Raw genomic sequence first — 60,948 nt, 5'->3', positions numbered from 1 at the left:
TAATTAATGTGGGAACCAGTCAGAAACTCTGCTTTCATTTGGCTTAAATGATTCATTGAAGGAATGCTATTCATTCAAGTGAGAATCTCCAAGAAGTCAGTCAACTCAGAGAACTCCAGGCTGAAGAAGAAGTATGGGAGAGAGACGGGATGAGTGGGGCTGTTCTGAGCTGATGAATGATGACAATTCCATGAGCTGAAACTGTGATCCTGCTGCGCAGCACAAAGGATGTTCTGGAAGAGAGAAACCACAAGTGTCCTATAGAAGCTGCTCTCAGACATTCATCAGAGAGGAGCGGGAAGACACCTTCAGAAGACAACTCTCTGAGGACGTCTAAAGAGTTAACACAGGCCTCAAAGAAAGGAGAGCGCAGCCTGCAAAAAGAAAAAAAACCCAACAGCTCTTCAACAAACAGCTTTTTGGATTGGGAGAAGACGGGCTAGGAGGAGAGCGAGAGGAGCAAGCAGGAGCTGCTCCGCAGAGAGGAGAGCGTGAGGTGGACGCTTCATAATGCAGCCGTCCATGTTGTCTGAGGCGCTGGAGACCAGAGCTCAGCAGCGGAGTGTGCAGGAGAAAGAGGTGCAGGACAAACTCCAGGAGCAGCAGAGCCTGCACAAACAGCAAGAGGAGGAGAGACAACGCCAGCTCCAGCACATCCGCCAAGAACTCCAACAGCTCCAGAGGAGCATGAACGTCTCTTCCTCACCGTTGAGCTCCTTCATCCACCTGCATCCACCTGTCTGACCTCCATCACTCTGATCTCCCAACACCTCATGTTTAAATAGTGATTTCAAAATGGTACATTTAGAGCTCCTTATGAGTCAGTCGTCAGTGAAATAACTGACATATTCGGTTAGTCACTATTCAAGTCTTTATTACTGAAAACATGTTTTTAAATCACCATCTGATGTTTAATGTTTATGATCATTCGTGTTCAAAACCTGCTATCAAATAAAATTTGAATCTAAAAAGTTTAATTTGAGATAATTAGCGCAACCCTCTGACAGAAAAAAGGAAAAATAGCGCGTAAAAAACCCCAGCAAGAACCAATTTGTGATTAAATTCTGACTTCTTTTCCAACCAGCTGAATGTAAAATAACAGTAAAGTTGTTTAAAAATGCAAAAGCTGCAGATGGAAAAAGAGAGAAAACTTGGGAAATGACAAACTGCAAAGAGAAAACAAATTTAAACAAGAGTCTCTGCTTTAATATCTAATAATAAACCATCACACACACACACACACACACACACACACACACACACACACACACACACACACACACACACACACCAGAAAGTCAACTCAACAGCAGATTTGGAAGGAAACACAGCACCACTGGCATTAATTAAAGAGAATCATATTTTATGAAGCAATTCTCAGGAAGTAAGTGCAGCACTGACCCTCCAGCCCCACCCCAGACAGACAATGTCAAATAAACTAACACAGTTAAATCAGGGCGTAGACCAGCCCGGTCTGGGCTAGGAGCAACATCACGCCACCAGCAACCTGCCTTAGCAACCTGTGAGCAGGCCTAGAGTTTTGGACAAGGTTGCCGGAGCAGAACTGGGCACTGTACGATGCAGAAAACACACACAAGCGGACACACACGCACACACACTGGTTTCTGTGGGTATATATATATGTATGCCCCTCTTCAGGGTGGCAGGACCTTTTATGGAGACCCGTGACCTGGTGAGTAGGACATGTGGCACTCCTGTGTTTCCATGATATAATTCATGGCCGGTTCAGCCAATGAAGACCCTGTTTGAGTTCTGGAGCGCCACACATATTGCTTTCCAGATAATGGGCCATTAGAGACGTATTACAAGCTCAAGTATCGTCTGGAGGACGGCGGACTGGGTTGGACTTGACTGCTCAGTGCACAAAATTTACCAGACAGTAAAGGTGATGGATCGAAGCAGATTAAGACAACAAGGTAAATCAGAAGAGGCGCAAGTCTGCAGAGTAAAATAAATTGAAGCTGACGACTGGAAACACAACTCGATGGATCAGAGCAGACAGGACAGTGTAAAAGCAGAGTGCAGGATTTCAGAGCAAACTCAACACACAGATGAGTCGAAACAGGCAGAACAGCAGTCCAGACTCCACTCAAATTCAAGCTCTTGGAACAAAAGGCTCCACAAAAAGATTTGAAAGAAGTTGCCCAGTGTGTGTGCATGTGTGCACAGCGAGTGAGGACTTAGGACACCATGTGTGCCTGTGTGGGTTGATCAGAACTACTTGAGGCGACGCTTTAGACTGCAGCTTAGTGGGGGCTTGTGTGTGTGTGTGTGTGTGTGTGTGTGTGTGTGTGTGTGTGTGTGTGTGTGAGAGAGAGAGAGAGAGAGAGAGAGAGAGAGAGAGACAGAGAGAGAGAGAAGCATGATCTACAAAACACTGTTAAAACCAACTATGAGATTTAATGTGCAGAAGTGGAACTCTGGGGTCTGGGCGGCCTTAAAAATCGGGTTCTATGAAGTTGAAAAGAGAAGTTGACATAACTTTTGACTTTGTGTGACCTTTAAGGCGGCCTGGACGCTAACGACTACGCTTTTCCTCTGTTTTCTCCCTTTTTTCATTGCATGAGTACTTCACATGCAGAGCAGACACATGTAGCACGTAAACTGTGAACATAAAACACACACGTTTATCAATAAGGACAGAAGAACAACATCCATCCTCATTGGTTTGAAGATTCTTTATATCTCTGATATAAAGATGCAGGGCGATGCAGACGAGGTGATCACCATATATTCAATTAAACATCAACATTCGAGCCAAACAGTCCAGTCTAGATCACAAACGTGTCGCCACCGGCTCTTCGCCTTTTAGAGCAGAGTGTGAGAGTGAGAGCACAGCTGAAAACAGATCTGAGCTCCAGGGAGAGAGAGAAGGACATTACACTACATTACCCAGCAGACACCGAGTGGTGGCAGTGTGGAGAGCGCCATGGCAACGCCATGAGTGTGCCATGGCAACAGCCTAGCAACTGTGGCCTCATTTGCTCGCTGGTGGTGTAGTACAGCCCAGACTTGCTACAGTGGCATGGTCGTCAGATACACAATTCAGTCACATCAGCAGTATTAACATTGTTCATTAATTATTTCATCAATTAATTCATCATCATCATCATCAACAATCAGTCAAAAGGAGCAAGAACACAGTATCTACTGGTCTCTGTTTTTTTTGCTAAGTGAATGAAGGACAAATGGATGAGCTGATCTTAAAAGGGAGTAATCAAGAGTTACATAGGTCAATAAATGGGTTAAGTAATATTGATTTTTATCATCTGAGTTCAACAGGCGGAGAATGGTCGTCGCTTGTGAATGAAAACCAAGAGCGGCGCGAAAGGGAGAAACCAGGAGAGGGACTGAATGAGTGGAACACACAGAGGTGTAAAAATCCATTAGTGTCAAGATGCCATGTTAGGTAGTACGACAGGAGTGACAGACTGATCGCTGTAGTCGATACAGATGAAAAGAGTTGAGACTTTTACTTGTCTTTTTTGTCACAGGCACTAATGTCTTCACAGTCATATAGGAGGAATTGAAATTCGAAAATGATTTCAGTGTCTAGAATTGCTACAAAGCTAAAACATTTAAAACTATTTAATCTAACACTTCCTCCAAATATACCAAAATTAATATTATATATATATATATATATTATATATATATATATATATTATATATATATACCTCTATGTACAGTATATATATGTTTAAATTTATTTGTACATATATATTTCTTTAGAGTTAAATAATATAATTCAAATAATAATTGAATACAATAAAATATCTCAGGTAAATCACAGTATAACATGGTACATTTTCAAAAACATAGTATATTTTAATATATTCTTTTTTTTTCTCAGCATAAAAGAAAATTAAATAAGCCAGAGGGTTTTGAGTCACTTCTGTTCATGCAGTCACAGACTTAAGTATTAGTGCCTCAATAAAAATCAAGGATGCTCAATGACAAACCAGGTTTAAGCCCTGTTGATTGGTTGAAAATGACCAGAAAGCTTTCAAACTGTTGCGGAGTGTTCAACTGTTCCGTGAAATTAGAGTAGTGGCCAACTGAAAGGTGGCTGCCCTGGGTCCTGAGCATTTGCTACAATTTACCTACACAAGCCTCCTAACCGCAAGCCTTTGAGATTTTCTTCAGCTAAACATGCAAATGATTCTGGGCCTTCCCCAAACATGGAAATTGCTTAATCGATTCTCAATAAATAAAGACAGATTTTTTATTTTTTTTTTTAAACTTTTTTTTTTTTGTTAAATCCTCTCTCACGCACCGATAAGAAAAGCAATTCGTGTGGAGATAAACAGGCCCTCACTGAAAGCCAAAAGAGCGAAAAGGTTCAATTGAGAGGGTCGACTAACTCTTCGATCTGTGACGACATGCACAAACACAACGCACGGTCGCCCAACATGTCAATCCCCTCCCCTTCCATCTATCCATAATCAACAGCGTCTGGAAAGCTATAAAATCTAAAAGTGTGTGTTCTGTTGCTACATCGTATCAAAGCTACATTCAGCTACCATAGCAGAAGAGCTGGGCTGTGGCTGGTCTTGTCTGTGAGAAATGAGGCTAATATGCCCACCTGGTGGAAATGGAGGGAATGAATCGTAATGATGGCAACATTGGCACAGTTTAACCAGTAGATGGCTTTTTGCATGGCTCGCAGATGCCACAATGCCAGAGGTCTCAACTCTCTCTTGAACACATGCAGCTTTTAGCAGTCATAGCGGTCATCCGGCAACAGGTGCGGCGGACCGCAGCGCCTTTATTACAGTCGGAAATCTAACCAAATCATACCTGTAAGGTCGGGAGGGGATCACTTAGAACAAAAGAATTCCATGAAACAATCACACTTTCTCGGATGTTGACAGGTACGCCCTTTGCATCTCTTTCACATTCAAAGTGGGAATATTGCTCAAAGTCGAACAGTCACCTGATGATGTTGATAACAGTAGATATCACTGACTGCATTCAAACTCAACGGTTGTGCGCCTCCAAGCGGAGCACAAAGCATTCACAGTATAGTCTTACTTGTCAGAAGGAAACAGTCAAAGTGCAAGTACAAGCTGTGGTACTGTGTGATTTCTACCTTCTTTTTTACAGATTGGTTTTTATTGTTCATAGTAGCGTTAACAGCTGAATCATTTCCCGCATACCACCAAACTCGTCCGAAGATTGTGCAGTTTCAACATAGAAGGCATGCCTGAAAAAGTCAATGGAGAATTGTGCTTCATACAGTCTGTCACCTACAAACCCTGGCGATGTAGAGGAAAGTCATGAGATAGAACAATATTTGTACAACCTTTGCAGTCGCCTTTCCAATCCCTTTAGGTTTCATCTCAATAAAGCCCAACTTGCCCCTTAAACAAACCAAAACATAAAATAAGCTCCACAGCTACATCTCTTGCACAACCACAACCAAGTACAAAACTCACCATAGGGACGACTGTCTCAAAAACCTGTCTGAGTATTATGCAGCCATCTAGTGCCAATTAAAGATAATGCACCAATCAGCCCCTAGATCCATAAACATGACGGTGAATTATGCATTATTTACAAGTCCGATGAAAATATGCGGCAGGATTGATGAATACAATTATTGTAAACCAATCTGGCTTAAAAGCTCTTGAGTGGAAAATTTGGCACAACTATTGAATAATTCCCACTTCCAACACTAGCCACATCCAGTCTCTTCTTTATTCAAACACTAACACAATGGGCGATACACATCAATAACAAAAGAAGATGTGGGGAGGGAAACTCTCCAACCAAAGGCAGATCAAAGAAAATCCACTACAAGTCGCTTTTGTTCTTGGTAACATTTTTCATTTTAAGTTCAGTTTGTTGTTTAAATACTCGGTTGTGTTTGAACTCCCTGGTTGGACCAGAGGAGCCGCGTCATATCCAACAGCGAGGGGGAATTGGTGCCTGTTAAATCTGACTGGATAAGAGGGTTTGGTATTAAAACATGACATTGTAGACGTGAAGAACATGATCCTGGGGTAGAGCTAGATGGGTCTGATGGTGACACGGTGTTGCTGTGGGCAAACTGACAGTACTGTCCTTGCTGTCCAGTGATAGGTAACAGACACCAGAGCTGACTGCATTGCTTTTCATCAGCTGATTTACAAAAGGAAGGAAAAAGGGGGGAGTCTTCAACACCAACGAGTAGTCCACAGGTCAATTCAAAAGTCAACAGCCAACGAGGACCTGGACAACAAGTCTATTGTCTGAATACTGGTCTGTTTTGGGAAAAGGTAGATTTCTCCACATCCTACCGAGGAGCGCTTCGGAGCCAGAGGGAGGGAGACGTTTTGAGCATTCATCTTTGTGTTTTGTCGTCATCGTGTGTGTGTGTGTACAAATATGACATCATTACTCACAGATTGGAGACTACTCTTAGCCTTAGTTGTGGCTCAGGGAGGGAACGATGACTGAAGATGACATCACAAAGCTCAATTCTGAGCGGAGTAGAAGTTCAGGAGTTGCAGTTCCCAAGGATGCAGACTCGCCTTCACTCGCATTGTCGTGGCAACCATCCAAATAGATGTAGCTCACTCTGGTGTGCCGCCTCACTGTTGCCTTCATGAGAACACGAACAGTTGAGTGGTTGGCAACGGTATTTCTCTCACACAGAGTTGTGTTGGTAGCAAAATTCCTGTCCACATCATTTCCCAGAGTGATGGTTGCTAGTTGATTACCGATTGTCACCAAGGCAGCCATATTTCTGGTGTCATCCAGGGCTCCTGCTGCCATGGCCCTACAGTTATCAGTAGCAGCAGTGTTGACTCCAATGTCTCCCTCTCTCCTCTCCCCCTGTCATACTTCACTCTCTAAACTGGAGAAGTGAGCTGACCCTCGGCGTGAGCAAAGGCTCTTTGCTTTGAGTGGCAAGTGGGGGGAATAAAACCTCCGTGGCTGCGGGACAGAACGCAGTCTCTGATATTGGAGTTTGGCACTGGCTGAAGGCTGTGCCTGGCCCTTGCCTGCCATCCCTACCCCTGCTGGTGGTGAGACGGAGGAGGAGGACGGCGGAGGGGGGATGGCCATTGGAAGGGAAGTGGGAGACATCGACGACTGCTGGGGTGGTGATGGTGAGGGCTGTGGTGGGTGGTCTGTAGGTTGTGCACTGAGGCTGAGGTTAGATTGGCTGCCTGATTTGGCCTGACCTGTATCTGGTTTGGGGGGCAAAGGCTTGGGGTGGGAACCACTACTAAAGCTGTGACAATGAGGGAGAAGTTCTTCCTGGCTACGGGAAAGGGCCATTGATCCCCTCTTTGAGTGGGAGGTATGTGAGCGGCTGTGGGGATGTGGGTAAGGATGGGGTTGAGGGTAAAGGCTACAGGAACATGTGGTGGTTCGTTCTGATGGGTCTGTCCTGTCCCTAACTCGCCTTTTGCTCTTTCCTCCTCTACTTTTCCATTTTTTCTCTCCCTTCACAGGGATTTTATCCATAGACCAGTATCTCCTAGGAGGTAGGAAAGGTGCAGGGGGTGGTGGCCACTGTGTGCCACTACCCCCCCCTGATTCCCAACCTCCTCCAGGCCCTGAACTCCATAGATCACCACCTACCCATCCCTCTGCCCTCTGAGTTCCTATAAAAGAGTCATCCCGACTGTTAACACTACCGCCCTTCTCTCTGGATGGATAGGTGCCAAAGAACCACCCTCCTCCGCCTATCCCACCTATTCCAGTACTACTTCCTCCTGCACCCCCCTCCCAGTATCTTTCAAAATGACCAAATTCCCCTGATGAACCATCATCTGAATAGCTGTCCTCTACTCTTGTCCTGTCCCTCTCAGACTCAGACACAGTCCCCCTGGCTATTCTCCTTCCCCTCTCTACTACCTGCTCCCTTACTCTGTCTCTCTCCTCATCATCATCTTCATCACCATCTTGGTCATCCTCAGAATCCCATTCATGGAAAGCTAGCCCTTCTCTTGTCTGTGCTTTGTCTTTCTCGTAATGCATTAACAAAGGACGCCGCTCTCCAAGTCGGCCACTGTCCTCTCTGTCCGTCCCTCCACTTCTTCTGCGTTTGGACGATGAAAGGAGAGGGTGTAATGTCACTGGAGGAGTATTTGAACGATCTCCTCTGCCATTTACCCAAAACTTGACAGATGCGGGGAGTTTGTTGAGGTTTGGATAGCGTTTACTGGGGGTGTGGTGTCTAGAATGAGAGTGTGAGGATTTGTGATGCCTCTCCCTGCTTCTGCTGCTGTCTTCCTCTTCTCTATTGTTGCCCTCATCTACCAACTCTTTTCTAACTCTGTCCCTCTCTCCTTCCCACAAATTCCGTACCTTTTCTCCAAATGTGCTGTGATACTGACCAGAGAAGGAGGAATAGTCTTGCATCCCTCCTTCCCTCACTCCCTCTGCTTCTCCCTCTCTTTCCGGCTCAATGTCTCCCTCCTCTGGCTCAGAACGTCTTCCCCCAGTTGACTTCTTCCTTTTCTTCATTTTTACTGCCTTTTTCTTCTTCTTTTTTACCTTCCGATGCTTCCTCTCTCGTTCTCGCTCTCTTTCCCTTTCTTCCCTCTTTTTCCTCTTTTTGTTCTTTCTCTTTTTCTTCTTCTCTCTCTCCTTCTCTTTCCTTCTCTTCTTCTCTCTTCTTTGCCTCTCTGTGTCTCCAACGGATCCACCCCTCTCCCTCTCACTCCAGCTTGCCCACCATTCTTGCAGCTGAGAAAGTTGGCTTCCACCTCTCTCCCGCTCTCGTTCCCTTTCTCTCTCACCCCAGAATGTGCGTGGTTTCCGTGGGGGTATCGGTGGTGGCACACGCCCATGGCTGAAAGAACGAGGCCGGATGATTGAGCGTTCCCTGTCTCTCCCCCTTCCGAGGAGGAGGCTTGACTCTTCCGTCAGCTCCTCGTCGTCATCATCGTCGTTCTCTGCATCAATTCCCCCAGTTCTGTCTCGTGTGCTCCTGGATGAGCTGTAAGAGTACGTTGGAGAGGTAGAGCGAGACGACGAGGCAGATGAGGATGTGGATGTTGATGAGGTGGTTGTTGAGGAGGATGAGGACATATAGTGCAAGGATGCAGAGGGAGAAGGAGGGGTATAGGAAGGACTTAGAGGTACTGGCATAGGGAGCGAGATTGGGGGAGAAAGGGGACGTGTCCTTCTTCCTGCTCCTTCTCTAACGTCATCTCGTGCTCCACCCCTCCGTCCCAAGGGCAAAATGTTCTCATATAGCGGCCCTCCTGGTTCTTTGGGTTTCTTCGGCCTTCGCTTTTTCCAGAAGGATGAGGGGAGAGGGGGAGAGGGATGTGGCAGTGGAGGTGTAGGGGGCAGAGGAGCTTGACTCTTGGGTGGCAGTCTGGGAGTGCCCAGAGATTTAACGACCCCTTTCCCCTGACCTCCATTGCTACTTCCCACCACCCTCTTCCCGACCCCATGGTCCATTCCTTTTTCTGAATAGTAAGCGACACTGGCTGGAGGGGGCTGGGGGTGGCCCCTGGGTATAGTCTTGGGGGTCTGGGACCCTGCCTGCTGCTCCATGCAGGATCCCAGTCCCTCAGGGTCAATGGGACCATAATATCTCTTATAACCATCAAGTCCCCCGCCTCCTGCAGCAGTTGAAACCCAGTTTGGCGGCACTTTCTGAGCAAAGGGTCCCATGTCTGTAATGCCACCCCTAACAGCCAATGGGTTGGTGGCTGTAGCAGACTTGGGCAGCCTCCATCGATCCACCACAGCCAGTCTGCGGTCTGGTCGAGGCAGAAAGGTGGAGCAAGGGAGGGGTGCCCCTGCTATTGGAGTGTTGGTGGGACCTAATGCTGTTCCAGAATGCACCGCATTAGGAGGAGAGCCCGGTAGAGGTGTTTTGTAGACAGGCTGAGGTTGCTGCTGCTGTGGTGGTTGTTGCTGCTGTGTCATGGCTATGGCTGGGTTGGTCATAGACGTGGACACAACATGGGCCTGGGACGGGACTGTAACCAGTGCAGTATGATGAGAAGGAGGCAGAGATTTAGATCCGCCTGGCATCGTTTCATCCTCAAAGCTACAGCAGCTATACATGCCCTGAATAAAAAGAAGAGATTAGGGGAAAAAAAGATTACTTGTTGGACTTTATACCTGACTGTTGTACTTGACATTTTTATTTTTACATTTGCCATTTAAAGGAGAAACAATTGCACACAAACTAACTTTTTATACCAACTAAACTCCTTCCAGTGTTATATGTGCATAAATGGGAAAGTAATCTACATTTTATCTTTCAAAAGAAATGCAAGATTGCATATTTTCAGATAAACATCCATTCCTATTTATAGTGCAGTTTGAATTGTTTGGCTAATGACATTGCACACATAAATGCATAAATTACAACCACAGTAGCAAAACAGAATAAATTATTATCAGCAAAGGTGCTGTTCTAATGTATGTATCGTGTTGGCTATTTCTGTCAAGGTCGCTGTCAAAGGAAGAGGATATCCAGGGTGTGAGGGGAATTGAATTTCAATTAATCTCCAGAATTGACTGAGTGGAATTGAATTGACCCTAGCCCTCACAGTTTCCAACACTAACACTCAGTTATAGATAAGGGTCCACACAGGCCTGAGTGCACATGCTTACACATCAGAAGCTAAACTGCAGCGTCGGTGAAGTTAAAACATGAACCGATGAGATGAGGGTCAAATTGCTGCAGATAATTTGTAAAGCAACATGTAGTAAAATACACAGGTGCAAACTTACCCTGCTGATTGCGAGGAGAAAGTCCAGTTTGCCGGAACTGGTGGCCATGCAGTGACGAAGCTTCCAGTAAACCAAGTGCTCCCAGGCAAACACCAGCAAACTGAGGCCCATAGCTACCAGCAGCATGTAGAACACTCCAGCCATGTTGTCAATATCCAGCTTACTGCTCATCACCTCTATTTTGTCATTATGGCAGATACCAGAGAGCCAAAGACGCTCCAGCATCTCAATTTCATCTGGGGAAAAAGGAGAGAGGAAGAAAAACAGAGACATCTGATCAAGCCAAAGACCTAGCGTGATGCTAACTAGCTAGATTATGCTTTTCTATTTGCAGGGTTAACCCTAGTCAAAAGGGGGGCTAACCCTAACCTTCAAGGTGCTTCATTAAGGGCAAAGGTCAGTAATACAAAAAACAGCACTGTGTCCAAAGCAACAACAAGGAAGAACATGAATAGAAAGACATTCCAAAACAATAAAATAGCCCCAACAAGTAAAATAGCACCGACAACCCAATCTCAAGATTGTAACCCAGAGTAAATGAGGCGAGGTATAAGAGAGCAGCTATGGTGAGAAATGACTGATTAGTTTCAACAACCATGGCAAACAAAAATAATATTGACAAGGAAAGAGGAGGCTTATCCTCTTCTCGTCCATGATTACAGAGAGAGGTAGAGGAACATGGGATGTATAGATGGAGAAGGAGAGAAGAGGTTGGGATTGTGTCGTTAAGACAAACGGTAAGAAGTTCAGTTCCGAGAGGATAAGAGGAGAGAAAAATAGGAAACTGTGACGAGAAAGAGAAGAGACAGAGGCAGAAGGACAAGATCATAATCATTTAATTGTGCTGGAGGTATGGTCAGAATACCCATCAAGGTGGTAAGCACGAGGGCTTTCCAGATTCCCATCTACCTGATTCCCGGGAAGACAATTTCCCTGTGTATGCTGTCATTTCATTTGTAATCTCAGTGGCCTAATGAATCCAGACTGCCCTGCTTGGCTGACATGGGTTGCTGGTGTAACCATAGCGATGAAGAGCCAGAAGATGCAGACTATGATCCACAGTGGATTAAAGAGATGTATTTTCTGACAAAGGATCCTAATGAGAGCGTTTTCTCTTGGATTGACGGCAGTAGCAAGATGGGCAGCACTGCGGTGGCAACGTTTGAAAAGGGCATTTTATTGCATGTTAGATCTGGCCAAAGCAGACGCTATGTCACGAACGCACATTTTTCTGTCAAACCGCAAGCTGGTGATCTTCATTTATGTCATCATTAGCTGCACTCAAGTAGCTTGGATAAAGCAGATGCTGCATTTGTGTGGTTTGGCTAATGTGTTGCCTGCGGAACGTCGTTACCCAAACCAGCGTTGGCCTCCAGCAACAGCACCAAACTGATACAGTTCTACTGCAGCCAACTGGCTGATGCAAGTAACAACTCCGTGGCTGAATTTAAAAAAAATCCTAGAAGATCGACAGGTTTGCTATAAGTGCTGCTTCATATCGAAAACTGCGGCGCGTGTTTAGAAACTGTAGATTGTAGAGCAGCACGAACAACCCTGGACTCTCAGTAGCAGCTTTGAGCCCAGGGAGGAGCTCAGCGTGAAAACAGCAGACGTCTCGGTGAAGGGCGCAGATGATGATGCATCGTCCCATGTCTGTCACAAGCCTGCTGAAATCTCTCTCTGAGTCTCATCTCCTGGCTCTCCTGCCATTTCACTTTCAGTGATTCATCATGGGCTCCTTCATTTCCCTCCTTCACAGGCTGACTCTTTCTCTGTGCACCTGGGTCGTTCTTCCCTCGCACCCCACTGATGACGGTTGTCTCTCCCCCTCATTCACGGCCGCCTCATGCAGGCCTGCCAAATGTGACAGGTGTACGCCATCCATTCTGCACCTCTGGAGGTCAAGTCAGGTAGAGCTGGCTACAAATGTTTCATTTAATAAAGGGAGCTGTGGCGTGTGTGTGTGTGTGTGTGTGTGTGTGTGTGTGTGTGTGTGTGTGTGTGTGTGTGTGTGCGTGCGTGTGTGTGTGTGTGTGTGTGTGTGACATGGCATGGTGCCATATGGGCCCAGAGAAGCTGAGCTCTCCGGTTGTTGAACAGGAACTCGTGACCATTAACATTCTGTGCCTTTATTACAATATTGCAAAGCCCCACAGCTCCCATTCTTATTTATTTATTTAAAAATGATAGTCCTGTCTGTGAAGAGCTATGAACCTGCAGCCTCTCTTATTATTTTTTAAACATATCTACCCACTGAATAATATATTCTTAGATCAAAAATCTGATAGTGGGCAAAAATAGAAGGGGATCTGATAAGAGGGAAAAGGAAATCTGCTACTCAGCAGTTTTGCATTTATCATCAAACAAGTTGTGTTGGGTTCAATGGACCATCCTTTAAAGCTGCGGTATGAATCCCCAGAGGCAGCAACCCAGAGGAGAACACACTCAAAGGTTTGCTGAAGGCACGGCGAAGTGCCCCAGCGCCCCTCCACTCTGTGCTGCAGTTGTAAAATGATACGAGTCAACACAGCAGGGTGCAATAATGATTTAACAGTGTGACATGATTTAGCCCAGCCGACGGTGTGCTGCAGAGCTGCTGAGCCGCTGCAGCCTTTGAGGGCAAAATGTGAGCGCACACACCCCTCGCCGCATCCTCTTCTTCGCTAATCCACTTTAACAATACTTATCCATTACTAGAACCTGCAGCATTTAACACCACCCAGTAACCGGATCAATTTTGCATACTCAGCTGCTGCTGAGGGCTCCAAGGACAACAAGCAACAAGGACAAGGTGCATTCACGGAACAAAGAAACAAAAAAAAAAAAGAAAGAAGCTGTCTGGGGTTTGTTGTTCTGTTTCTACACAGGCTTAATTATTCAGTTCAAAACACCAGAGTTCTTCAATAAATCATGGCACTAAATTGGCATTATCAGTATGTAAGCAGCTAAAGCTGCCACAATATAAAGAAATCCAAACAGGTTCTACTGCTAAAACAGGCGGTTTTACAGCAAAGGAATGCTTCAGCGGATCACTCGAATGCACCACTCAACCATAGTTTATGCCAATGGTGGTGCAGCGGTTGATTAGCTGCTTCTAATGTCCAGCATACGTTGATCAGTGGAAAACAATTGAATGGTTGGAGGACCAGTCTGATAGCAACGGGGGAAAAAACTTGATTAAAACCGTCCCACAGCTATCACTTATTCAATTATGCGATCTGTTTTCTGTGTCTTGTTTTGCTTGGGTGCATCCAGATGTTCAGATTATTTCCACTCGCGTCTCTTTGGGGGTTTTCTTTTCGCACATTTCTGCAGTCCCCTGCGAAACAGCGAGCAGCTAATCTATAATGAGTGTAAATCTGTCGCCGTACAAGTTGTGATCATCCTTTTGAACAAAATTCACGCTCATACACGTAAATCCAATCCACCCCCCCCCCCCTCAGGGCAAGAAAGTGTGAAAGTCGGGTGGAGAGGGACGAAAAGGCATCATCAGCGTATTCTTTTACAATCCTTAACATCAGCAAATGATGCCTGCGCTGATCCTGCCCCCCCCCTTTTGACAAGCATCTCTGGTATCACGACACCCTCCTTGAGCACGCCATTCTCCCTTCTCATCCCACCCATTTGTTTTCCCCCCTTGGCCTCCACTCACGCCCCACCCTGACGCTTGTCTGTCGCGCTATCCTTTAATTTTACCGCCAACCTCTCCTTTTGTCCTTCTTTCAAACGGATCATTTTCCTCCCCGCTCGCCCCCCTCCACAGATCCTTACCGTCTCCCACCAGCTGCAGGAGGGCCAGGTCAAGAGGACGTTTCCAACGTGAGTTTTTGTGCAGGGCGATACCGTAGCCTGTGGTGGCAAAAACCTTCCCCGAGCCTATGGTCATCACCTTGGAGAAGCGGAAGCAGTGAATAATGGAGAAATGGGACATTTTATATGCTTATGCGAAAGGGGCTCGGTCAGTTCGTTCTCACCTTACAACCTTCGTCCTTCCTGGCCATATAGTTCAAGACTGCAGCGTCGTAAATAAAGGCATCCAGTTTGCTGTTAAAAGATCAAGGAAGAAAACATTCATCACCGAACTGAAGAGAGGGAGCGAAGGGATGACTGAGGACAGCAAGGAGGCACGAAGGTGCATCTCCAGTCCTCTGCTCAGAGCCGGGGTGCAGGATGATGTCACAGAAAGCTGGAGGGGCATGAGAGATGAAATAATAACAAGGAAGAAGGGAAGAGCAGAATCCTAATGTGGGGATGATGGAAATAAAGAGAGGCAGAGATCAGGGAAAGATGAGTACGAGGGAACATGAAGGTGGTGAAGGAGGAAGAAGAGGAGGATGGGGATTTATGTGACGGGTGTGAGGGGGGGATTTATGCACTTCAGGGGGGGAATACATGGAACACGCCAGAGAGGGATCAGGATTATAAAGTTTCAATGCAGACACACAAAGAACACACACTGGCAAAATAGGAAGAATTGACCAAAACGGGAAAAAAGTGGGAGATAATAGGATAAGATGGCAGATGGGAATGGGAATGGGGGGAAAAGATAAGTAGCAGGGGGATGGAGAGGAAAAGTTCTTCTTCTTCTCTTTTTGCATGTTAATGCTGAGTTATAATTACAGTGTCAAGGCAACAGGGAGGGAGAGATGATGACAGAAGCTTAGAATAAAGTAAACTGGGATGAGCCGACACATGACAGGTGATGGAGATCCTGGGTGGGGGCAGAGAGAATGGTGAGGGTGGGGACGTGTTGGGTGGGGGCAGAGAGAATGGGTGAAGGTGAGGGTTGGGTGAGGGTGAGGACGTGTTGGGTGGGGGAGAGAGAATGGGTGAAGGTGAGGACGTGTTGGGTGGGGGAGAGAGAATGGGTGAGGGTGGGGACGTGTTGGGTGGGGGAGAGAGAATGGGTGAGGTGGGGACGTGTTGGGTGGGGGCAGAGAGAATGGGTGAGGGTGAGGACGTGTTGGGTGGGGGCAGAGAGAATGGGTGAGGGTGGGGACGTGTTGGGGGGGCAGAGAGAATGGGTGAGGGTGAGGGTTGGGTGAGGGTGAGGACGTGTTGGGTGGGGGCAGAGAGAATGGGTGAGGGTGAGGGTTGGGTGAGGGTGAGGGTGGGTGGGGGCAGAGAGAGAATGGGTGAAGGTGAGGGTTGGGTGAGGGTGAGGGTGGGGACGTGTTGGGTGGGGGCAGAGAGAGAATGGGTGAAGGTGAGGACGTGTGGGTGGGGGCAGAGAGAAGGGTGAGGGTGAGGGTGGGGACGTGTTGGGGGGGCAGAGAGAATGGGTGAAGACGTGTTGGGTGGGGGCAGAGAGAATGGGTGAAGGTGAGGGTTGGGTGAGGGTGAGGGTTGGGTGAGGGTGAGGGTGGGTGGGGGCAGAGAGAGAATGGGTGAAGGTGAGGACATGTTGGGTGGGGCAGAGAGAATGGGTGAGGGTGGGGATGTGTTGGGTGGGGGCAGAGAGAATGGGTGAGGGTGGGGACGTGTTGGGTGGGGGCAGAGAGAATGGGTGAGGGTGAGGGTTTGGTGGGGCAGAGAGAATGGGTGAGGGTGAGGGTTGGGTGGGGTCGCCATTGTTTAGGACAGACTGCAGAAGAACACAGCACATTCTAACTCAATAGAAAGTAAAGGAACAAACATCAGCACCTGAGGTTCGCGCCACTTTTCATTCCTGTTTTTACGCATCAGTAATCACATTTAATTTAGAGGAGGAAAAACATGGGCTGGGTTTCATTAGAGGCTTGAAATATATAAACATTTTGGAAATAAAATGTGAGAGACTAGTTTTAAACAGGGAAAAAACCCCTCTGCAGATAAAGAGAGCCTCACACAAAGCTAATTTCCCTTATTTAAAAAAACAAATTTACAATTTGGAGTTTTAATTAGAACCCAAGTTCATCTTATTTCATTTAGCCTGATTTGACTTAACACTGGATGATACAAGGTTCATTTTCTGCAATTCTTTAATTAAAACAAAAGTTAAATACCCATGTTTTACTGTGACCATATGCTTTATTCTGCTTATTTATTCGTTAGTTATAGTGCAGTGGATAAGATTTTATATATACACACACATATATGTACGTATAAAAGAAAAATCACTTTTAATTAGGTTTGTTTTCTCCTAATTCATCACTTGCATTATATTCATATATTTTAATCTAAGTTTAATTACAGCTTTGAGCTACAGAATTGACTTTAGCTACCTAATAAAAATCTAGAGAGCAGGTAAACAGGAAGTCAGTGATGTGGCGACATGACATCAGGACACGTGCGAATGTGAACAAGCTGCAGCTGCAGCCAACAGACCCGGTCTTCAGGTTGGTGATGGCGTCCTCCACTGTCTTCTGGTTATACTTCCCCATGTACTGGTGCATGTCCGGGTAGTTGGAGCGTATGTTTTTCTCCGTGCTGCCGTTGGGCACGGTGCCGAACTTCAGTGGCGGGTACTGCTCCTCGGGATGCTGGAACTGGTCAAGCAAAGGGAGGTGAGGGAGAGAGGGGCAGGAGACGGACGGGGCATGAGACGCACCAGCCTGACCTGATTCTGTCTACATCCCAGACTCACCTACAACCCAACGCACAAATCAAATCTGCGGGAAGGAGCGTTTAAAGCAGTAGTGCTGCTAAATGAGATTTCATTCACGTGTAATTTCCTGCCCTCTAATCATTTAGAGATTTAAATGAGGGATTTGGTTTCCTCCCAGAATTTAATTTTCCTGCCTTCCTCCCTTAATCAGCATTCGAGCAACGGGGTACCTTTTTGTCCGAGAGGCCTGACACCGTGTCGATATATTCCTCCTGAATCATGAAGGCAGCCAAGTTAGCAGTGTAGGAGGCCAGGAAGATGACAGCAAAGAAGGCCCAGATCAGCACCATGATCTTGCTGGTCGTCCCTCTTGGGTTCTCCACCGGCACAGAGTTGTTGAAGACGATGGCCCACAAAAGCCACACGGACTTCCCTATGGTGAACGTCGATCCCCCGGCCTCTGACGGAGACGGCAAGGAAGGAAAGACAGAGGAGGAGTGATTGCGATGGGTTTTTTTCCCCCCTACAATCGTGTCCCGGCGCAGACTCTGACACTAAGCGATGGAGCGATTAAACACGGCGGACACACTTGTGCCTTGGTGCAAAGTGGGGAGAAGGGAGAGAGATAAGAGCAAATGGAAGGTGAAATAATGTTGAGCGCAGTAATCAGTATTTCTGGGGGCGCCTCGGCCACACTGAGCAAACAGAGATGCAAAACTCGATTGCTCTGTATTTTCCTCTCCGTCATGCTCGGCTGATGATGAAGTGCGGAGTTGTTTTTTTTTTAAAAATGCACTCTATTTTCCACAAAAGGCGAAAGTTATTATTATTATTTTTTTAGTCTTAACATAATCTTGGAGTCGGCTCAGTTCCTGCTTGTTTGATGGAGGAAAAGGAGCCGGGAAGAGACAGGCAGCGTAAAGCCGTCACTCACTCTTGCCAGTCTGGAGGCTGCGGTTGTAGCCCACAGGGCTGAAGAACTCAAAAATAAAGACGGTCACAGCCACAACAGTCAGGCACATGACGAACATCATCACCCACACCGCCGGGCTGTACGGCTCTGCGGAAGAAAGACGAGAGAAATCCAATAAATACCACAGCGGCCTGACATCACAACCACGAGCTGGTCTTAATTGTTATTAATGTAAAAGCAGGCGACACGTTCAGCAGAGCTTTTATGCAGTGAAACGAGAAATCACAGCAGTATTTTCCTGAAGTCCATTAATACTGTTTCTCTTTTTAAGAGCATCGTTGTAAAGACCAGCAAGACCGTTCTCCCGTTGGAGCCTGAGGTCTGCTGACAGAGTCAAATTAGACAAGAGAGGAGCAGCTCCGAGAACGTAACTGCTACCCTGGACATGAGAACCAGCAGCTGAAGACTGGCAAAGTCAACACTTTACACCGAGATTAGCTTCTGTTCATCAGATTAATGTCTCACGTGAATCCCTCTTACCCAGGAAAGCGGACGGCGATACGGTCCCATTGCTACGGGAGACCATCACGCTGATTCCAGTCTCCACGAAGGGGACGGAGAAATCCACGACCTCTGACCTCTCTTCGTTGATAGTCAGCGAGCCGATCGCCATGTCCGCTCGTTTCTGCACCACCTGGAAGAGCCGTGGGACGCCGGGAAGACGTCGTTAAACACCGGCGGCGGAGTTATGCAGACGAGCGTGTTTTACAGTCCGCAAAGGTCCCTTTCCAGATCACAATCCTGCACCTTTACCCCCAGGCGGTTGCCTACAGGAGGGATCCAGTCTGGTACAAATACTGAACATGTGTTTCCTGTGCATGTCTTTAGCATACAAAATGAGCTAAACCGCCCCCCCCCCTCTTCCGCCAGCGCAGAGGAAGCCTGAAAACTGCTGCTTCTGCCGATTCCACAAGTGAAATGTTAATCTACATTAGACATGGCATATCCACACTCGGGTGCAAATCAGCAGAAAAATTAAACAAAGCAGAAAGCGCCGCACCCTCCCCTCAACCCTGCCAAGTCTCCGGATTACCTGATCAAAGAACAGCAGCCTTTGGAAAATCTGATCAAAAGACAGACATTTGTTTGGAAGGAACAATAAAAAACTGTTTGCTTGGCCTTTCGCCTTGTGGAAACAGGAGCAGCTCTGGCCCCCGCTGGAGGTGGAAATGATAAAAGCGCGGAGCGAGCCGGAACGGTTCTGGAACCCGCGACGACTGTCACGTTCCCTCAGGGACAAAGATGGAAACAGCAGCTCACATCAGTGAAACGGCCTCCGCATCGATCCCAGTGTGTGTTTTATTGCCAGCGTTTCATGATGAGGGATCGTGAACCTCGGCGCGTACAGCCAAGAAAACATCAAGGACTAATTGCGACTAGCCGGGGGGGTTGGGGGGGGGTTGACTGACAGGGTTGTTTGTGCTTGGTGTCTGCAAAGATGTGTCTGCAGATAAACAAAATATTGTCAAACGTGCATATTACCAGTTGTAGTGTGTGTCTGACTCGTTTATTTGAAAGTGCTTCTTGTCCTTTGCTATTTATGGGCAGAACTTTCTGTGTGTGTGTGTGTGTGTGTGTGTGTGTGTGTGTGTGTGTGTGTGTGCGTGATAAATGACAGCCTCTTGATTGCCTTCTCTTGTTAAGTGGCCGTAACTTTCCCTGAGATCGACGTATTGTTTAACGGGACGCAGCATCGAAGGCAGAAGAGTTCAGCTACGCAGGTCCGACCAAAAGTGAGCAGCGGCCTCAAAGTTGGTGCGGAACCAGGACTTGCCTCTCCGATCATGCCGTTCCAAACGCCGTCGATTTTCTTGCCGTGCTTCCCGTTGGTCACGAGGTAAAGGTCATAGGTGAAGCCGACGATCTTGGCCAGCCTCTTCAGGATGTCGATGCAGAAGCCCTTACAGCATTGTTTCATGGGAGCCACGCCTTCATTATAGGCACTGCGGAAGGACACAGTGGATAAATTCTGGGCGACAGGTTCGATCAAGCATCGGAGGAGAGGTGCTGTCATTCCTTCGGAGGCTGATGAACCATAAAGCTCCACTGCACTCATATCTAATTCCAAACCCCTGAGTCACTCCCTGATCCCTCCGGAGAGCTGTCTGTTATTGATTATAGGGCAGTCGGAGAAGCCCACAATTTTTTAATAGGTGATTGATGCCTCAGCAACAGGATGATCTCATGGGAGCTTGGAAACTCCAACCATGCTCCAAGGTTCTGTCTGAGCTGGTTAGGATTTTCTTGTAAAATAAAAAAAAAGAAAGAAGGAATGACAGAATGTGTATCAGCTGCAAATCAAGTCACCAATGTCAGACCTGATATTTAGGGGTCGTCTGCAGGGGACCGAATCCCGGATGCAGGTTCCAGAGGCGGGGTCGGCCAGCTCCACAATGACAAATGGCCTTTCCTCCAGTGTGACGACGTGCAAGTGCTGCGCATCATCGGGAGGTTGGAGGAACGGCCCGTAGCGGGACCAAGCTGGGTATCGGAGCCTCAGCACTCCATTCTCCCACCAGCCTACCTGGAGGAACAGAGTAAAGGACTTTTAAACTAGCTGATCGCTCCTTTAGAAGAATTCACTGCAATATTTCATTATCCAACAAATATATGCATTAGTTCTCGTTATAGGAACTTTCTGAGGTGAACTCCCTTTCTGCAGATGGAGGTTTTGATTAGCAGGTGGCGATAAGGCATCAAAAGTCATTGGCAGGAGCATTAAATTCAACTCCAGTGTGACTTTGTTCAGTTCCTGGTGGCGCAGCTCAACCTCAGCTTTCGACTGATTCCGGCAGCCACATGGTGACACATTGATCAGGTGGTGACAAAGCTTCGAATAATGGCCGCGAATAATCGACAACGTCAACGTTTTGACACATGTGTCGTTATTTAAAGGGTGAGAATGGGCTCGATAATCAGATGCATCAGGATGAAGCCTGAAGCTCCAGTGGAGAGTCAATTAGCCGAGATAAGACAACCCTTTTTTTATTTTTAAACCACTGAGCATTTTACTGCCTGCGTTGTCCGAAAAAATGTCCTTTTGTTCGCTTACTAAGGAAAGAGGAAGTATAACATGAATAAGTATATAAATCCACAACAGGTGTCATTTCAGTGTGTTTTTTTGGTTAAATGATGTGTAAACCAACATTATTTCCCGTTCCATGTCGCTAGCTTTCCTTTCTGTTTGCATTGTTTCCGTGCGTTCGGAAAGTTGGGTCGCTAACGTTTGAGCGTAGCACAAGGAAGAACAGCATCCGAGAACATTCCGTGCAGCGAGGCTTTATTCCCTCCTCTTGCTGCATCACCTAATACATCCCAGCATATTCACCACATTAAAGACCAGCCTGACAAGTGCAGCTGAGGCGGTTCGCATATACGACGCTCGTGCACTCTATACACACACACACACACACACACACACACACACACACACAGCCCATACATTATAGAGAAATACACCTGTGAAGTGTTTATGTGGGCCAGTAGAGCAAAGCAAAAGTTTGGCTGCTTTGTGCAGCTTGCCTGCGTGTGAAACACAAACATTGGCGGAGCGGAGAAGGTGGCAACATGTCGAGTGCAGCTGCACTCCCGTCTGTCAAACTAAGGAAACTGAGCTTACAGGAGCAGGCAAACATTCAGACGACCCCACGAAGCAATGACAAACATAATATTACGTTTCTGGCATTTTGGGGTTGGGGAAAATATGCTGGGTGAGGAAAACGTTTGAGAACTGGGCATTCTGGTAAACAGCGGTTCCTTTAGCAGCTTTGGGCTGCTTTTATTCCCATGTCATCCTGAAAAATCGGCTACAACGCGACGCGGTAACACCGGACAACCGTCAATCCCAGACCACAGTGTTTCAGTAAGCTAAGCCGGGTGCTCCCAGGCTCTAGGTAATGGTGCAGTCATTGTAAAGAGAACATTAAATATTCAGGGAGAGCCAACAGCGTGGATGTGCATAATAGGCAGATACAGCAGTCTTATCCTCATTGTGGGTTTGGGCGTGAATGCAGCAGGGCTGATCGGTGCAAGCGAACTGTGTGTGTGTTGGAATAAAGCCTGTGTTCTCATTTATGTGCACACCAATGTGAAGGTCTGGATATAAGTTCTAAGAGCGTATATGTGGGCGTGTTTTGTACCCTGGGTTTGCGCGGAGTCGAAGAACCAGCGCAGGAGCGTCTAATTGAAAGGGATTTGAGGGATACGGCAGAAGTCAGTATGTTACGACATGCAGAGACTGGACTCTGGTGGGCTGTTAAAACCAGCGGGAGGTCGAGAACCACCGTATATTTTGTGCCTGCGTGTACGTGGGTTTGTATCCCTGCTCCCTGTGTAATTACATTCGCTTATACGTCCTATCTTTATGTATGTCCTGTTGCGTTGAGATGCTAGCATGCGGTCAAGGAAATCGCCCTCTCTTCAGACAGCGGTCATGATGAAATCCTGACATGTGGAAGGACGCGGCAGCTTTGTAGAACATGCCTGACGTGAGCGCTGCTCGCCACAGCAAGCGTGGACGCAGCTTTTAAGATGAAACCACTCAAAGCCACTGAAAATGGAAGAAATATGCAGTGCAGGTCGGCTCCAATCGGCATGTCATTTACAGCAACCCAGCAGGAAGCCAATAAGAACAGATCAGCCGTTATTGATCACAGGTTTCAGCAAAAGGGCTCATGAGATGTTTGAGCAAATGAGTTTGACGACGATGCTGTCGACTGATCCAGATTTGACACTTCATTGAATAAAAATACAACTAAAAACATCTATTGGGCACTTATAAGGAAAGGAAAGCCAGGCGTTTCTGACCGTCCTGACAAGTGTTTTCATCGAGGAAAAAAACGGTGTGTGAGCATCTGCCGTATTGTGGGAGGGTGCTTTGACAGATAAAACCTCCAGAGATTGCAGAAGCTAAACAGCCGTATCAAACGAGGCACGGTCAGATGGTCAGCTCCTCTCTCCTGCCTCGGGCACTGACAGACACAGTGAACTTTATACGACGATGAACCCAAACAAGCTGACTATCCTTTCTGACATCTACTCCTCTGACAGGCTAGATTTGTGCTGTATTGTTCCAATCAAAATGCCGCATTGGCCGGTACAGACGTGTGTTGTAAAGAATTAATGTCCTTACATCTTCCCATCCGCGTCCAGGGGTCCAGGAAATTACATCCAGGAAGGGGTTGGCCAGGTACCCGTCGTTATTGAAAGAGTAGTCTCGGCCTCCGAGGGTGATGTTGCTGAAATACCTGCAAGTCGGGGTCGTTGGGGAGAGAAGAGAGTCAAGAACACACAGTGCAAGTATTGGTTTTGTGGCTCTGTGGAGGAAGGACAAATGAAGGGAGCAGATTTGAATTCGCTCCGATGCCCTTAGAGCTTCTTTGATCGGAGCAACTGTCTGCAGCTGTTGGGGCGCTGCACTAAATGGGACTCAGCCTTCATTTCACACTCCTTGTGTTTCTTCGTGTGATTTGCTAAAAACAAAACCAACAATTGGAGCAGTCTTCAGTAGCAGACAGTAGCCAGCATCATCTTCACCCTCAGCTGCTGCTCATGCAAATAAGAAATGAGAGTTCATGCATCATTTGCCCGTTAGAGCCTATGCTGGGGTGTGACTGCAAATACACTACGCCACTGCACGGCTCGATGCCAACAAGTGTCCCTCATCAGTCTCATGTGTGGTTGTTTAAAACGTCGGAATGATAACCAGAACCACTTGGGCTACCTGTTAGAGCGAGCCGCCGCCTGTTGGCACTGCCTACGAGGAATACATTAAAAGCCGGCTCATTAATATACATGAGACATGATGCGCCTGCTACAGATGTTGGGATAATTTTGCCAACTCACTACTACAGGCACCAAACAAAATCTCGTTTGCATGGATCTTGGCCAGGGCTAAATTCAGATATCGCCTTTATGCCAGCTCCCTGTCTGCCCTCTTACCTTCCAGCTCATCGTGGCACAGCGTCAAGATATTTTTCCAGAATGCAACTGAGCCCATTTATTTCTAATATATGTGTGTGTGTGTGTGTGTGTGTGTGTGTGTGTGTGTGTGTGTGTGTGTGTGTGTTTGTGTGGAGAACAAAAGAAAGGTTGCACCAAACATACTTTTTCGGAATTTCCTCGGATGGTTGGATGATTGGCTGACAGTCAGCTCCTGATTGAATGATATCCAGTGTTTCTATCTTCCAAGCACTGATGCTTACACTGCATATTCCAAATGCATCCCAGGAAAAACCAATAAAAAAAATATATAGGGTAAAGGCTTAAAGGCACCCCGCCATCGCCCGGACGTCAGCACGCCAAGTCAGCGATAACCCACCTGGACTAATGTGACCCCAAACATCTGCACAACGTTAATGGTTTCCAATGGAAATGGCAACACATCCAGATAAAACAGAAACAGAATGAACAGCTTTCATTTGTGGAGGTTGATACTTGTGGCCTTCAGTAATTCTAAAAGATGGAGGAAGACTCTTGGATGTTCGCATTTCTGTGCTTTGGCTCAAAATCAGACTGATGAGCAAACTCGTTTGGTTTGGCTGAAAAGTGCAGATGACTAATTTAAGCCTCTGATGGACAGACATTATTTCTGTCTAGTGTTTCTGTTCACCATTCTGCAGAGAGATGATGATTCAGTATCCAAGGATTAGCAGCTCTGATGTCTCCCGCTCAGGCTAACTACCCCGTTCAAACATTTACAACATTTACAAAGAAACGGTATTTTCAGCGAACCCTCAAGGTCTCACCTCATCCTACCCCGCAGTCGTTGGGTCTGATTGGCGTCTGTCATGCAATTGGTGACAAAATTTGGCCCACCCGTGGTCCCGTAGTCCTTGCGCATGGCCACGGCCCCGTGAGTCAGCACAGACACGCCCCGAGCGATCCTCCTCCGAGGTTCGTCCCTCCACCCCTGCGGTCGGACCGCAAACAGGGCCTGAGGCAGGTTCTCCATGCCCAAGCCCGATAGAGCCGGCCCCACCGCGAACCACATGTGGGAGGCCCCGGCCTGACCGGCGGACCAGGCGGCCTTAAAGACCAGCTCGGCCTCCTCCTGGGAGCAGTAGAGCAAGCGAACCTGGAGGAAAGCAAGGAAGGCAGGAAGGGGACAGGGACGAGGAAGGACACACACACATATACATACAAGTGAGATAAGGAGGGGACCGGGGGAGAGATGGAGAAGGACAGATGGTAGCTGAAGGAATGGGATAAGGTAGAGCTGGAAAGGGTGAGCGACTGTGATGAGGTTCAGCCAGGAGTCGGAATCAGATGAAGACAAACCAGCCGGCAGGAGGACTGGATGTCTGCTGAGCAGGATGTGCAGGACCAAATCAGGGTTAGTGAATAATGAGCTTGCATCCAATGGAAATAAAAAACAGAAAACTGAAGCATGAATAATGAAAAAAAAAGTAATAAAATAAGTGGTGGAGGAAAAAATTAAGAAGTGGAGGCGGAGAAGTAAGAAAAGAGTAGGGCGGTTCGAGACCAAACACACCTGAGGGAAAACAAGAGGGAAGAGGTTAAACTCTATCATGTTATTAACAGCAGGGAGGAGAAAAAGAAAAAAAAGAGCCTGAGAAAACAGGAGATAAAGGGAGGGAAATGAGCGGATGAGGGAAGTAATCAGTGGTGGGAAAACTCCTTGGAGAACGCAAAAGAAGAGGGGAGGAAATCAGAGCCTGAAGAGATATCAGTGAAAGAAAGGGTGGACGATGGAGCGAGGGGAGAGGAAAACATTAAAGAAAGATACATTTAACAGAGGCAGCGTTGAGAGCGCAAGCGCTCTTTGGTGCAAACGCTGGCATAAAGGGGGAGGGGCTTAGACATCGACCTGCATGGATTTTACAGGGTTAGAGGCTAAAGAGAGGAGGAATCAAGGGATTGGGAAGGGAAAATGACCTGAAATGGAGGTTAAAAAAACAGAATTCATCTGAGAAATGAGGGCAATGGGAATGTCGGCATTAAAAAAAGAACATAACATGACAAAGCAAAGAAATGGACAAATGGAATTTAGAGGAATGAAATGAGGGAGAAGACTTTGATAGGAGGGAGGAGGGAAGGAAGGAATTTTAGTATTGCATCTTCATTGAGGTTTGAACTGTAACGGCTTGGCAAAACAATCCAGTGTGCACGCCAATAAAGCTCCAGTGAATTAGTCAGGGAATGAGAGTGAGTGATGGGGAGGAGGAAGACGGAGGGGGAGACAGAATTAACGGGGAGAGGGAAGATCCGGAGTTATAGCAGACACACACGATTCCCAACGACGGGAGACGGAGACAGAGGAGGATACGGAGAGAGGGAGAGCAGAGGAAATACGAACAAGGCAAAAGCTGCAAGAGGAATGGAACAAAACAGATTGAGAGGAGAAAATTGACCCAGAGACCTGCATCAGGGCTAGAGACACAACGTAGCAGAGACAGAGACAGGAAACAGGAAATGCAGATTTACACCATCACTGAGCATTTACAGCATGGAAATAAAGAGGCCAGAAGCAAAATAAGCCGGACATATTGGCAACTGGGTGCAGCTCGTACGTAACATTAACACTGACGTCGCCGGAGAGAAAGCCGAGCGATCCCAGTCACGTGCACGATCAACGCCAACACAGTCGCGGTCACACACGCAGCGCCGCGGTGACCATGCCGGGATGTGGACAGTGACGCCGAGACCGGAGCGTACAGAGAGCGTCCGATCGATCACATGCCGCAGGAAGGATGGACAGGTGGACCACAGGAGTGAGAGAGGTATTCATAAAGGGATGGAGGTGAACAGGAGGGGGTGTGTGTGGGGGGGGTGAGCTTGTCTCCAGGCAAAAGGATGTGGACGGGGGGGGGGGCAGAGGGGAGAATGAGGGAGTGGGGCAGGCATGAAGAAAGAAGGATGGACATGATCACGTCCTGGAAGCTGAGGTTTGAGGGTAAATCCTGGGAGGCGGGAGGCAGGCAGGGAGCGAGAGATGAACCGGAGGTACAAACCAAAACCACAAGTCACGTGACTGAACTCAGAGTTTGGACGGGAAAAATCGACGCGCCAACAATGGAGTGGCTTTTGGAGCCCGAATTGTCCCAACAAAGGAAATTTAGTCAGACAGCGTTTCAGATCGACTCGTGGTTTTTCACTTTTATCGGTGTTGTACCGTCGAACTCTGCACGTCTTGGCACATGGAAAGGAAATAGAAGAACAGAGGGATAGAGGAGAGAGGGGAGAGAGAGAGAGATGCGGAGGGACAGAGGGAGATAAAGAAGGAAGGAGAAAGCTGGGAAGCCACCTGCCAGAGAGGAGGCCCCCCCGGACGTTACTCGCAGCCCTTCCTCCCCTTTCCTCCCCCTCTCCGCCCCCCTCCCTCCCCCCTGTCTCACCTGCGCCTCGTTCTCCTTCAGCAGCCTGCGCGTGCGCGCCCCCCCGGGGTCATCAGTCACGTTCAGGATCACCACACTCCTCTTCTCCCATCCGATGAACGAGCCGTCCGTCAGGCCCTCGACCACGGAGAGGAAATCCTGGTAGCCGTGGTGACGCGTGGACACCACGGAAAAGGAGGTCCAGTCGTACTCCTCCAGCACCTCGAATATGACCTCCAGCTGGAGGGCGGTGGAGGAGCTGAACTGGAGAAAGATGGAACCGGATTCCTGATTTGGGGATAGAAAGCGGTAGATTTCGTTTAAAATTTCAGCACAAGAGACAAATTTCCCGTGGTTGCACTGGCTCAGAAGCGAAGCTACTGCGTGGTGAGCGAGGCGCCGCTGTCACCGCGGTGCCACAACTCTGCGGACTCCATCTGCACCACATTGAGGCTTCGCGAGGCCGGGAAGCGCCCGTGGAGCGGCAGCGCTCCAGCAGCCCCAAGGCTGAAACAGCTCGGATTGTTGAAGGAATTCTCTTATGAGGTCCAGGAGGGAGTGTTTCTGAAAAGTCTGTTCCAGGGACGGGAGGACAGGAGGGGAAAAGGACTATACCAGGGTAAAACTTCAAAGGAAGTTCATCAAAGTGCCACAATTTCATTCCTCGAATGTGAATGGTTTAGAAAAACAGCAGTTAGTATGCACAAAAACAATGGTGCGGGGTTCTTAGCCTGTTTGGTGGTGAAAACATGAGACACTTCAGTTTCTGTTGTGCGAACACACACACCCACACACACACACACACACACACACACTCATGCCTGCTTATTGCCTCCCTTCCAGGAACATCAGAGGCAAAGCAAAAACCCCAGTTGGTGCCATTTACAGATCAAACACCGCAGAGTTGCAGCACATCAGCGACCCTGACCTTCAACTTCCCCTCTGTCCCAAAGGCACATTCCCCAATCTTTTCTTCACAGAGTGGACGCATCACACTTTGACACTCGTCATTATGGGAAACATAAGCAGCTCCTCTTTTAAAGGTTTCATTCTTACACCCATTGTTCCTCTGACCACAATGCAAGAAAATTACAGCCTCAGACTTCCAAATGTACAAATCGGACTTTTCCCGTGGCAGAGTGCATTCTAATTTCTTCAGAGACGCTCTGCAAATGTAACAAATCTTTGTTAAGTATTAAACTGCCCATCGCTAACTAAGATTAGGTATAAATCCGCCCCAAAATGTTTTAAAAGTCATTAATACTTTCTACCAAACGGTGTCAAATAGCATCTAAATATCAGAATTACATTAATTTGCTATGTGTTAGGCCAGGACATGCACACACACACACACACACACACACACACACACACACACACACACACACACACACACAGTGCTACTACTACACTTCTACGCTTTCTACACACATGCACACCCACGTCTTTGTGGTATAGCCGACCCTCCCTCCCCATACCTGCGGCATCCTCCCCAGCCCTGCTCCCCCTCCTACAGCCACGATGGGCAGTCCTGTTTGTGCAGAGACAAACTCCAGCATTGGGGCCAAAGGACCCCAGGCTGTCCGAGGAGGCCTCTCTTCTTCATACACCAAACCCTGCAGGGGCCGCGCTGCCAGCAGCTCACACAGCTGGGACAGCACCGTCTTAGGGCTACTGTCATTCACCTGGAGGGGGGAAAAAAGAGAGATGGGGCAGAGAGAGAGAGAGACGCGAAATCCGGTTTGATAGGCACAGCGGTGTGACTTGACTTTGTGCTAGTCATACATAGTGTCCATGACATGCCTGACTAACAACAAGCTCTGGTTGAAGAGAAAACCAGGCTCCGGCTCATTTAGCAGGGCCCACACAACGGCTGCGCCGTGCTGCCCATTCAGCTCTAATAATGGAAGCGCGTATGAATAATGGATGTTCATTGTTATTCCTTTTCTTGAAATACGGCTGAATGAGATGTGTGTGCGAGAGACAGTGTCCAACCTGTAGCCAGATGACATTAGCCGAGCCCCACTGGGTGACCACACTCTCCCCCAGCGAGCCGTATACCCGTCCGAAGCCAGGGTAGAGCACCCTTCCCCCGGGCCCCGCCACCGCCGCCTCCGGCTGCACCGTCGCACCGGCGTGGATCACTGCGATGTTGAAGTACATCCCGGCCCCTGCCTCACGCTCCCGTGGGCTGGGCCGGAGCAGGAGGTGGGGGGACGCGTCCACCAGACCTGCGCACTCTGCCAGGACCAATAGGAGAGAGAGAGTAGGTATGGCGACCATGGCAACCTGCCGAGGGGGGGAGGCAGATAAATATCTAAGAGAGGGTGCCTGGAAGAAAGAGAGAGCAGAGAGTGGAAGAAAGTTTGAATCGAGGAAACGGAATAACACAAGAAGGGGCAAACCCACAATAGCGTTAGCTTTGGCTGCACCAAATAGCGGACGAGGAGGAGGCAGCGCAGAAACGGGGGGTGGGGGGGCACAGGAAAGCAAACGAAAGCGAGCCAGAAAAGATGAAATGACTTCTATTTAGGCTGCAGGCTGAGAAGGAACAATATGAGGCAAAACAGAAACCGGCAGTTCAAGGGAGGGAGGACGAGATGGGGGGAGCTAATAGCAGACGGAGACAAAGATGAGGGCAGAGGTGGATACTGTGCTGCATGAATGATAACAACAATTAAGATCACTGTAAACACACTCGCCCTCACACAGCTGCATCCCAACACACGCGCACGTGGGACTTTCAAGACACACACACACACACACACACATACAAACACAGAGTCAAGATGAATGCATTGCTACACTGGCCTTTAGAGCTACTTAATGATAGAAAGATACGAGGGTTACGGCTGTATGCACGCGCGCACACACACACACACACACACACACACACACACACACACACACACACACACACACACACACACCACACACACACACAACACACACACACACACACACACACACACAGATAATGACTACCTGGGAGGTAGCGGGGTTAATATGTATGCCACACACATGCACCAAAACACACCCCCACATCATTTTCAATTTACTTCTGTTGCCAACTGCCTGCCCTCCCTTTCTCCATCCCCCCCCCCGCCCCCCCCCCCCCCCCCCCCGCTTCGTCTCGCGCTCCATCTTTTCATATTCCCCATCTCTTCTTCCAATTTTCATGGCTTCGGGAACCAAACACAATTGCATTGATTAACAGCGGCCCGCCGACATAATATTCCCTCTAAACTCACTCTCCCGCTCTCCGTTTCTGCGATCCCATCCCTCCTTTTTTTCACTCCATCTTCTGCTGTGGAGAAGGTAGGGAAGATGGGAGGAAGCAGCAAAAAAAGGGAAAGGTCGGACGTGGGATTCAAAATGGATTTGGGGGGGGAAAAGGAGCGGACAAACCAGAGGTTGAAAAGAGAAGCAGGAAAAGAAATATTGATGTGTATACGTGTTTGGCCTTAACAAATCGCACTGTGGGTGTGTGTGTTGGCCTGTGCATGGTGGGAAAACCGGACAATGGCGAAATGAGATGGAAAGAGAGGCGAAAGAGGTGAGGGAGGGGAGGGACGGGCCCGATATCAGGAGAGGAGGAAAAGGTAGCATGCAATAATGAATGGGAGAGGGAGGAAACCCGGACTGGTGTTCTCTTCTCTTTAAAGGAGGAATGTGGAGGAGAATGGAGAGAAAATGAGGAAGCAGCAGGAATGACCCTCATGTCGTCTGCTGGAGCGGCTCCGTGGTGCTGAGCTGTTAGCCGTTAACTGTTCGACCTGTCGCTGTATTTCACTCTGCCAAGGTGTTTGCATTAGATTGTCCAACACGTGGGTGTCACTGTGGAAGGTGTGAACGCAGCACATCACTCTGTACAGTGTGTGTGCGTGTGTGTGCGTGTGCGAGCTCTGCCTCTTATTAAAAGGGTGGCAACATCTCACCAGAGTGTGAGGGAATACAGCAAAGTAAATTACATTTAAATCCACATCTAAACACGTCTTAAGCGGGTTCATTATGTGTTTCCAATTTTCCCAACCGGATTATAAACGCACGCAAAAGGAGAGAAACAGAGCACAGGTTTCCTTCACCACCCTTCAAACGTTCAAATGTCACTACATTTGTCTGCACTGTTAAGAGTTAAGTAGTCTTTTCATTCTAATGCAGTGTAATGGACGTATATATCGCACAAACGCATCCACAAAATGTTTAAAATGTAGAAAAACTATTAAATAACACATTGGTTTACTGGGTTTGAGAGAAGCAGGCTCATGGTTATTGATTATTATTGGCACAATTTGGAGTGTTTCATGTCTAATATAGGATATATTTGAAACCCCAACCTGGTGTTTTTGACTTTAAGCACCGGTTGTCAAAGATTTGTTATTGCAGTGATGATCTCTGTATCCGTCTAATAGTCATTTTTAAAAGAGAGAAGTGTCTCCAGCAGCACAGACGCTGATGTCAGTGATTGTTAGAAGAGTCAAGGAGATGAGAGTGTGAACATTCACACACAGACAAGTGCCCCCCCCCCACCCCCCCCCCCCCCCACCCCACACACACCTCAGAAATACAGAGTTAGTACAATAAAAACATTCCTCATTGCATAAATGTTGTATTTACATAACGACTGTGTGCTCATTCATTCTAAATGGACCCCCCCCCCCCACAACTTCAACACTTGTTTGAAAAGTTTGGGAACAGGTTTGCAGTTTCCTGTTGCCAAAGGCAAATCAACTGTTCCGAAGCTTCATTTCCTGTGTAGAGGATTAAAAAGAAGCTTGTATTATCCCTGCAAATACCAAAGAGATAAAACAGCGCTGAGCCTCTAAAGACAAAAATGAAAAATTGATTCTTGGTGTCAGCGTGATGGCGAAAAAACAATCCCGATGTTTTCCAGCGGCAGATCCCCTCAGCTGCACCTGCTGCTGCTGCGAGCGGACGAGGGAGACCCGAGGCGGGGAGGGGGCCGCTGGAAGGACGCTTCCTGGCACCCGCGCCTCCCCGAGCGCCTCTCCTGCTCCACGCCGGAGTCGGCGGAGCGCCAGAACCTTGTGCTGGGGAAATGTGAATGGAGCGCTGTGTTTCGCCCATGTCGGCGCTCTGCTGCTTCATTCCGGGCTGTCATGCAGAGTAATGGACCTGCTCCCTGCTGCCTGTGGCACAGGCTGTTCTGAATCAGCCCAGGCTTCCACAGCCGACAATAAAAAAAACCCAAAACAGCTGAATACTATATGCATAGTCTACTCCTTTATTAGAGCTGCAGCATCTCTGCGAGTGACTGAGAGCGGCAGGAATAAGAAACCCTCCGGTCAAGACTCCCTTTTTTCTTCTTTTTGCTCAAGATTGCTGCTGTAGCCTCTATAATTTCCTCAAGTCCATACCAGCAGAGTAGTAAAAGATAAGAAAGTGTGTGCCAGTGTGGTGCCAGCTCTATGTAGTGTGTGTGTGTGTGTGTGTGTGTGTGCGTGTGCGTGTGTGTGTGTGTGTGTGTCATAAGGGGTAAGATGGTGGTGTGAGCGAACAGAGGAATGAAAAGAAGAGTGCAGCTGGAGCTCGATGCTCCTCGTGTTAATTGGCCCATACTTCAATCACAGTCGCTGGAGTGTGTCCTCTCTGACAGAACATAACCCCCCCCCTTTTCACAATCCCTCTTTCTCACTCTGTCCTGCTGCACTTGTTCACCCCCTCCACCACTCACTCACTCACTCTCATTTGACACATGCACGAGCAGGGACACTCACTCCCTCACTGGCTTCATGCACTCTCTCACTATCGGACCTCGCCACCTGCACCCCCCTCCCCCCAAAAGCCCGCATCCACTCCTCCCTTCCACACACACACATCCTTTTCGTGTACTTTCATTCACTGCTTCCTATCCTCCTTTGCTTCCTCTCCCTGCAAATCTTTCTCTTCTTCTCCCTTTGATCCGTGTCGAGCAGGAGCTTCACCAGGCAGGCGAGCGGCTCATGTTCCCAGAGTGCTGCGCGACCTGCAGAGTGTGCGGCAGCAGCGGCAACAGCAGCAGCAACAGCAGCAGCGGCAGCAGCAGCAGCAGCAGCACAGCAGCAGCGGCAGCAGCTGCAGCAGCAGCAACAGCAGCAGCGGCAGCAGCTGCAGCAACAGCAGCTGCAACGGCAGTGGCAGCAACAGCAGCTGCAACAGCTGCAGCAGCTGCAGCAACAGCAGCAGCAACAGCAGCTGCAGCAACAGCAGCAGCAACAGCAGCTGCAGCAACAGCAGCTGCAGCAGCTGCAGCAACAGCAGCAGCAACAGCAGCTGCAGCAACAGCAGCAGCTGCAGCAACAGCAGCTGCAGCAACAGCAGCGGCAGCAGCGGCGGAAGCGGCTGCAGCAGCAGCGGCAGCAGCAGCGGCAGCGGCAGCAGCAGCAGCAGCGGCAGCAGCAGCAACAGCAGCTGCAGCTGCAGCGGCAGCAACAGCAGCTGCAGCGGCAGCAGCAGCAACAGCAGCTGCAACGGCAGTGGCAGCAACAGCAGCGGCAGCAGCAGCAACAGCAACAGCAGCAGCAGCAACAACAGTGGCAGCAGCTCTACTGCAGGCCTTGCTGCAGGCAGCATTACTTTAAAAGCAGTAACCACGACAGCCCCCCCCCCCCCCCCCCCCCCCCGACAGCTTCTCTGCTATCATAAACAATCTCCCCGCCAAAATCTGAGCCATCCATCCTGCCAAAGAAATGCAACTCCGTATTTGTAAATGACATCCACACTCATCAGAGCTGGCTGCTTGATCACATGACCACAGCACTTGTTTCATGCGAGAGGTGTCCAGATAAAACCAGGATGCTGCGATAATTACTTTCACGCCGCTGCGTCTGCTCCACTCTGTTTTCTGCCAGATTAAACGGGTGTCTGTGCGTTGCACCTCTGGGCCTCCAGCCAGCAAATTCAAATGTGCGATACTGTAAACGTGGAGGGGAGAGTGAACCCTGGTGCTCAGGCATTACACCCATTTCTGTCAGCAAATCTCATTTTCCTCCTCTGTATTTTCTGGCCTTTTATATGAAGCGAAATGATACAGTCACCTTGACATCCCACTTTGATCTTTCTTCGCCACAAAATGGCATTTCCCCCTGACATTTCGACTCCTCGTAATTTCCATGTGGTCGAGCAAAAAATGTGCCCGGCTCCCGAAGTTGAGAGTGTCTCACGTTTAATTCAAAAAAATTTTTTTTTTCCCTTTTTCATTAGTTCAGATTAAAGTCTGCTGCCAAGAGACGCCGTCAATTAACTGAACTTCACTTCTGCACATCCGGGGGATGAATTTCATTATTTGAATGGGAGGACACTTCTTGTTTCTCTTCCCTCGGCGGATTGATGGAAATGAGATGAAGCTGACCCCCGCGCCCCCCCCCGCTGCCACGCCGACAATTCTCTGACCTCATTTTTGAACAAAAAGGAAAATGTCCTGCTGTTGTTTCTGGCTCGCCGAGCATGAAAACTGGGAATCACATCAATTACCTACGATAATCGCTTAAACAGGTCACATCAGCAAGTATTGTCAGGTAGCGCGCACACACACACACACACACACACACAGACTTGTTGCTCAAAGGTCGCACGTGTGGACAGGCCAACCAGTGTGAATGAAGCGATACCCAATGAACCGATGAACGTGCACGCGAGCAGCAACACCCGGAAAAGCACGTTAAATCACTATTTATCCCCATTGCTCGTTCCCTCTCGTTCCCTCACATTTGGGGAACGTCATCGACAGATGCTTTACCGCCCTCGCGTGCGCGGGGACGTGAATACCAGCGAGGGCGCACGCTTTTCCGGCGGAAAGGTCGGCGCCCGGGGAGCGTGCGTCCCTGCCAGGGTGGAGGGTGTTATTCCAATAATCCTAACTGGCACACGCTGAGCTAACTTGAATGAATAACAATGATTTGGAATTCGCCCTGCCAATCTTCATCGTTGGTGTTTAGTTCAAGGCTGGATTAGAAGCGGGAATATTCCATTTCCCCACTTCACCGACATATGATGAAGCGAGGAGTGTTGGGGTGTGCTGTGGCGGGGGGGGGGGGGGTCTGCTTCCTGGACGGCTCACCTGACTCTTCTGACTACAGCAGCATATTTTACTGGGATTAATGTGCATCTCCTGTCAATTGTTCTATGCAGTTTCCTTGCTAGCTAAATCCTCCACCATGCTGTACTTCAGGAGACCCGACCAGGGGGATTATCCCATGTTTGTTTTAAGAAGAATTATTCTTCTTTGCTCAACCTTTCAAAGACATCCCCCAAACTCGGCGGGCTTGGTGACGGGGAACAAATGGCTTTGATATGGCGGCGCTACCAGTGTAGCGCAATTATTAAAAAACAAACAGGCGGCGCCTGCACATTATGGATCCCGTGTTTATTGGAAGTCAAATATAACCAGCAGCGAACCCACAGCACCAACATTGACTGGAAGAACCGCTCACTCCAATCTTGAGCCAGTTGCACTAAAGAAGAAAACAAAAAAAAAGGTGTTGCTTCACTCTGCAGGCACGGGCGCTTCCATTAATTCCCTCATTGATTGGACAGACGCTGGAATCACCTAGGCAGATCTAAATCAGTCACTAATTAAAAGAGCAAGATGAAAAGCAGCCGACACTGCAGCCCTTCAGGACCCATAAGGTGAGACGTTCTGTAAACGTTGTACACACGAGTAGAAGCGGCGGAAAAAAGAGGGGGGAGAAAAAGATGCACCTGCAGTGCTGCGCTGCATAGCAATGGCTCCCCATCCTATTCCGGAGGATAAACTGATTAAACAGATGTGGGAAACCTTCAGTGAAACCTGCTCGTGTACAAGGTCACGCAAACGCAGGTGCACGCTCAATGTCACATGCAATGATTTATGTGTTGATTTAGCAGGTTTGGGGTAAAAGAAAATGCTAATGGAGCTCCAAAATGGATCCATAATCTCTTCCTGCACCATTACAATGCTGTGTAATTATTTGTACTGCGTTTATGGCGCATCTGGCTCCAGCCGAGCTCATAAGCGAAGGTGTTAGAGGCACTTCTGCAGGTCTGCAGCATAAACATTGTTGGATCAATTTGGCTCAGAAATGCACTCTCATCCAGGACAGAGGAATGTGAGGGCTGAGCAGCGCCGCTTTAATGGAGCCGTAGACCAGTCTCCAGACTGACGGAAAGGGAAAAATCCCAACGCAACAAACAAATAGAAAATATCTGTCACGCTGTTTTGGAGGGGGGGGTTGCATCTTGACACATTAAAAACTATAGCATCTCATTAAAGCTGCGTTCAGTGCTCAGCGGCGGCGCCACGCGACGTAATTACGAGCAGCCGCCAGATATCACGATCCGTCGCAAATGTTTTGACAGGAATGATTTTCCTCTCTGCTAAAATAAACAGTTTCAAAGCCGTTTCTGGCAGGTCCATCACGATGAAATTCTGCCCGGGCTCGTGATGCCGTCCGTTCTGCCTGGTCCAAATAAGCCGGTTTGCTTCTTAACAAGGCACTTCATTCGTGTAGCACAACACGTTTGGCTCGTTTCTGCTTCAAATGCGCGTGACTGACTGTCAGAGGACGAAATAAAGTGTTTAATAAAGGAGGAGTTTCTGGGACACTTCTGAAACCAGGTGTGAGCAGTGTAGCATTAGCAGCAGCGCACGGGCTTGATGCGCGCTCATATCTGCAGAACTTTGAGGAATAATGTGTGTTTTCATGAAGTGAAAATGTCTTTGGAGAAATGTCTTATGCATTGGTGACAACAGTGAAGGCTGCAATCAACGGTAGGTTAAAAATCTCTGTTTCCTAAAGCTCACGGTCCCAATGGGAGGACAGGACATGCCACTGTGCACACTTATTAAAGAAGGTTTTCAATTGAAAACCATCAATTACAATAATGGAAACACCGTTACTCCCTCTGCACCTTTATAAAAGGCTAACGTACGTTTCACCACCAGCTAATCTGCCATAACGACTGAACAGCTATAAGACCTTAAGCTGAAGATGGAGCACACGAAGCAAGTCCAAAGGTCACAAAAACTAGCTCCACCAGAGGTTGAGCCTTCCTTCCTTTCCTCTTTGTGGGATGAACTCTGCAGTCACACTGTAAAAAAATAAAATAAAATATAGGAACAAAGCTATTATTGTATGCAGCCATAAACCAAGGATGGCGGTTCAACTGTTAAATCTGGCACGGCCGCGCCGCTACGATGCTAAATGCTGTTTGCTGGTCTCCGAGCGCACAATGACAAACGCTTTTAACAAGGCTGCTTCCACGCGCTGCGCTGGGAAGCCTCCTGGATTAGCAGGTATGACACAGCAGCCCAGGGTGACGCGCGCCTTGTGCCGCAGACGCGGGTTAACAGAGTTTTTATAAATGCTCCCATTTCCTCTTTTTAATAACCACTTGTGCTGTCATTTCCTGCCCCATCCATCATGATGAAGGAACGCAGCAGTCTGCTGCAAAACGCTGCACAAATACTGCTGCAAATCTCCTCTTCCCTTTTTACTCTTCATGCTCGTGTCCTGGGTCTGTGTGTGTGTGTGTGTGTGTGTGTGTGTGTGTGAGGAGCGGTGTCTATGAGCATGTAGATCTCCTGGGATGAGAACCTCTCTCATCTAAAACTATGCTTACTGTGGTCGGTTTCGTGGTTTCTGTCTAATAGACAGCGACGTGCGTGTTCGTGTGCACGTGCGCTTTTGTGTGTGCGCGTCTTTTGCAAGCTGTCATGTGAAGCATGTGTGTGTGTGTGCTACCTGTCGACAAAAGTGTATTCCCAAACCAAGCTGCAGGCTTTGGCTCAGCTGCGTGCGTGTGCGTGTGTGTGTGTGTGTGTGTGTGTGCACTAAATCCTCCCTCAGTACGGTGCGCTTTCATACTTGCCTGTGTTATAGTTCACCAATGTGTGTGACCACCTGCCTGTCGCCATCCCCACTTGTTAAATGGCATCCTGTGTGTGTGTGTGTGTGTGTGTGTGTGTGTGTGTGTGTGTGTGTGTGTGTGTGTGTGTTCCACAGTTTAGTGGAATTAGCTGGGGGCGGAAGCTCAAGGTGCCTAAACTGTGGCAGAGTCTCGACGGTACCAAAGTTTGATCACATTCATAACAAGTAACAGTAACTAGTAACCAGTAATGGTAACCAGTAACAGTAACAAGTAACAGTAACCAGTAAACCACCGATTCCGGCTCTTTAAAGCCTATTTTTGATTAAAAACTTGATCTATTTTCCTTCTCTGGCTTTTCCTGATTCCGTCCCATCAGTAGTTTGAGCTCAAACCTGCCGTTAAACCACCAGCAGAGATTTGCTGCGTTAGCTTTAGCGGTCATGCAGCACATGGAGGAGCGCAGAAACGTCGCGCGGCTGCAGCCGACGGCTGAACCTATTGATCGATCAGCAGAGAGCGCGCCACGGACGATCTGATCGGCACCGTTGATGAGGACGCGTATCGACCGTTTGATTGAAATCACTAACGAGCGTTGGAAAACATGCAGTTGGGATGATCCTTCAGAGGCGGGACGAGAGGTCCCCACCAGTAAAGAGACAGGGACCGATCGCAGGAGCTGGCGCTATCTCCGGATCCATCGATCCACCTCGGACTGACGATAAGTCTAAATGTGGATGTGGACCTTAATGTTCTCTTCATTGGCCCATTTATGCCATTTGCATCTGTACCACCAGGATGACTCAGGATTGGGGGGGAGGGGGGGGACCTCAAAAGATCTCAATGAGCTTGAAATTCTGTGTCGTGACGCATCTTTGAAGATGGCGCCGCTCTTCCAGGACGTGACGACTCTCGTGTTGCATAGTTGGAGCCCGAAAAGATGCAGATGAGCACTAATGATGCGCTCGGTCGGAGCGCAAATTAAACTAAATGGGAAACACGCGTCTGGCAGCGGAAGCTGCTGCTTCTGCGGGAGGATCTCGCTCCTTTATCTCATAATGAGCTCTGCTTGGTCACAAATAACTGCCAGTCTCAGGGTTTGGGACAGTTCGTTCAAAATTAGCCCCTAAAACAGTTCGAGCCAGCAAAGTTGTTTGTCCGTGTTGCCTAGTGACGCACGTGACCTTTGACCTGAGCACAAGTTGTGGGACTGAACGAAGCACATTAACAGGTATTGATCAACAGGTTGATCATATCACAGATCAGCTCAGGGTGTATGGAACTGGGCCGAGGAGGAGAGGGTTCTCGGTTCAAGCCCCAAAGGTGCCAGAACACTTTCAGAGCACTGCCGAGGCACCCTTGAGCAAGGCGTCGAACCCCCAAGGGTCCTCCGATGAGCTGGGACAGGCTGCAGCAGTCAGGAAATGTGAGAATTAAAGAACCTGACGGCACATTAAACCCCCCCATCCTGACGTACGCCACCCCTCAGCTGGGCTCTTCCAGACCCACCACAGCAAGAGGGGGTTTTATTTTCTTCTTCTTTGGAAGAATGCGGCCAATTTTCTATTATTGTTGCCGAAACGCAGCTTCTGTCTGATACAGTAAATGTTTTCCTTTCCTCCTTTTACTGGGAATATCCTGAATCATCTCTAAAACACTAAATAAAGGGTTTGATGCACGGACAGCGTTTGAGACCCTTTCGCAGCCTTGTCGAACCTCAACAATCATCACGCCGCTCAGCGCCCTGCAGCGTGGGAACACATCCATCCGTCCAGCCCCGAGCTCCTCCGTGGAGGGGAGCACTGTAATTGCTCCAAAATTCCAGCCTCTGATCTCGTTAAAGACTAATTGATGCGCCGTGTTAACGGGCTTTACCTTAATTGGTGGTATTAAAAGAAGAGTGGGTGCAGCGTGTGGGAGAAGGTGGCGGGTATGAGGAAACCATCCACTCGTGTTGCATCGAGCCAATGGGAAGGGGGGGGGGGGGCTGCACAGGAAGTCACAGGTTGCAGGGATGAGGGAGGGAATGGAACGGACGGAGGCAAGAGGAAAGAAGAGCGGGCTTGAAGGTTTTCATTGCAGGAATCGGCAAATCAATGAGGTGATATTGATGAAGAGGAGGAGGCGAGAGGAAGCCAGCGCTAATGTTTACTTTGCCCCCCCCCACACACACACCCTCTGATTTTCACTTCCAACAACCCTCTCTCTTCCCTCCGCTCCAATCTCTCACCCCGGTTCTCCCTTATCTCCACCTCCTCCTCTTCCCCGTCTTCCTCACACCTTCCCTCATCACTCGCTCCCTCCACACCTTCTGTCTCTTTCATCACCCCTTCTTCTCCATCACCCCCCCCCCCTCCCCTACTCACAGCTGGTACAGTACTGATCTCAGGGCAACTGTACGGAGGAGAGGGGAGGCTGTGCCTGACACCCGGGCAGCGGTGCATGCAGCATCTCTGCTGCAGTGTGCCTGCCCGCGTGCACATCATCCCACCAGCTTTGGGAAAAGGAGAGAGAGGGAAAAACACAAACCAAAACGGCAAACTGAGCAGAGCGTGTCACCTGGGGGTGAAAGAGTCCATCGAAATGGATATCAGCGAGAGAAGTCAGCTGAGACGGGAGAGACGCGCACGGCGCAGCCCGCGGAAACGGGGGAACAAACAGCACATTATTCCCCGTTTCCACAGATAAACGCGCCGGCGTGCTCGCAACGCGCGCCAATAAATTTGATCTGGCGCTTCAGAATCACTGCAGCAAATCTTGGCTCTCGATTTTACAGGTCAACAGCCCGATCAGCCCCCGTGGTGGTCGCTCTGGTCCGGGGGGGTCTGAGACAAAGGTGTGTGTTTGTTGTTTTCGACTGTGTGAGCAGAATAAAAAGTTACCGGATGCAGGTGTGGAAGTGAAATCATAACTGGAGATTTAAAAAGAAGAAGAAGAATCTCCCTTCCAGCTGTCTGAGTGTTTGAGGGAAGTCAGGAAAGATTCCTCGGTGGCAACAGAGGGGATATCTGAGCGCTGCCATACGCCCAAATATTCAGCCTATCGGGATATAAATAGATCAAGGAGGGGGGGGAACTGATCAACGATCTTGCGGGGTAAGCAGCAAGACGAGCAGCAAGGCGCACGCACGCACCAGCACTGACCACGCAGCCTGAGAAAATGAACATCAACAGATATGATCGCCTCAATTAATACATCCGCAGCAGAACCGAGGGGGGAAACTGGAGCCGGCGCAGACTTAAGCGGAACCAGAAACTCTGTCGGAATGAATAATGCATGGCAGACAATACCACAGCCTAAAGCTTGAGTCTATATGATTAATGGAACTAATGTGCGCGGGGCTCGCTGAGGTATCCGCGCCGCTTGTGAGTTTCCCAGGCGCAGCAATGACAGAGGGGTCACAGCTCCGGTCCGCCGGCCGCTTCCCCCTCCGTCCGCGGCTCCGTCCGCGGCTCCGTCCGCGGCTCCGTCCGCGGCTCCATCCGCGGCTCCATCGCGGATGCCGACACCCGAGCCCCCGGTTCCCCGTCTCAATGACGCGCGGCAGCCTTCCCTCGCCGCCGGAGCCGCAATTAATCTAAACGGCCGAGAGTGTGTGCGTGCGTGCGGCGTGCGGCGTGCGCGGGGCGAAGTGCAGGGGGGGGAGAAAGAAAAACAAATGCCTGCGCACAGAGCATATCATGAGATTAAATGTACTTACTGTTTTTCACCAGCCTTTCCCCCCTCTTGCCCTGCGTCCCTCCATCCTTTTTCACATCCTTCCTTTTTGAGGTATCCGTTTTGCGGGTGTCCCCCCCCCGCGCCGCCACCGGCGCCGCCACCGCACGCAGACACGCTGGGGAAAAAAAAAAATATGTATCTAAATATATAAATGTTCTACATGTATTCAGTTTCTCCGATCTCTCTCCCTCCCTCTCTCCTCTCTCTCTCTCTCTCACACACTCTCTCTCCCTCTTTTTCTTTCCGTGTTCTTTTGTTAAAATTCAGTATATGCGCCCGGTCACCTAGCAACCGTCAACCTCTCTCTCTCTCCCTCACTCTCTCGTTTCCTCCCCCCCTCCCACTCTCCATCACAGGCGACACGTGTTGAATGCTAAACTTAACGGTCCGGAATAGAATTAATAACAGCACGGAGGCTCTCTATTCCTCCCTTTCTCTGCCCCCCCCCCTCCCTCTTTCACTTGTGCGCGCATCATACTGCAATATAAATATTTACTAGAGCCACTCAGCCCTTTCATTGACGACCCTCCACCCCCGCCCGCCGCGCGTCCCTCCGCATGCCCCCCTCCCTCCCTCCCTCCCTCCCCACTTCCATCCATCCATCGCTGACTCCCCCCCCATCCCTCCCTCATCGTCCTGCCTTTTTTCCTCCCTCCTTCCTCCCATCGCCTCTTTATGCTTCTCCAAGCAAAACGGAGGCGCCGCAACAGCGTCTGTGGATCCACATGTGAGTGTCACCCTGCCCGCTGCTTCTTTTTTCCTTTTTTTTTTGCATGAGAGCCGCAGTGTGTGTGTGTGTGTGTGTGTGTGTGTGTGTGTGCGCGCGCGCGCGCGCGCGTCCATGACACTGACCATGTGTGAGAACATGCAGCGTTCAGCATATCCGCATCCTGCGCTCTCTGCGTCGACTTTACGTTGAAATCTGTGCATTGACTCAACTTTACGGAGCCTTTACTCGGAGGCGGCGCGTCGAGGAGCCCAGAAGTTGTGATCTCCAGCACATTTGGGCTCTGGGGTGTGTTGTTATTCGACAGGCGGCCCGGCCTCCCCTCTTTTCTCGGGGTAATCTCAGATCAGCTCTAATCGATGGTGCAATAGTCCGGCTGTGATCATAAGCAGGAAGTCTAGCGGGCTACTCAGCAATTGATCTTATGATTGGAGTTTAACCTTTTGATCAGACCTTGGGCTGCCTTTCAAGATCACACACACGAGAGAGACACACTGAACCATGTAAACACGCGCGCGCGCACGCGCACGTATTGACAGGTCCATTTGGACTATGCAGCAACCCTCCAAGGAAATGACACGTATGCATCAATACTGTGTCCCATTTGTCCTGACCGTGCGTGCGCGCGCGCATTAGAGATATTAAAACTGATTCTTTACGCAGCATTATTTCTTTGCGCAAAATAATTTACCTCTTGGATTCCTCCACCCCCCTGGTGAATGAATCTATGTTGGGTGATTAAAGGACAAAAGTTTGACTTGATTAATAATTCAGCAGCAACATTTTTACTCTGGAAAAGCCCCCGAACAGGCGTCACACTTGGAGCATTTCCCAAAGTAATTCCTTGGAATTGAAATAAAAAATACAAATCTTGAGGTTTGAAGCCACAATGCAGCGTTTGGGTGTTTGCAGTGGAGCAGCGAGGCCCCTGCAACACTCATCAGTCATCCTCCTGCCTGAGACCAACAGAAAGGTCAGCAACACCAGGCTCAAATTAAAATTACATTTGTGAGATAATTAGGTAATATCACAAGACAGGGAAAACCCATATAGTGTAAACGGTTCCAGAGGTTAGTTAGCTAGCCGGCTACCTGCTGTTTATCATAAACAAAAGACTAGCTGCTTAAAAAAGAAGCGTGATTATACTGGAAAAAATGCATTATTTATTTCATTGGCAGAGTAGAATTTGAACATTTTAATGCACTTTCATGTATTATAGATTTTTGAAGAGTTCAGACTAAATATTAGTGGAACACCTGCTATCAAAGTAACACAGACACACATATCTTAAATTATTAGGAAGTTAATGAATTAAGAGTTTAAATGTCTTTGTTTAGCGGGCTGGTCCATGTTTCACCAGAGCGAGCTTAGCTTAAACAATAAAACCTTATTCCAAACTGTGACATTGTGGATTGATCTACTCTGCAATACATTGAACTTACCTCTGCTTGTCCTCTTCCTCCCGTGGTGCTCGGGTCAAAGTCTTCCCCCTGGGAGCTAAGACCCCTTTTTATAGTTCCAGGCAGGAGCTACTAGTGGGGGAAATAGAACTATATTAAGGTATGGTGTATGTAAATAATATATAGGGCTGGGGTTAGTATCTATCTATCTATCTATCTATCTATCTATCTATCTATATCTATCTATCTATCTATCTATCTATCTATCTCTATCTATCTATCTATCTATCTATCTATCTATCTATCTATCTATCTATCTATCTAGTCTCTTGATACTTTTGTCATAATTCATGCCTGCTGACACAACAGACTCTGTATGTGCACTGATGAGATAATGGAGCCATTAGAAAATGCTCGTTTGAGCCCGTCGCAGCGTTGCCTGTCACTCTGTTGGAAATGTCATTAACTCTACCTAGCTCCTAATTTAGTGTCAGCAGTTTAGGACTTGACTGGGAAATGTCCCTATAAAGAGGTGCATTCTACTGATTTCGATTAAAATTGAATATTATTCTGAAATAAAAGGGCATTTATATAAATTATAACTTCTATAAGTTCTTGCTTTTGCTGATTTTGGGATTAAACCCGAGAGGGAACAAAGGCCAGCTGTGAGAAGATGGTCTAAAATGGTCAATTGAACTTGCAGTCAGTCAAACTACCTCTTTTCTATCTTAGAAATATTATCTTTTCTATCATATATTAATAAATGACAGTGTGCCGTACATTACTGTTTTTCAAAGAATATTATTTTCCATAAAGTTGCTGTTGTATTATCCGCTTTCGTGTCATGTGTTTTAGTCATTATGCACTTATTTGACCGCTGAGTTGACGGTTGTTAGTCCCACAGTCTGGACCACAGAGGTTAGACATATTTACAGTAAAGAGTCAGCAAAAAGTTTAAAAGTTTAAAGTATTTATAACGTCTTCTGGACCTGTGTTGTTCTCTACTGCCACAGTCTTATTGAGATTAAGATTCCCAAACAAAGACTAAAGGATTCTCTAGAACGGGACCTTCAGGCAGAGCTGGAGTCAACGTGACCACAAACGTATGAATGAGAGTAACCAAAAGACACTTTTAGGTGGACAAAACCCAACAAATCCAGAAACTTTTAATGTTCCTTTTGGAAAACGAGGATACCACTGAGACGTTTCGAGATCATCTTTTTCTGGGATGACGAGATGGTCCCGGGCCAGTTGTGATGCCGTCTGATTTCTATCTCAAAGAAGAAGAAGAGGAGGAGGAGGAGGAAATGTTTCCCATTCAGAAGTTAGAATAATTAGAACTGTGGGACGGGTATTGTTAAAGTACGAGATGATGTAACGCACAGGCAAACCTGCCTCCGCTCGACTCAACAGGAAGAAAAAGAAAATAGAGCATTATATATCCTGAAGAGAATACACACAACACAGCCCAGTTACTGATGAACGATGCGGCAATAATGAACAATCACGACCACAAGCTGCTGCCTGATCTCCGCTGATCTCGGGTCAGCTTCCGGATGAGCTCCATATGGCGGCAAAGGTCAGGAGGTGGCGCGATAACGCCGACCTGTGCCCCCGCGATCGCTATCCTGACGGCGCGTAAAGACCGATGGCCGCTGATACCGACCGGCCCGATTCCGGTTCTGTGGCGCCTTCGGGGGTGCGTTCGCCGCCGCCGCCGCCGCCACCGCTGGCATTAACACCCCAGATACACATCAGCCTTTGATATTTCCGGCTGTGTGGAAGAGGCGAGCCGGGCCGCACTCCTCATCTGCCACCTTGTTATCTGCATCTGCCACATGCATTCATCTTCATTTGCATTCATCAATCAATCCATCATCCCACCTCGCCCGTGCGCACACACACACACACACACACACACACACACCTACCACCCCCTTTCTGTGCAGCGCCTGCAGCCCGTAGATATGAGCGGTAACATCAGGGTTTATGAGGCATGTGATGGTATGCGTCATCACTGTATTTACACCGCCGTGCGTGTGCGCGTGCGCGCGTGCGAGCATGTGCCTGTTCTTTTACACTAGCCTACGCTGTGTACATTTCCATGATAGTGACGGTGCAGAAGTGTGTCGCTCATAAAGGTTGGAGTTTTCCCCTCACTGTCTTTGAGAGGCAGCGGGGAGATGGCGAGAGTGAGCGTCGGTGTTTGGTCTGATGTGACGGCGCTCCACTATCTCTATTTACTCATCTGTTTAGCTCTGAGCTAACAATCAAACAATAAGGTTTCTCCCCACCCGCTCTCGCTCCCTCCACACACACATTGGCTTCGCACACACAAGCACAAGAACGGGCCTGTGATGGAATCCTGGATCCCATCATGGCATTTTATATAGAAATAACCCCTCCCATTAAAAAAAAACAACTTTTAATTAAGTAAGCTAATAAGGCCAGAAGACAGAAGCAATATTATATGTATTTCTTCTATAAGTGATCAAAGTTTTTATATAATCCATAATGCAGAGTCGTATATACTGTACAGTCATTTCCTGTCTGTTTGTGTGTTGTTATCGTATATTCGCATCAGATCCCTGATGAGGCTGCTGAGTACATGTCGTCATTAATGATTTAAAGTGTATTCATTGTTATTAATTTCTGCATGGAAAATACAAACCGAGAAGCCGTGGTTGATAAATATTTTAATGGATTTAATTATGTGCAAGGCTTCTGCTGAAAGTGTTACAGGTACTAACGAGCTTTCCAGTCGATCATTTACTTTGTTTTGGTCTCATCATTTAAAATGCTGCACTTGGATCAGGAGAGCGTCCAATAATCCAAATGAATGGTCGTGTTTTACAACACACTGAAGACTGGAAATAATCCTTGTCTACAAACTGGACACTTCCCAACTCGTCCTTCTCAGTTATTCCTTGTGTTCGCTTGCTAATCAGATGCAAGACTTTAGTTCTTCTTTTGTAGCACATTTGATTTAAATAAAGAAGAAATCATAATGAAGATCACTACTGTGTGCTGATCTGCATTTGTTTCAGTGTTTGTACATTTTTACATTTATACTGTTGCAGTGCTGCTAAATATTTCAACATATAGTAGTTTCTCTGATCTAAAGATTGCTCATAATGTTGCCTTGGCAACAGGTAGTAACAAGGAGTAGGTGGACCTTGGCTTTGCCACCGTGGTCTGAGGCAGGCAAACATTAGCAAATATTTTAGACATTTCATTCATTAAACTCCATCTCTGTGGAAGGTTTATCAGCAGTTTATTACTTTACAGCTTGCATTGGTGGCTTTTTCTTATTGAACTTTTATTGGGCGTGAAGAAGAGCTGCTGTGACATGAGACCAGGTCAGCGGTGCTGCCACCATGAGGTGGAAAGAGTAATTGCACCCTGATTGCATGGCTGCTTGTACATGCCGACGAGCCATAAACAATCAAATTGTACAATTTCACCTCACGCCATTAATTTGCCCTGGAATGAACTGGACCTAGGGCAACTTTGCAGGGGAACAATTTTCATCATATTCATTTCACAGGATCCAATTAATAAACAGTGTTAAATTGTTTATCTCTATAAAATCCTGACTATTTATATAAACACATTATTTTTCCTATTACAGCAATGGTCAATAGTTGATGCCCATTATATCCTCCTAATATATTGTTCTCTGTACATAAATGCATGAGAGTGATTTATCTGATGGGGGAAAGCAAATGTATGATATTTAGACCCCGATATTTTGGTTCAGTCTGCAGAAAATTCCGCCTTTGTCACACGGTGGGAAATTGCAGAGAAAGTGTCCTGGTTTCTCCAGGGAATTCTGTCTAGCAGTGAAATTGCATTCGACGGGTTCCCATTGGCCGAATACTGGCTTTGAGCGTTACTTTTGGGTTTAATGCGCTTGAGACCTCGTCTGTTGAACTTGAGACATTTTCCGCTGATCAGTCTTACATTATCTTTCCACGTTTCTGCTTCCATTTTCTCCAACCTCGACTGTCTTATTCTTCGGTCATGGATGTCACACAGCTTATTTTTCATGGTTTCCCTGGAGCGGAGGGGGAGCTTTTGGACCCAAGTGCCACAAAGCCACGTGGCTTTGACATGATTCCCGTGTTCAGGGTTCGTGGCGCAGCCGATGTGCGTTCAGCTTTATTCACCTCTGTCTTCTGTCCCGCACGTTTGAATCCCCTTTTGCTCTCGGACCCTGGGCAGAAAATGAGTGAAAGAGGCAATTGAATTCCCTGACACCGGCGGTAAGCGGAACCAGAACAAGTTCGGGGCCACAGTGGTAGCCTCTATCTCTCGCAGACACCGAATGCAGCTTTAATCCGTTCCTCTGCCATTCCCCTTTCACACATGCAAATCCCCTCTACTCCAGTCCCGGAATAAATTATTTCATTTCTTTTCAGTCCGGCGCATTTTATTCGTCTGCACGCTGTGCCTGAACCCCGTCCCTGTGGAGAACCCTGATGAATGTGTCGGGCCCAGAACCTCTGATCATCTCTGCTCTGAACGCCGCTAGACACACACTGGCTTTTGGCTGCCTCCAATGCACACAAGGACCCTCCCTCACTCTCCATCCCGTCCCTCTCTCGCTCTCTCTTATTCACATTCGCGCGCACACAAAGGAAAAACAGCAACTATGCAACAGATCTGGACGCTTTATCTTTCTCTCCACACGCAAACTCTGCAGAGACAAAATAATTAACAAAAAAACCCTCCGAGGACCTGCTGCTCTTCCACGTTCCGAGTGAAGATGACATTTAAAGAACGTAGCATCGTTTCAAATAACATGCAGAATTTATCCGGAAACATACGTTCATCAGCGTAAGGATTTCATTTTCCGCCGCCGAGCTCATGAATATGGAGAGAAGCTGCGTATTATTTATTCTGTTTCATAATTGGCATCTCAGGACTTTATTAAAAGAGTGCGTGCGGGTGTGAGGCCTGGGTTAACGTGCACGGACGCGGGGACCAGCGGTGTGCATGTGCTCGAGCGCATGCTGAGGATTTAATGAGGGCAGTTGCATGTTTTCTCGCTCCATGTAGTCATGTCGGGGAGCGGCACAGATTGGCGCGGCCCCGACCTCCATCTGGACTCCCCAACGATGCCTGATAAGACTCGTCTTCCTCACTGGCGCGCGCCGGCGTTCCTGTTGGGACACAGCTCGGGGACGAGAGATCGGGATTCGATAAGGATAAGCGAGCGCTCCGTTTCATCCGCTTCTCCCGGGGATTTTCTCCGAACACACCAAAGAGCGCGCGTACAGTGCGCACACGGAAAATCGCGAGCGGTCCTCCAGTGGTATCAATTAAGGAGCCGCGCCAATCACTGTCTTAGCATGAGACTGATACTCAACTACAAGGGGATTAAGACTAAGCTTACATCTTAACACAGAGGAGCCCACCCCTCAAAGACCCCCTACTCACTAAAACACACACAGATGTCAGCGCAACCATGAGCCGCCTCCTTGTTTGCGCGCCTGGTGGCATTTGCCCTTTTGAGATGCAGTTTGAAAAGTAAACAATGGACTCGGGATGTTTTTACGCTGCTTTATTTATTTAATTCGCCCCCTTGTCTCTCTGTCTCCGCTAAGCCTGACCCAAATACTTCAGGGTTTCAAGATTGGACCAAAGCCGAGATCAGAGGAGTCCGGCGGGTTTGTTTTGATAGCGGAGCGGGAAGAGAAAGGAGGGTGACGCTCCTGCCGAGCTCTGGCAGAGGGATGCTGGTACGTATCACGCTCGAGTCCCCCCAGCAGTCAAACCTCACTCTCCACATCTTAAATCTTTAGGCTCCAAGTGTTACCTTTCACCCTGCCGTGGGATCAGAAAGCTGCGGCACATCTGCCGGGCTCCATCCAAGAGGTGCCGTTAATCCAGGCCCGAAGTGGAGCTGCTCCCGGCGGTGGCGAGGGCGTCGTGCTAACACTCACTACAGACACCACACGGTGAGACCGAGGAGCCGGTAATGCAGCCATGGCGGCAGGCCCACCAGTTAATGAGCAGTTCTTTCCTTTTTCCATCTCAATACAGCTCCATAAGACTCACACTCACACACTCCAGGAAACACACGCATGGGCACGAGCGCCGGGGCGGTAGGAAATATAGAGGTCAAAGAAAGCCTCTCTGGTTTTCTAAGTGCGCCCATTCATTCTTCATTTAATGATGTAAGGGCATGTGAGATGTGACAGCGCCGTGATGAAGTCCCCTCACATCCCATCAGTGTGTGCTCGTCCGTCCTGCAGAACATAAAGTGAAGCGCGGACTCCGGCCACAAGTCTGCAGCGCTCTGCTGAGGTTGCTGCTCTGTTTTCTCGGCTCGCGCTTTCATTTTCGACTTCATTACGCCTTCGCTGGGCCCACCACTCCGCGGGCTTCCTAATTTCTCAGGAGCCACTTTTTTTCTATTTTGAATGAATCAGTTAATCATCAGCCGGTGCCGTGACAAATGACAGCCGGGACCGCGCTGACGGCGTCCCCGTCACTGGCGGCCATGACTGAACGACTGCATGTTGGTCCACGGCAAAAATAAATAAAATATTACTCAAATGTCAGAGGGGGGGAGATTTAATGTATGGAAAGCATAAAATCTCTTCTTGACAGATGTCCTCAGGTAGACGTTGCATCTTGTTGTGACTCATCTGTCCTTAATTCCTTTCCGCAACCACAATTAGCAGTCAATTAATTATTTGGACAGGTTCTTAACAGTAATAGGAAACTGGGAGCAAGAAGGGACTCGGAGTGATGGAGGTCAGACAGGTGGATGCAGGTGGATGAAGGAGCTCAACGGTGAGGAAGAGACGTTCATGCTCCTCTGGAGCTGTTGGAGTTCTTGGCGGATGTGCTGGAGCTGGCGTTGTCCCTCCTCCTCTTGCTGTTTGTGCAGGCTCTGCTGCTCCTGGAGTTTGTCCTGCACCTCTTTCTCCTGCACACTCCGCTGCTGAGCTCTGGTCTCCAGCGCCTCAGACAACATGGACGGCTGCATTATGAAGCGTCCACCTCACGCTCTCCTCTCTGCGGAGCAGCTCCTGCTTGCTCCTCTCGCTCTCCTCCTAGACCTTCTACAAATCTTCCTCCACCTCGAGGCTCTTTGTATATTTCTGGGAGTCTTCTATAAGTTGTTACTTTGTTTGAAAAGACAGAGTCTCTTTTTTTGTTGGAGGGGTCTTCATTAAAATTTTAGACTTCCTCAGAGAGCTGTCCTCTGAAGTCTTCTTCCCACTCCTCTCTGATGGATGTCTGAGGGCAGCTTCTCTTCCAGCTCAGCACACTTGTCATTGGTCTCCTCTAAAGCATCCTTTGTGCTGCTCAGCGCACCGTGTCATATCCACAATGTCTGATGTGGAATTGTCATAATTTGTCAACTTATAATTGCCCCACCTATCCCTTCTTGTTCTTCTTCATCCTGGAGTTCTCTGAGCTGAGTCAAAACAATTCATTGAAGTTACACGAATTGCAGTACCCCGCACAGACGGAGGGGGCGCAGCTGAGCCACCCTGCCAGTCGATAATCATCACATTTAAAACCCAACAAGAGTTCACGTTCAAACGTGTGAACAATTTCAGTGTGGCTCGAGTTTCATTGAAATCTAGTTTGTGCTGGTCTGGTAAAACGAGCCGGATGGAATTTTCCAAGTCTTCAGCGGTAGGTAGAAGAATCGGAACGGAGGAATCGGCTCCAATCGGGATCATTTTCAGCAGCTTTGTAACTACTGAATTCTACTGAGTGTCTGTCTGTTCTCACCAAGAACTCGGTGGCTCTGCATCAACACCGACACCTGCGAGAGTGTTCGCAGCTGAGTGTGTTTGAGTTTTATAGTCTCCAGTTAAAATAAACTAACATTATGTCTGTGTGTTGGTGTGTGTGTCCAGGGAGACACCGCTACTTTGTGAAGTGTCTTCTTGCTCCCGAACACTTGTGCTCTTATCTGATAAGATGGGAGTGAACCCCCACCAGGAATGTGTTTTGCAGCTTTTTCTCTGCTGAGCAGATGTGAGCGTAAACAGCAGCACTTTGGCCCCCGCCTCACCATCACAGGAGCAAACACATTCCACCAAAGGATAGAAATCCAGGGCTGCTTATTGTTTTTGGCATCCATTCTGACAAAGACAAACAGCTGCTTTTCTTTTTACGTGGAGCAAATTTAAAAATAGTCCCTTTTATTCAAATTCTGCGGAAGATCAACGTTAAAAAAAAAGAACCCCTTTATGCAAAATCGTTCTCTCCACATTAAAGACGAGGACCACTGTGTTGTAAAGTTAGCGCAGGAATGTGATTGGAGAGAGCGGCCTGGCGCTCCTCAGACAAAAAGCAGTCACGTACGATGTTTTTCTCATGTGCGACAGGCAGAAGACCGTGGCAATAACACTCATTCATCATTCCCGCCGCCGTCATTTGATGGATAAATTTGTCTTTCGCTTTTACGGAAACTCCCGACCTTTTGTTGTGGCGGCGGTTCCAGTGTTTAAAGAGGCGGATCTGCTCCAGGTTAGCTGCTAACCGCTATCATAGCTGCTTCAAAATCCCCTGGTCTGACCTGAGAAAACAAATACCTCACCCACCATCCCCACTCCCCCCTCTTACACCCATTACGTCCCTTAGAGCCAGGGGGCAATGAGGCGTGATGTTTCCATTCACCTGTGTGATACAACGTTGCATTCTGCTTGGAACACGCCTCTAAAAAGAGAACAGTCCTGGGGCTTGAGGAGTGAAAAATCATGGATGCTTTGATTCCACTACTAGGAACCAAACACAGATTTAATTTGGACCATGGCCAAAGGTCACAAGGTCATGCGTGGATTCTGTGTTCTCACGTAGCCCTGGTAATTTTTAATCCTTGTCTCAGAGGGAAGATTAGAAGGTGCATGCTGCAGTTCACAGGCTGACAGCAGAGACAGAATGATGGCATGTTGTGGTTGAAAACAATGATGGACAGGAGATAGATAAAGATCAGGGTACGGGGGGGGGCAGGACATAGGTGAGGAGGCACTATTATAGAGTGGGCGGGGAGTAGATAATACAGGAGGGCGAGAATAAAGGAGATAAGGAGGGAACAGGTGACGGAATTTCAATAGAGGGGACGGCCAAGACACGAGGGGAGGAGCGGTGAGCCGACGGCAAGGTTACATATGAGACCTGTGGGGAGAGACCAAACAAAGCAGAGAGAGGGGAGAACAGGTTGGTTTGGCTTCAGTCTTAAGGCACAGCTAATTACCACATTCTCAGGGAGCAACCAGAGAGGGCAGCCGGCAGCAGGAGAGCAGAAAGCAGAAGTTGGAGGAAAAGAAGAGGCTGCAGTTTTTAAAGTCCGTACCGGAAGCTAATTGAGCAAAAACACACACAAACACAAACAGGAAAAACTGCGACAAGTCAGCAGAGCGGGGGGGGATGGAAGAAAAAAAACGCAGCGATACTCATTGACACTTAACTCCACGGATTACTGACTTCAGCAAAACGAAAGAAGAAGAGCGTGGAGAAAAGAGGTCAGCACGGGACCAGCCGCAGCGCAGACCGAGACGGCCGCGGCTCCTCTGTGACAGCACCATGTTGATGAAAGAGTACCGCATATGCATGCCCCTGACCCTGGAGGAGGTAAGTGTCTGTCGCTCCCACGCTCGCACGCGGAGACAAAGCACACGCAGGGACTCGCTCCTGCTGCAGACCTCCAAAAGAACGCAGGGCGTTAGAGTTCTACACGTCAGCGACTGTTTCCGGTACTGACGACAGAGTCGATGTGCTGATAAGAAAAGCGCCGACGGGGCGAGACGCTGGGCACAGGTGTGTTCGGCGGGCCTGGCGGAGCCTCTGAGGTGTTTGGTGCACCAGCCCCCAATTAGCCCGCCTTCCAGCTTCCCCTGACTGGACCATCCCTAGCGGGACTGGTTGGACCGGTTGTGGCTTCGCTAGATTCTGATAAACAATGAAGGTTCCGCGAAAGAGACAGAGCAGAACGCGCCGACGTGGCCTTCGAAGGGAACATCTTCATCGCCTCTGTTACCCTCCTGCTCCTCCTCCTCTATTCTTCCTGTTACCACAACAATGACAGTGACAAATAGTCGTCCAAAATGGGCTTTAGAGCATCGGTGCCGGGCGCGCACGAGCTGCAGCTTGCAGCAAATCCTCTTCCCACTGAACGTTATGAAGTTTACTGGCAGCTTATTGGAGCAGCCCGGCAGAGTTTACTTCCTTTTATTAAAGCAACAACAGCAGTATCCATGTGTGGAGAGGCGCGGGAGCACCTCTGGAACCCAGTAACGTCTGGAATACTGGAGGAATGTTGTTGAGGAGTGAGCGGGGGGGTTGGTGCTGTGGTTGGATCCAGGCTTCCTCACTGGTCCACCAGTATGGAGTTCCCAGTGCCACAGGGTCTGTTACTGTAAATACAGGAGGAGCTGGGAAGCTGCTGGCTCAGCAAACGTTCCACCTCGCAGACCGAGGGGAGGGGGAAAAAAAGAAACCAGATATAAAAAGAGCCGTCAGGTTAATTTTAAAACCTACGACACGGCTATAAATCAGACACAATATTCCGTTGAGCAATGTCAAAGAAGTCACTCTATTAACTCGGCGCTAAACCGGCCAACTTTCAAGGTGAATCAGGGTTTTACTGTGGCCCTTTTATAAGGGAACAGAACCCAAATGTTTGATCCGCGGTCGTTATCATTTTACAGTTTGGCCCAGTTATCCTGTTAATTCTGTTTGCCTTTCATGTAAATTTCCTCTGAGTGAAAGGGGCCTCGTGCCTTCAGTTCCACCCTGAATTCTTGCATTTTCAGAAGCCTTAACAGTTCACACCGACGCCCTCCGCAGAGCTTCCGTCCCGCCGCAATGAGCTATATTTACACGTCCCTGGAATTTATGAGCGCCTCGATGTTTGAAAAGACAGTTGTGGGAAAAGGCGCTTGCTGCAGCCACAGAGGAGTCTCTCAACACGCCGTTCATCACAGCCTTCCACTGACATCTCAGCACAAATACGTCTTTTTCAACATCTTTGTGAAGCCTCTCACAAAGAAAGTGGCGTGGCGGTGTGGGAGGAGCTGCCGCCCTCCGCTGAGCGTCCATCACTTTGATTAACGAAGGCCCACGAGTAAATATTGAATATTGACGTTTGGCAGTTATTGGAACAGAAAGGAGCGCCAACAAAATCACGAGACGACCTGGGATAACCTGGGATCGTTCTCCGTTCCCCCCTCGTACTCCAAAATACACCAACGCTGGGCTGCAAGGGGGAGAAACACCAGGTTTTCTGGTGTTTGAAGATCACTTTTAAAAGGTGCTGCTCTACCGAATAAGCTAGGACGGAGCCGGAGCTTCAGGGGAGGAAACGATGAGACGTCCTCACGTGGACGTCATTTGTACGAGGCCGATTCTGCCGAGGAGGAGTTAATGGAGGAGTCCGCTCCAGATGCCCGGAGGCCACGTCCTCCTTCGGATGTTCTCCAGCCTCATCAGCACCCACCTCAAACCGGCTGCAGCGGACAACAAAATCCCATCTGCCCGTAAATTAGGCGCCAGGCGTTCGCCGCGGCCGGCCAATTTGAGATTGATGCCTGCTGCGTTCACCTGGGAAAAGTCTTCAGAGCGGGACGGTCAAGCCTCTGAGTCTCTGGGGGCCACGTTGCTCACGTGCACGACGGCACGGGGGCCACATATTTTTTAAAAATGGGTCTTAAACAATAATTAACAAGATTTCAGTCTTTTTCTTAACCCAACTCAGAACTTTACTAAAACTAGCTGAGATTACTTTAGAGTCCTGAAAACACACCTCACATCCGACGCCAGGCAGGTTGACAGGGATAATTCCAGGTACCCGATTTGAACTGTAAAGATAGTTGATCACCACCTTATCCCCGGATCTTCTAGCCGGATTATGAATCATTCACACAGTGGAGGGTAATTAAAATGAAGAAACAAACGGACTATTTCTGCTGACTCCCTACGCAGCGGAGACTTGGCTAGGATGCTACTTCACCAACTTTAATACATCTCTGGAGGATGACGTAATGGTCACAGCTGGAGGTCGGTCGTCAAGGGCACCGACTGACGGTTGTGTCAGAACGTGACCGAAATCCTCCACGACTGTCAACACTTGAAGGAAAATGCTGTCCAAGATGGACTCTAACGCCATTTCCTAACACGTATTCACTTTAATCTCATCTGTTTTCTCTTGCTCCTCCCACCCCATTATCACCGTCCTCCCCACTGTCGTCATCTCTGGACCTCCAGTACAGGATCGGCCAACTCTACATGATCAGCAAGCACAGCTGTGAGCAGAGCGACGGAGGCGACGGGGTGGAGGTGGTGAGGAACGAGCCGGACGTCCATCCTCAGTACGGCCGGGGACAGCTGACGGAGAAGCGCATCTACCTGAGCAGGTAAACGTGCACGACACCCCCACCCCCCTCCCCAGCTGTCGGCGGTGTCAGTCAGCAGGGTGATTGTGGCTGATCTTTGAGCTCACTTCCCCGTACGCTGATCCAGGTTCTGGCTATCGCTCAGGGCCATAAACCCTCATTTCATCACACAGCCGACCGGCCGCCGTGCACATCCAAAGTTCAAGTGGGCACTGGCTGACATTGGGGGCGTGTGTTCCCGTAAAAACGTCCATGCTTCATCAGCTAATTGTCAAATAAACCGCGTAACCGCCCTGAAAGGAAAACATGGCTCAGTTACCTGTGGGAAACTCGTAAAAATCGTTTGGCAATTACCAGCTTTTCTTCCATCGGCTGCAGTTTGACAGTTCTGCAGGGAGGGAAAAACTGGAAACGCAGATCAAACACCAGTTATGGATTTCTTAATATGGATATTTGTGTGCTTTTCAATGCTACAATTCGATTGGAGGGGCGGTTACCTGGCAACTGGTGGGTTGGACTGAGCGACTCATGGCCAGAGTCAAAACCTCTACGTCCTCTTAAGTTTTTGGATTTTATCTCAGATTATTGCGTGATCATTCAAAATGAAGCTAATTTCTGGAGGTTGTGAGCTAACTTCCGCGTCTCGATGCTCGGCTACAGGGATTTAGGACACGTGCACGCCCGTTGCAGCTGTTATTGTGAAAAGATCATTATTTTCCTTGCGTTCGCTTTAGAAAGATGGTTAATCGCTGCATTGTGATGATGGAGAGGGCTAATTAAAAAAAAAAAAATGACACAAATGCTCCAAATATGCTCCTAACCCCCGGCTGACCTCCCTTATTACCCCGACGTGACCTCAGCAATTATTCTAATCACCACCATAAACCCAAGGCCTAATCCTAAAATAAACTCTTAAAGAAGTAAAGAAATGTTCTGGCTGCTGAGGATTTTCCTAATCTCTCTGCGCTCGTGGGACTTTTGGTACTCGTTACTAAATATTCTGAGATGGACCCTTTTACCACACACACACACACACACGCACACACACACACAGATACCGCACAGATTAGTACAATAACAACAAAGCGCAGGCTCTTCAATCATCTTGAGACAAAGGGCCCTGACAAGGCGGGTAAACTCAGAACTGAGTCACAGAACGTTGCCTTGAGAGTCGCCCTCAGGTAAAGTGGGTAAAAATAGCTGCAACCACCTGCTGATCGCTGGCTCGCGGCGTCATTCTTCTACCTGCCTTTGTTTTCATTTCCAGTAAACTTCCATCCTGGGCCAAAGCCTTGGTCCCGAGGTTCTTCTACGTGACGGAGAAGGCCTGGAACTTCTACCCCTACACCATCACCGGTGCGTGTCTGAATGTTCTTTGGCCTTGGTGCAAGCATGTTTACTTAAAATCGCGCCTTTTCCCGAGTCCCATGAACAGTATTATGGGCGCGCACGTGCGCGTCCCCCCCGTGGGACGGCGTACGCGTGAGAAACTTTGCATGCTCGCCCATGACTGAGTGGCTAATGATGTTCCTCTCTGTCCATGTTCGACACCCCCGCTGCTGCAGAATACTCAGTAAGTCTCCTCACACATCATTTATCGTGCACGAACCCAGCAAAGCGCATCTCAGACCACCTAATCTGCAGCCCCTCGATCAGCCTCCTCAACCCCCCCCTCTCCTTCATCACCCCCGCAGGTATCGTTTCTCCCCAGGTTCAACATCCGCATCGAGACGAGATTTGAGAACAACAACGGCAGTAACGACAATGTGAGTATGACTGGGGGGAGGGGGGGGGGGCAGGTGAGAGAGATGGAGTGGTGAGGGAGGGGTATCAAGTGTTCATCGATATGATGAGCTCATTACAGGCAGAATGAGCCAAGCAAAGATGGCCGATCTATTAAACAAACATGCAACAGCTGGCTGTGCTGTAATGTGTCCAGGCAGACACACACAGACACACACAGACAGACACAGACACACACACAACACACACAGTCACACACAGACACACACAGACACACACAGTCACACACACACAGACACACACATCACACACAGACACACACAGACACACACAGTCACACACAGACACACACAGTCACACACAGACACACCACAGACACACACAGTCACACACAGACACCACAGACACACACACACAGTCACACAGACACACACAACACACACAGACACATACAGACACACACAGTCACACACAGACACACACAGACACACACAGACACACACAGACACACACACAGTCACACACAGACACACACAGTCACACACACAGTCACACACAGTCACACACAGACAGACACAGACAGACACAGACAGACACAGTCACACACAGTCACACACAGACAGACACAGACACACACAGTCACACACACAGACACACAGTCACACACAGTCACACACACAGTCACACACAGTCACACACAGACACACAGTCACACACAGACACACACAGACACATACAGTCACACACAGTCACACACAGTCACACACAGACACACACAGACACACACAGACCACACAGACACACACACACAGACACACACAGGCACACACAATCACACACAGACACGGCCAGTCCCCTCACGTCAGGGAGCAGGTCTGAGCGCGTCAGACGGACCAGTTAGCTTAGAAATGTGGTGCATCTTGTTTTAAATTCAGGTGGTTCCCATGAGATGGAAATACAGTAAGTAAGCGGTCACGCCACTGAAGTCTAAGTTCCGTGTTTACATGAAGATATGAGGCGACACGTTTGTGTTGTGTGGCGAATATCGAAAGCGAGAGCAATCAGTTCGCTCCGTCGAGCCCTCTTCCTGCAGGCTTTCTGATACAATCATTGATTTTGCTGCTGTATCCATTCGTCCGCTGCTTCGCCTTTAATTATGTTGGAATGAACGATAACGTGACGGCGGGAGTTCATTTGATTCATCGTGTGAAGCTAAATGCTTTGGCTACACCGCAATCGTATTTAGCATCTTGAGCAGAGTTTTTTGTTTTTTTTAAAACGTGCTCGGAAAAACGATGAATCCACATATTTCACAAGAGAAAATGAATTCCTAGTGCTCAGTGAGTTTTTGCCCCCCCCCAATCTATCGCTGCAATCTGCATAAATATTAAGTAAACAGCACATCTTGTGTCGTGATCCTTATAAACTACAAAACCAGACGTGGTTGCCGTTTTTCCCGTTGCCGTGGACGCAACAGTACGAATGAGAGGAGAAGCAGCGTCTGCTAGGCTAATGCTCCACTAATGCTGGGTCACATCTGGCTCTAGGTTTAGCCAATCGGTGCTAAGTTAACTTCAAGCTCCACTCATGAGTTCTCTGGGCCCTGGTCCCTGCCCTGGAGCAGGACCGTTCAGCCCCGTAAAAGTTCCCGAAAACGGCCATTTGGGGGGAGTTCCTGTTGTGGAGATGCGCACCAACGGCCCCCTGTGTAGTTACCCTGAATTTCCTGCAGTGGAAATGCGCCATTTCTTGTAGTTCATACATAGTATTACAGTCCAAAAACAACAACAAGGCTTTCAAGGATTTGCTCTTGGGTTGGGCGGGAGCTGCCAAACGGCTCTGGAACTGGAAGGAGATGAGTTAGCATGTTGTGTGTGAGCATCTATGAATGAATGAACAAATAAATGAATGGATGAATTTCTCACAGCAGGAACGGGGACCTCTAGTGGTAGACTGACATTAAAACAGCCTTCCAAGTGTGAAAAACGCTGCTCAGAAGGCTCCTCTCCTTTATTATAATCCTGCCAGGTCTAAATGTGACTGTAGCATAATTACAAGATTAACTTCATGTGTGAAAGCACCCTGAGGCCGTCGCTCAAAGGCTGGGAGGCCGCAGTGCAAGTCCCAGTCTTCGGAGGGAATTTGTCCCTTTTACAGCTCTTGTCAACCTAATAGGTGCTCTAAAAGGTTCCCTGCAGTTCAGCTTTTAAGGCAGATTTTGCTAGAACGTTGTTTTCTATTGAGCGCCAGTCCTGGCCCTGGTCCCAGTTGGGACCACTTGTCCATCTCAACATTTTTGCGGTCACCGACGAGGCTTCCTGCGTTCCGCCGTGCATGTTTACACGGCGCGGAAAACGGAGAGAGAAAATAAGGATGAACGTGTGAACACAACACAAGTCGCAGAAGGGGGCGAGACCTTGAGAAGACAGAGACTGACGACGGCGCCGCAGGAGCGCCGTTATCACAGCCTGACCGGCGTATTTGTGTCGACCTCAGAAGAACACAAGGTCACATAAGAGTGCGTTCCCCAAAGCCCCGCCACGTTCCCACTGCAGGAAAACCATGCTCTTATATCGACACTGAAAGCAATTCTT

At 48.5% G+C, this 60,948-nt stretch overlaps 2 protein-coding genes across 2 annotated transcripts in view; one reads left to right on the top strand and one right to left on the bottom strand.

The window, feature by feature from the left end:
- Positions 1–857: 857 nt before the first annotated feature.
- Positions 858–42,434, bottom strand: LOC130533062 (glutamate receptor ionotropic, NMDA 2D). The gene is made up of 16 exons (XM_057046206.1): positions 42,100–42,434; positions 29,550–29,885; positions 29,033–29,239; positions 27,576–27,842; positions 24,966–25,294; positions 23,351–23,465; positions 20,538–20,743; positions 19,994–20,162; positions 18,700–18,853; positions 18,181–18,306; positions 17,477–17,706; positions 17,027–17,187; positions 14,695–14,764; positions 14,492–14,609; positions 10,721–10,956; positions 858–10,048 (listed from the first exon to the last, which is right to left on the bottom strand). The coding sequence occupies exons 2-16, from the start codon at positions 29,835–29,837 to the stop codon at positions 6,845–6,847; spliced, it is 5,880 nt and encodes a 1,959-aa protein (XP_056902186.1). The 5' UTR covers positions 29,838–29,885; positions 42,100–42,434; the 3' UTR covers positions 858–6,844.
- A 10,966-nt stretch (positions 42,435–53,400) lies between these two features.
- The window catches only part of pitpnc1b (phosphatidylinositol transfer protein cytoplasmic 1b), a 14,008-nt gene continuing 6,460 nt past the window's right edge, over positions 53,401–60,948 (top strand). The window contains exons 1-6 of the mRNA XM_057046121.1: positions 53,401–53,566; positions 53,711–53,852; positions 56,484–56,632; positions 57,879–57,967; positions 58,177–58,184; positions 58,306–58,377. Coding sequence (XP_056902101.1) covers positions 53,805–53,852; positions 56,484–56,632; positions 57,879–57,967; positions 58,177–58,184; positions 58,306–58,377 — 366 coding nt within the window. The 5' untranslated portion in view covers positions 53,401–53,566; positions 53,711–53,804. The remainder of the gene's footprint in view (positions 53,567–53,710; positions 53,853–56,483; positions 56,633–57,878; positions 57,968–58,176; positions 58,185–58,305; positions 58,378–60,948) is intronic.

The sequence above is a fragment of the Takifugu flavidus genome, chromosome 10, assembly GCF_003711565.1.
Source record: "Takifugu flavidus isolate HTHZ2018 chromosome 10, ASM371156v2, whole genome shotgun sequence".
Taxonomy (NCBI): Eukaryota; Metazoa; Chordata; class Actinopteri; order Tetraodontiformes; family Tetraodontidae; genus Takifugu; species Takifugu flavidus.
This window is presented reverse-complemented; position numbering and strand designations above follow the sequence as displayed.

Excerpts from the sequence above, each read along its gene's own strand:
- LOC130533062 (XM_057046206.1), bottom strand. The coding sequence starts at position 29,837 with ATGGTCGCCATACCTACTCTCTCTCTCCTATTGGTCCTGGCAGAGTGC. Across the intron at positions 25,295-27,575 it reads TGAAGGAGAACGAGGCGCAG|GTTCGCTTGCTCTACTGCTC; the intron begins GTGAGACAGGGG and ends GCTTTCCTCCAG. Across the intron at positions 17,188-17,476 it reads CAGGCCTCTCGGACAAAAAG|TTCCAGCATCCCGAGGAGCA; the intron begins GTACCCCGTTGC and ends TTGCTTGACCAG.